Source organism: Triticum aestivum, chromosome 3D (genome assembly GCF_018294505.1).
Source record: "Triticum aestivum cultivar Chinese Spring chromosome 3D, IWGSC CS RefSeq v2.1, whole genome shotgun sequence".
In the NCBI taxonomy this organism is placed as follows: domain Eukaryota; kingdom Viridiplantae; phylum Streptophyta; class Magnoliopsida; order Poales; family Poaceae; genus Triticum; species Triticum aestivum.
Genome location: NC_057802.1, coordinates 612,485,621 through 612,557,709, shown reverse-complemented (window position 1 = coordinate 612,557,709; position 72,089 = coordinate 612,485,621). Strand labels below are relative to the sequence as shown.

Here is a 72,089-nt window from a genome sequence, read left to right as displayed (position 1 = left end):
TTCTCAGAAGAAATTGTCGGTGAATTCAAACATGAGCTAGATTTCAGAAGGTTAGTTAATGTGGATAAGCAGCCACCGGGGACCAATCTATGTGGATACTATGTTTGTGAGAACATCCGGAGACTAACCTCTGAGCGGAAGGCATCGGATAGCGTGTGGAACGCGACAGATAACTTGCGGAGGAGGCTTAGTCCAGAAGCTCACTTCCGACCAATTCAAGATGAATTAGCAGGATTTTTCTTCAGGGAAGTCATCAATCCTAAAGGAGAACACTATACCGAGGACGCAGGCATTTATATGCATACCCGAGATTGAAACTTGTTCGAAGTTGTATATGGTCCTCCATCCTAATTGTGTATGAAAACTTGTTCGAAGTTGTATATGGTCACCCGAGATTGAATATATATTATATATTCCTCTTGAATTCTTCTTGTTTGAAATTTCATATGCATGTATATAGTATCGTAGAATATGTGTACTGAAACTTCATCAAAATTAAAACAAAACACAAAATAAAATATAAAAGAAATAAAACACTACAAATTAAAAAGAAACCAGGTTTAGGGGGGCTAAAACCCTAAACCTGCGGAAGAGGCCTTTAGTCCCGGTTAGCCACGAGAACCGGGACTAAAGGTCCTCCGCCCCGACGGACCCCTGGCGGCCACGTGGACGGGCCTTTAGTCCCGGTCAGCCACGAGAACCGGGACTAAAGCCTTTAGTCGTGGTTCGTAAGTGGCGCGACTAAGGGGGGGGGGGGGGTCTTTAGTCGCGCATATTTAGTCCCGGTTGCACAGCCGGGACTAAAGGCTGTTGCGAACCGGGACTAAAGGGCTTTTTTCTACCAGTGAACATCAGTGTTAATCATTACTACTAGAATTTTATCATGTACGTCTAGGCCTCGAGATGCTTGCTTACACATAGTTCCGACTGTTAAACTCTAGATGGTATCGGTTCTATTAGCCATATGTCATGATAAAACTAGCAGAAATAGCATTATGCGAAATATAATTTTGTGATGTTTATTTTGCAGGTGTTTAATTACCTGAACTGGAGCCATGATTGTTTGTGGGATGAGCCAAGTGCACTTCTCGCAGTCCCATCCTTGAGGCAGCCGCTCAATGAACTTGACTTGATGATCGACGAGGTTGTACCTGAACACACCGTACTGCGTATATGGCGCGGCCTTACTATTGGTGTAGACGAAGTAGACCGAGCCTCCATGGCCAACAAGCACGGAGGCATCGATGGCAAAGCTGTTGGGCGAGCCCAAGAAGAGGACACGATCGGCCAGGCTGTACCCATCCTTTCTCACCCACTGTCTCTTATCCCCCTCTAGCGCGCACACCCACATGGAGAACCTGCACGAATTATTGTATTGTAGTATGTCCGGACTTGGATGGTCGCCCACAAAAGCTCACCACGGGACTCAAGCAGGTAACTGTATTGCTCCAGGTAATTTCCACACATCGTCGGCAGCTGCTGCAATGGGCTCAGTGGAGATTTGCCACACGCTAGACTCAACAGTTACCAGGATTCTGCCATTACGGTAAGTGGCACAGTACTCTCCGCTCCTAATGGTGTTCTCAAAGGTCTTCTCCACAAGCGTCCACTCTGCGTCACCGGGTTGCATGCAGGAGCACCGCCGTGAAGCTGGCTATAGTCTTGATGTCCACGAAGACGGTGGAGATGCCATGGAGAAGGGTGGTACCATCAGCATAGACAGCGCCGTGGAGGTTCTCCTCCCATCGGCCGTCGACGCAGCACGCATGCGGCAAGCGAGGCAGACGGGTGATGGGTCGTGGAGGCTAGGACGCAGATGTTTGAGGTGAGGAGGTACCGGATCGCGGTTGCATTGGGAGTAGATAACCAGACCCTCCTCCCGGCTCCGGAAATAGGCGGCAACGCGCGGTAGCTGGACTTGGAGAAGACGCACCTGAACCTTAGCGGGACGGAGTCTTTCTCTCGCGTGGCGAGGAGCCACGGTGGGAAGGAGTGGATCGGCTTCGATGAGTCGTGCCACAGCCTGCAGACGGCGCGGAAACGGAGGAATTCGACCGGAGATGTCATGGAGCACGTCCGGTGGGAGGTCTGGCCACCTTGACTGTTCCATGGCGGCGGGATCGAGCGAGGATTGGTCACCTCGACCGTCCATCGGGGTAGAGGAGTAGATGGAATCGAGACGGGAGTACGTTTGTTTCCGATTAGCTGGTGGGCCGGGTCGTATATCGCTACGTACGGCCATGTCATCGAGTTTTTTTTAAGACGCAACTGGGCTATTTGTTTTTATGTACTACTACCAATCACCACAACAGAAGTCATTGGAGATTAATAGGACTTCCTCAAATTTGCCAAAAACTTGGCCAGGTTGAGTTGCTCCCGGAGTTGCCTCAGTTTAATTGCTCGCCCTCAAGGTGTCCAAGGTTCGACGGCAGCCAGACTCGTTCTCTTCTTTTACCAAATGTTGGTGGTTGGCCATATGTATAATTTTTTTTTGACAATGTCCATATACATAATTCATTTATACAAGAATGCAAAAATGAAAATCTAGTTTTTTAGATACATCTGAGCCGACAACGACACTGTTATGGTTGCCCCTCCTTGACCAAGTTGACCTCCAGACTGTGCCCTTCCAGAACTAGTTTATTGAGATCACTGAGAGCATCATCCAGATGGGCATGCATCGTCTCTATGGCCATCGTCGGCGCCGCCGCCGCATATGTACTCGCCGGCCCGGATAATTTGGGTCAATTTATAATTTTGGGGTTTTTTGTGGCCCGGTCAGGTCCGCTATATCCTCATCGGCCCGTAATCCTTTTACAAGCGGCCCACAGATCCGCCCATCCGCCGGGTCCAGCCCAGTAAAAATCAACATGCAAGGCTGGAAACCAAACCATGAGAACGCTCAGTTTGTCTAAAAAAAATGAGAACGCTCACTATTCCCTCAAAAAAATAAATGAGAACGCTCAGTAATTTCTCAAAATAAAAAAATGAGAGCGCTCAGTATGAGCCTTATAAAAAGGTCGGTTCCTGAGTCAAAATTAACGGGCGTTTATACAATGTGGTGTATTTAGGCGGATTATTATAACTGGCTCGTCCTGTCTGCTCCCGTATCACGCCGCCATGAATGCAACAGGTTGGTCTGATCTACCGCAGATCTCGCCCGCGAGATCTCTGGCCGCCTGCAACACGACGCCATCGACTTAGCCCGCTTCCACGCCGTCTGTAAGCCATGGCGGGACTCCTGGACGGCGACGGCCACGACCCAGTTTCTCCCTGGCTCGTCGCGGCGGTAAATCACCAAGACGCCATGCGCCTCGAGATGAGATGCATCCTCTCCGGCTCCAACTACTGGCCTCGGGGAACTGGGTGACCAGCTACAGCGGCACTGTTGGAACCGCAGCCCTCTCTCTCACTCTCGGCTAGAGGTAGAAGAAGACACAAGACACAAGAAATTCCGGGCCGGCGCACGAACACCGCCGTGGGCGCACGCACGCCTTAATCTTCTTTATCTTTCCAATGGCTACATGGCTGGCTCGGCTCCATCCACCAATACACCAGGGGTGGGTTTATACCCAACACGCACACACACCTAGCTAGCTACCATGCCTAAGGTCACCACGCACGCACGCATGACCCGGCCACCACTGGTCACTAACTAAACTAACCCACACACGCATGGCCCGCTAACAACCACGGCCACTAACCACTTGCACCGGCTCTCCTACATGCACGTACGGGTTGGCCAAGCTAACAAACTCTTGACTTGATCATCACATGCAACTAGCTAACTTGGCCGGCACACTCGCCACATCCAGATGGGCATGCATCGTTTCTATGGCCATCGTCGGCCCGCAGCCGCATATGTACTCGCCGGCCCGGATAATTTGGGTCAATTTATAGTTTTGGGGTTTTTTGTGGCCCGGTCAGGTCGGCTATATCCTCATCGGCCCGTAATCTTTTTACAAGCGGCCCACAGATCCGCCCATCCGCCGGGTCCAGCCCAGTAAAAATCAACATGCAAGGCTGGAACAACCAAACCATGAGAACGCTCAGTTTGTCTCAAAAAAATGAGAACGCTCAGTATTCCCTCAAAAAAATAAATGAGAACGCTCAGTAATTTCTCAAAATAAAAAAAATGAGAGTGTTCAGTATGAGCCTTATAAAAAGGTCGGTTCCTGAGTCAAAATTAACGGGCGTTTATACAAGGGCGCTACTCTGCGCCGGCGCACCGGCCCAAACGATTCGGCCGGTCGCCCTGGGACCGTACGATGCAATGACTGCTAGCCGTCGGATGTGTCTTCTCGCTTCGTTCCTTTTCTCCATCGTCTTCCTGAAAAATTGCAGCCCCGCACACCGCAGCGAGAGGAGGCTGCGCGAGTGCCCATCGACCCCCGCCATAATTTGCCGCCCTGCCGCCGGTCGCCGCCCTCGCCGGTGGTCAGCGCCTCCCATACGTTTCTCGTCGGTCGCCAACCGGGTCGCCGCCCTCGCTACCGTGTTGGTTCAAATCTCCTCCCCCCCCCTCCCACCAACCACCGTTCGAGCAGCCCCGGCGACCTTGCAGCGCGCCTCGCCGCGGTGGCCGTCGCAGTTCACCGCCCTCGCCGGTGGTCAGCGCCTCCCATACGTTTCTCGTCGGTCGCCAATCGGGTCGCCGCCCTCGCTACCGTGTTGGGTCAAATCTCCTCCCCCCCCCTCCCACCAACCACCGTTCGAGCAGCCCCGGCGACCTTGCAGCGCGCCTCGCCGCGGTGGCCGTCGCAATTCGCCGCGGTGACCTGTCACAGCTAAAAAAAGCTTCGGTTGTTGCAGCTTTGGAATTGCTGGTTCCAGCAAAATTAGATACTGGTTGAAGCAAATTTTCTCCCCGGTTGTATCAAAAATTGCTTTGCATCTCTGAAAAACATAGGCTCCAGCAAAAAATCCAAAGGTTCCAGCAAAAAAAGGTGCTGGTTGAAGCAAAACTGCTCGCCGATTGTATCAAAAATTGCTTGCCGATCCCATCGAAGAAGAAAGCCATTGCCGCCGTGAACAAACACCGCCATGGGTGGATGTAGCAAAATTTATCTTCAATTCCAACAAAATCATAACATGGTTGTAGCAAAAAATCGACTGGAGAAACAGGTGATGTCATGGAGATAGATGTAGCATAAATCCGCAAAACGCCAGTAGTAACAAAAACCAAAAACAGTTGTAGCAAAATGGTTCGCCGGTTCCAACAAAATTAACGTGGTAGCAGGATTTTGATGGGTCGGTGGTAGCAAATACATGGGCTGGTTCCAGCAAAAAAAACATGCTTGTAGCAAATTCTGCGACGGCGGCCATGGAGAGGAGCACAACCAGATGAGGGCGCCATGGCGACAAAGCGCTGGTTGCCGCAGGCTCGCGCTGATGGATGGGCAGCCGCTCGCCGTATCGGCGTGAGGCGGGTGGATAGTGGCCGCTCGCCGGAGCAGCGCGGGCAGGTGGTGGTGGGCTCACCGGAGCAAGGATGCGGCGGCACGAGCCAGAGGCAGAGGCGAGGCAGGCGAGATGTGAGCGAGAGGATGAGTGGATGAGGATGTGCGGTTGCTGGGATAAGGACGTGGGTGCCTGGGTATTGCGTGTGGGACCCATGGCCACGTGGTGTGCGTGAGGCACTGCAGCAGTTGTGCTGTGCGCGACGAGAGCGGTGCGACCGGCCGAAAGTTCAGCCGGCACGCCGGATACAAGTATTTCCCTTTATACAACGTGGTGTATTTAGGCGGATTATTATAACTGGCTCGTCCTGTCTGCTCCCGTATCACGCCGCCATGAACGCAACAGGTTGGTCTGATGTACCGCAGATCTTGCCCGCGAGATCTCTGGCCGCCTGCAACACGGCGCCATCGACTTAGCCCGCTTCCACGCCGTCTGTAAGCCATGGCGGGACTCCCGGACGGCGACGGCCACGACCCAGTTTCTCCCTGGCTCGTCGCGGCGGTAAATCACCAAGACGCCACGCGCCTCGAGATGAGATGCATCCTCTCCGGCTCCAACTACCGGCCTCGGGGAACTGGGTGACCAGCTACAGCGGCACTGTCCTCCGGTGTCTGACTCTGACCATCGAGGGCCTCCGCCCTAGTCTCCATGACCCTCTCACCGGAGCCGCCGCACACCTGCCTCTGTTCCCGCAATCCTTCGGCCTGTGGGGGGAGGAGATCGATCCCGACGGACTCATCTACGACCTTCTCTACAGCATATCAATCGCCGGTGCTCACGTGGTTGGGCCCAGGCCCACGGCCAGGTTCACGGCGGCTCTACTTCGCCCCGGCGACGCGGAGTGGACAATCCTCGAGAGGACCCTCGAGCATGAGTATGAGCATCGGTTCCGGACCTGGTCACCTCGTCAACCTGTTTTGTCGTCGGTCACATACCACGATGGTAAGATCCTGGCCGTCATGGAGGCTGACCAACATTGGCGCCTCGTCACACCAAACAGCAATATCGCCCGCGATGAGCTTGTCCAGAGCCAGGGGACGCCGGTGGTGCAGCTGTGGTTTGGCAAATCCACCTGCTATTACACTTACAACCACATCCTTGAGTCCCGTGGCGAGATTCTATGGGTGTCTATTAACAGCCCTGAGTATGACAAGGTGTCAGTGCTGGCACTCGAGGAGCCTCTATTGTCAGAACTGTCGCCACTTGAGAAGATGAGATGGGTGAGAAAGGATGGGCGTAGTCTGGCCGACCGCGTGCTGTTCCTCGCGCGCCACAGTTTTGTTGTGGATGCGGGGCGGGTGCCCAACAGCCACGGTGGGTGTGCCTACTTCGTCTACCAAAATGGAGTGAAGTCTGTTTTGAACCCTGAGAGGGTAGTGAGCGTCCGAAACGAACCCTGAAGTCCAAATCCCTGAAGTCCGTGTCCTGTAGTCGCTGATCCCGGATTTATTTGACCTTTAGTGCGTATTAGGAGGGGATTAGCCGACGTGGCACCGTGGGGCGGTGGGTTTGCTACTTTAAACGCCACGTCGACTCAGCCACACATCTACAGAAGCACTCGAAGCGGGGAGGGGAACCAAATTAGGGTTCAGGCGAGGGGAAGAGAGTGGCGACTGGCAGGCGATTGGCGGCGGAATCGATGATGTCGTCGGCGTCGCGTGGCTCATCTGCTTCTCGCGACGAAGGGATTCGCCGGAGAGGCGTAGCAGCAAGGTCCCCGGTGCCCTATCGGGAGGAGACCATGGAGTACGAGCCGGCGATTTTTTGCCCCAAGTGCAGGAAGAAAGCGCCGCGGTGGATTTCCTGGAGTCCGGCGAACCCTGGAAGAAGGTACTATGCATGCGTTGAAGCTCGGGTATGCTCTGATCTGATGTGTTCTTGCGCTCGTGCTTTCTTCTCTGATTTGCTCTGTTTTTTGGTATGCCCTCTGACGAACATTGCCGATTGAACAGCACGGCTTCATTCAGTGGCATGATGGGCCTACAACTGAATTTTTGCGTCGATTGCTGGGAGATCTTCGAGATAGAGTGTGGAGGCTGGAGGAGGATGTTGATGCACTGTTAAATGAAGCAGATTCACGAGCTGCTGCTTTAACCGATGGAGTGATTGGAGGAAATGAAAAAATTGCATCAGTTAGTGAGAAATGTGTTAGCAGAGAGATGTTGTTGTATGGCATTGTGCTATTTCTGTCTGGTATGGTGGTAGGGATGATTTTAGGCTAGTGAATCAGTTAGTAGTGAGTTGGAGGCATTGTACTGAATTTAGAGCAATGTAATGGTATTTGAGACAAGTTTCAATGCAATTCTGTTTGAAAAAAATTCTTTTAATGAGATATGCAGTGCCATTGCTCTCTTTTGTGCACTTTGTAGAGTAAATTTTGACAGAAAAATGAGGAAATATGTATGAAATGTTGAGAGTTTGCTGTCAAAAGGAATACAAGATCATCTTGACAGATTTCTGTCAAAATGTTGAGAGTTTGTAGAGTAAAGTTTGCTGTCAAAATGTTGAGAATTTTCACATGGCATATATCACGATCAAACATAGACAGCAGAAAATAAGACCAACAAGTTCACATTGCATTGCCACAAGTTCACAGGGACACACATAGACAGCAAAATAAATTCCAGTGTTTCATATAACCACATTCTAACATGGTTTTTCACCCAACAGCAAAATATCATGCAAAAAGAACAATTCAAAAGTTCCCACTTGCTGTGAAGAAGGGCATGAACCCTCTGACACTGCTTGTTCCCGTTCCTCTCCCTGTAGCACTAGTTGTTGCTGTTCCTCTCCCTCTCTTTGCTCCTCTGCCCCTGCCAGTAGAAGTGCTGCCTCCAGGTGCATCATTTGCAGTGCTTGTTCCTGGTCCTCTCACTCTCTTTGCTCCTCTGCCCCTGGCAGTAGTTGTGCTTCCTCTAGGTGCATCATTAGCTCTAGGAGGCCTGAAACTTGTATTTGCAGGTTGAGAGCTTGAACCTGCTGCTGACTGAAAGCTTTGAGGAGCTTGTGTCCTTGTTGCAGGTTGTGTATTTGCTGTCCTGCTTTTTAATGCCTCGGTCTGTGCTTCCTGCAACCCAGTAACATAGCATGTAGTGTTATAATTGTTTGCAAAAAAGCAACATACAGTGCAATAATTCAATGCAAAAACAGAGCATATAGTGTTGTACAGGAGTAAATTACCTCTGTTGCTCTAAGTTTTTTCCCTCTCTTAGCAAGAAATGCCTTTGTTTTTTTGTTTCTATCTGGATTATTTTTGCAAGAACCTTTGTTGTGTCCCTTGGCCCCACAACACCCACAAGTTATCTGAATGCCATGTTTGCTCAATTTCTTGCCCTTGGGTGCTTCCCCCTCTTCTCTTTTCCTGTCATTTCCTGTCAATTTCTTTCTTGCTCCTGGCATGGCAATATAGCCAGGTGCCTCTGGCCTAGGGTTTTGAGAAACTGGCCAGTTTTCTTCACCTTCTACTGGTTGTAGGCAATGCTCGTATATCTTGTTGAAAGTCTCAATATGATAGCACTTGTGAATGTAATCTTCTATTTTTCTGCCACTTTTGTAGATAGCACTAATTGCATGGCAACAAGGGAGGCCTGCTAGCTGAAAGTAGCCACATGAGCATGTCCATTTGTCAAGGTTCACTGTGTATCTTTTTCCTCTGCCCTGCAAGTGTTTGACCTCAAATCCTTCCTTGCCATTCCAAAGCACCTCAAGAAACTGAGTTCTCTTAATGCTGACCTTTAGTTTCTTGAACACACCAGGGCAAATTGTTCCGTTCCATCTAGCACTTTTGCTTCTCTGTTCCTGAATTCTGACAAAGACTTTATTCCTTATCTTCTCTTGCTGTGAAATGATAGGGTAGTACCTTGCTTCTAAAATGGCATTGTTGAATGACTCGCAGAGGTTATTATCAACAGACTCACAGTTTGCTCCAACTAGAAAAAATGACCTAGCCCAATGCTTAGGCTCTGTTCTCATGATGTCTTTGGCACCTTCTGGAGTTTTTTGAGCTAGCCTAGCCTTGTTATAGCTGAAATCCTCCCTGTTGCTAGACTTAGCAATTGCCCAGAACCTTTTCTGCAATTCATGATCTCTATGCTTCTTTCTCCAATTGGCATATATATGCCTAGCACACATCCTATGCTCTGCCCTAGGCAAGTAATCTCTCACACTGTTAAGCAACCCCTGCAAGAGTGGCACACATGTCAATAAGGATGGCAAGTTTAGTTGGCGAGCACGACAAATGATCAAGCTAGGTGAAGTTCTTAAAGGATGGCAAGTTTAGTTGGCGAGCACGACAAATGATCAAGCTAGGTGAAGTTCTTAAAGGATGGCAAGTTTAGTTGGCGAGCACGACAAATGATCAAGCTAGGTGAAGTTCTTAAAGGATGGCAAGTTTAGTTGGCGAGCACGACAAATATACCTTTTGCTGGTCAGAAATGAAAACCCATCCAGCTCCTTCATTATTAATGTCCAAGTCTTTTATTAGAAGCCCAATGAACCACTTCCAGCTATCAGTTGTTTCTTTCTCCACTACTGCCCATGCAACAGGATACATCTGGTTGTTAGCATCCCTAGCTATGGCAGCAAGTAGTTCACCTTGGCATGCTCCTTTGAAAAAGCATCCATCAAGCCCAATGACTTTCCTGCAACCAGCTTTAAACCCTTGCTTCAGTGCATGAAAACATACATAGAATTGCTGAAAAACATTGTTCTCCATATCTGTAGGATCCAAGCAAACAGCCACTGTACTGCCAGGGTTGCTCCTAAGCAACTCTAATTGGTAGTCAAATACCTTGGTGTACTCACTCTTCATGCCACACAATAACTTGTCCATTACAATTTTTTTTTGCAGCCTTACACTTTGAAGTTGACACATCAGCAAACATGTCTTTCAGTACAGTTGCTTTAATGCTATCGATCTTCCACATTGGATTGGCCAATATGAAGTGCTCATATCTCTGTGCTATGACCTTTGCAGTAACTAATCTATCTCTCTGTTTTGTGCACACTGGTGGTCATCATCAAAGGTTATTATTTGAAACCTTGAGCATCTGGTGGTCTTTGCTGCATAGACTACCCATGGACAACCAGGCCATCCACATTCAACCCTGACCCTGGTCCCCTCTGACTTCTTGAATCTCATGCTTCTTTTGGTAGCAAGACCATATCTTTTCACTGCCTTGACAAACTGATTTTTGCTCCTGAAAACCATGCCCAAACTGAAGTGTGGTATATCAGAATCTGGGTTAAACCTTGGGTATTTGCTCTTGCTTCTCACCATGTTCCCATCACTATCTTCATCATAACTATAATCTTCATCAGATGACTCAAATTCCATGTCCTCTACCACCTCCTCAACATTTGCAATGAAATCAATTGGTACTGCCTCTGTTGCATCTGATTGAACCCATTTTCTAGAGTCTTTCATTTTCTTTCTAAATTTTCTTGCATGTTTTCTCATCTCAACTACTTCTGAATCTTCTCCACTGTCATCAGTGTGAGGCACATATTCAGTGTCCTCTGAATCTTCTGAATCTGAGTCTTTCTTTGCATTTTCTCCCGCTCCTTGCTCTGCCTCTAGCACTGTTGCTTCCACATTTGTTGCTGCTCCTTGCTTTGACCCATGCTGTGTTGCTCCATCCACATCTGCTGCTGCTTTAGTAGACTGAGACTCATCTAGATTCAACACTTGAGAACTCTGAGATGCTTGAGATGGACCACCTGTTGCATTTCTTCTCTTTAAGGGGCTGCTAATTACTGCAGTGACAACACCATTGTCATTAGGAACAAGCACCTGCTCAAGTAAGTTTTGTTCCAGACCTGCATTGCCAGTGTCATCATCTTCTGCACCTGCATTGCCAACAATGTCTTCATATTCTGCAGTCATAACAGCAGGAAAATCCTCATCACTTGCATAATACTGAATTTCATCTGCAAAATTAGAGCCACTGTCATCTTCTCCTACTGAATCTTCTTCCCCATTGTATTCCACATATATATCAGCTACTCCACCATCAGTAATATACTCTGACATTTTCAGGCAACCCTCATCATCATACAAAAACAGTAGGCCATTCACCAAATCTCTGCCAGGCAAAAGAAAGTAGAACTTCATGCTTTCCTTGACAACCATATGATCCTTAAGAAAGCCCTTCACCTCCTGCAATGATAACTTGTCCCTCTCAATCTCTGAGTAGGCCACTTCCCCCCCCCCCCCCCCAACATAGTCCATAGAGGGGCCGATTCGAACAAATCCCCCCCCCCCAGATGAAATCTGACATTCAATATCTCTGCTGGGTCCATGGATTCAGCAAAAAGCACCTACATTGCATCGATTTCAGAGGATTAACACACTATACTGCAAGATTGGACCACAAATCAACCTATTCAGACACCAAAATTTACCCTGTTTCGCCCTCCAAAAACCCTAAACCTAACCCAGAAAAGAAAGAGGAGAGATACAACGATTGGACAGAGGAGAACGACAAGGCATACCTTGCTCTTTGCTGTTCGACTAGTCGTCAACCACCGTCGCGATCATCCGCCACCGTCGCCGCCGTCCAGTGAGAAGCGAAGGCGTCGCGGGAGAGAAGGAAGAGGAAGGGGCGAAGTGCAGAGGAAGGGGCGTTGTGCGACTTGGTCTGGTTCGACCCCAATAACCTTGTTTGACTCGTCAGGCCCACCTACAGGATGTGACTCAGCGCGATCCCAGCCTTTCCCGAGCCACGTATGCATTCCCTTGTTTGGATACGCACTAAAGGTCAAATAAATCCGGGATCAGCGACTACAGGACACGGACTTCAGGGATTTGGACTTCAGGGTTCGTTTCGGACGCTCACTACCCTCTCAGGGTTCAAAACAGACTTCACTCACCAAAATGAGAATGTCTTTAAATATGGAAAGCGTGCCGTGTTCAGGTGCAATCTCATGAATGGCAAGACCGAGCTTGTACAGCGGCTGCCTCGATGTTGGGACTACAAAATGTGCCTGTGGTTCAACCCCGATTCTGTCATCACTCCTCCCCAGGTATATATATTGCTCAAAAGAGTTTCAGTTTCTTAAGTTTGTTTTTCATTGTAATAAAATTTCCTACTTCATACTCCCTCCATCCGAATATAAGTGACTCAACTTTACAGTAACTTATTGATGAGTCACTTATTTTGAGACGGAGGGAGTATTATTTATCTAATGGTAGCATCTAATTAAGGAAACATATTCGATGAAATTTCACCTAATTTTGATCATCTTGAGGATAACCTTTTTATATTTCATTTGAAATATTTCATTATTTTTAACCCGGCACTATTGGTCTAATGCTCGCATAAAGCTAATCCACCATACAAGAGTTTAACCCAGAATCCTGAATAAGCCTTCTCATATTCATTTTGTAAATAATAAAAATTCTAATGTTGACCTATCATCAACTCAAGCCAATGCAACCGTACATGTGCTAATATGCCGTTGATTTTGTTCCGCCAGGAGATCGCTGACGGCTCACCGAAGCAGCAACATCAGATAGCTCCAGGAATTTCTAGTCCTCCAAGACACACTATTCACATTGAGAGACATCGTGTGCCCAGTCTTACGGTGCTGGTGCGCAATCTGCCTAGCACGGTGAAGAGCAATCAGCTCGATCCGACTCTTTTTCAGCAAGCATGGTAAAGTGTCCAGCGCTGAGGTGATATGCTATAAGAAGACCAGGGCCTCACAGGGTATTGCCCATGTGACCATAGAGACGACACATTCCCATCTGGAAGATGCTCTTGCTGCTCTCAATGAACTCGTTTTTGATGGATGCCATCTTGAGGTTAGCTTGATTAAAGAAGGGCAGCCACCACAACGTCCGCGTCAGCGCAGATAGATCAAAAAACTTGGATTTTCATTTTGATCATTATAAAAGTGAATGTCTCTATCTGATGTTATTCCTAGATCGCATTGCCTTTGTATTTTCAGCATAGTGATAGATCAAGCTAGCTTGGTTAGTATCCTTTATGTCACAAGTCAAAATTTTAAAATTTGACTACGAATAATTATTTATATTAGAATAATTAAAATCATGTGTACTGATTTATCTTGAGTGCTAATGGGAGTTTTAGGTTTATTTAGATAGATTCGCCTTAGGATTATCTTGATTTTATAAATATATTAATAAGAACGGATTTGCTAATTCTCATTAGGATGTGAATTAGTTAGAGCACATCTAACACTGGACGGTATGATCTGCTCCAAGATTCACGTTTTGAGAAGTAGACGGGATCGCCTTGCCCACGTGCTGTCGCCCGTGTGCATTGCTTCGTCGGCCTTTTTCCGGTTTTGTTTGGGCCTCGTGGGCTTTGTGTGTCACGCGGGCATGTCATAATTCTGCTGAGGGTTTTGACTTCCTGCCGCATTCCATTCCCCCCAGTCCTTATCCACTCCTCTATGCTTCAGATTTGCGGACAGGGGCGAGAGCCGCAACGGATCAGAGCACCCGTGGCGGGTACGGGGGATAACGTCCAATGAGGGGCCTGGGGGAGCAGGCCATCGACGATATCACATTAGCGAGCGCCCTCACACACTATCTCCCCCCCCCCCCCCCCCCCCCCCTTGTGCAGTTTTGTGTTGTATGTTCTCTTAGTAGTATGACATCAGTGAGCGACTTATGCTAGATTTGCGTGTTGTCTTTGTATGGATAATATACAAGTTCTTGTGAATGTTTCTTCGTGTTAATCGAGGTTCCACTGGGTTTTTTTTTCATGTTCAGCAAAATTTGTACAATGCTCAGCGACGGTGTAGGGACACCCGAAGTTGACAAACCACTATCTTATGCTTTTCTCTGGCTTCTATACTGCAATGGATCACACAACGATGAGACAGGGACGGAGCTGTTTGGTCGGCATTGGGGTCAATTGACCCCAATGAAATCAGGAAATGCTTCATTAAATTAGTACTAAACACTATCTATTTATTGAAGATGACCCCACTGCCAAAGACTTGACCCCAGCAAACATTTTTTCTAGCTTCGTCCCTGCGATGAGATGTCGCTCTTTAAGCACATCAAGCAAATAGTCTGTACATAAATGTTAGAATTCAAGAGATAGAAACCGGGGCAATTTGATGTCAATGATTTGATCACATGATGCAATGCAGTGTTGTGTAAATCTCGCTTATCCTTTTTGCGGGAACATGCCTCATGCATAATTCCAGCATGCATCTAATAATATTTGTTTGGTACTGTGAATGCTGAAATCTTTTCTATAAACATGGTCAAACTTTATGAAGTTTGAATTCAAACAAAATCTTATATGCGGAGTAAAAACAAACGGAAGGACTACATGCAGATAGATTTATGAGCTTTCTGCCATGCCCCGCCATTGTAAACCCGTCCGGCACCGGTGAGCTCCTCACTCTCCCCACTTCCTCCACACGCTTTCACTTCAGGCTTTTCTCTGGCTTCGAAGGTTCTTCACATAAATGTTAGAAGTCAGGGACAGAAATGAGGCAGTTTGATCGTCAATGATTGATCACATGACGCAGTGCAGTGATGTGCAAGTCTCGTTTATCTTTTTTTTTTCTGGTGGGAACATGTCTTGTGGTTTTTAACCTAGCTAAGCGATTGATATATCATTGCATCCAGGGCCGGCCCTGAGGGGGCAGGGGGGGCGACCGCCCCGGGCCCCCGAGTAAGAAGGGCCCCCGATTGATTGGTTGCCACATGTACGTGTGTAACTGCTTAGCCTGTACCTGTAATAGATCGACTGATTCTCCAAAAGGAAACAAAAGTTAATTGATCAATTAGCACGCCGCGCAATCTTCTCGGCCTATACTCCTCCTCGATTGGCAACAAATCAGCCATACCATGGATGACGGCGCCCCGCCCACTCGTCTAATACTACTACCTCCGTCTAGGTGAATAAGTCATTCACGTAGTTCTAGGTCATCGATTTGAGGAATTACCATGAAAAGTATATCACTAGATTTCTACACGGATGTAGTTTGTAAATATATATTTTTTGTTACATATAATACATATTTAATTCTACTACTAGTATATCACCTTGCCACCAAACACTCTACTACTGAATATGCTGAACAAGTGTTGCAGCCAGCTGAACAAGAGTTGCAGCATGCTGAACAAGGGATGCAGCCAAGAGCTCTTCGCACTGAGACGTAGGCTGGGCATCAACAGCCCAGCACAAGGGTTATTGCTTCTTGAAGTAGTAGCAGCTAAACCGTGCTGGTGGACTGGAGCAATTGTGAGCTGGGGGAGGAGCCACATGCACATGTCGCTGCCCCGTCCTTGCGGCAGCCACTCAACAAACTCTGCCGTGTTGTCGATAAGGTTGTACCTGAACACGCCATGTCGCTCATGCCGCGGGCGGCCGCCCTGGTCGTCGTAGTACAAGAAGTAGGTGAACCCACCGCTCACTCCCAGATGCGCCGCGTCCACAGCGAAACTATTGGGCCACCCTAAGAACAACACGCGGTCCTCCAGGCTCCGGCCATCCTTCTTCGTCCACATCAACTTCTCTTTTTTTGAAACAAGACACATCAACTTTTCTGGCCCCTCGGTGACCTCCTCAAGTGTGTGCATCGACATCGAGAGCGCGTCGACGAGGTCATTGACGCCATTCTTACCTTTATCGGGGTAATACATCAAAATGTGCACCGACGCCCACAGCAGCTCCCCGCGGGACTCGAGCACATAGCTGTGCTCGTAGAAGTAGCTGTCACATAGGCGTGGCATCGACTGTGGCCTAGCAACCAGGACATCGTCGCTGTCGATTGCGGCTGTGGACCGTGTTGTCTGTCCTCAACGGTCACATGGATCTTGCCTTTGTGATACGCGACACAAAACTCTCCGTCGGAGGGGCATTCGAGGGTCCTGTGGATAAACTCGGTTGTATATGCGTCGATGCTGTCGTGTTTGCTGAACAGAAGGACAGCGCCGTCGTTGTAGATGATGCCTGTGGGATTCTCCTCCAACCGGCGGAGGACGTTCTCGTCAGGCAGGTGGGTGGGGGGCCCTCCGGCGAGAGGGTCATGGAGGGTTGGGCCGTGGGGGTCGGAGGCGGTGAAGTAGCGAACGGCGGTGCCATCGGCGCTGGCCACCCAGTTCATCCCGGTGCCACTGCCACCAGATATGGGCGGTGGCGAGACGTAGCTTGCGTTGGCGAAGACGCATCTGAAGTAGAGGGAGTCCTCGCTCGTCTTGCTGGGCGCCAGGAGCCACGGCACCAGTCCCCGTTAACGTTGTCGTCGATGGTCCGTGTGAGTCGCGCCATGCCTTGCACACGGCGTGGAAGCGGACGAAATCGGCGGGGACGTGCAGACGGGAAGAGACCTCTCGGAGCAGTTCCGGCGGGAGGTCCGGCCGCCACGTCCCGTGCATCGCGGCAGGTTGGTTCTAGATCTGGCACCTGGCACCTACACGTATATGTACCCAATCCGATCCGCTCTGGTGTTAAATACTAACACGTCTATTTTGCCGCTGGACTAAGTACACGCCCAGATTAAAACAAAAATCTGTTTCGGACCTTACTGAAATTTTCAAAATTATCTCGGAATCCGATCTATCACAACATGTTCAATTTCAATGAACGGAGAATTTTGACCTAAATTAAATTTTGTTTGAAATTAATTCGAATCTTATGTCCGGCCAAAAAATTCAAGGTTAAAACTTTTCCAGTCCCATGGAAATGCCAAATTTTCATTGAAATTTCTTTCACGTTCTGTTGTTTGTTCCTCCGCCATATAGGCAATTTCGAGATAAATGCACGAGGGGCATATGCAACTCTGAGTTATGAGCCAAGTGTTGTCCATGAAAAATTTCCAAACATGCATGCCAAATAAAAAGTACTTCGCCTATGTCAAGTAAACTATTCACGCAACCTATTAAAACTAATTCAATAGATACCATGTATAAGGTTTTTCCATAGTATATGCTTGCCCATATAAAACAAATTGTACATATGTGTCAAATAAAGTTTTCGCTCTCGACTTCCGAAAATATTCATCACGTGCAAAAAAAAATTGTGAAATATGTGTCAGCTACTCGTACAAATAGGAAAAAAACAGTCATCTACCACTGGCATGCACACTGCTAACTTCTGCTCAAATTCCACAACTAAGTTTCCCTAGACGACGTGAACCAATCGGTGGTTGGATGATTAGGAGAATAGTGTTATCCCCAGCCCACCAGGGTTCAAGTGCTATATTTAGACACTGATGGTTGCATTTTTCTGGATTTATTTCAGATCCATGTGTGCTAGAAAAAAATTCCCTAGAAGACTCAAGTCCTATTAGGAAATTTATGACGTTGCCGAGTATAATTATGCCGATACTTGTACGGGATTTATTTAGTTGCAATGATACACTAGGGTCATTAGGAATCTCTAGGCATAATATTTCTCACTACCACAGCTCTCAACCCATGACCTCTGCTTTACGACCAACTCTTTTCTCCTCTCCACCTATCTTCATCTTTCTAATTCACGGGCATAGCCGCACAGTCATAGATTTATGACCTTTCTATGATGCCCCACAGTTATAAACATGTCATACGCGGGGTGACCTCAACCCTCTCCTTATCATTCTAGGTTTCATGCTTCTTCTCTGTGATTTGTAATAATGAATGGCTTCTTCAAAATTTGAACTACCAAAAGGTCTTATATTAAGGAACGCAGGGAGTAGTTTTGTAAGTTGAGACATCATCAATGATTCATCACATGTTCGCAGTGTAGTCATGTGCATGTATAGAGGTTTTACCTTCCTACCTATCTGGGCTATCAGATCAAATTCACTATATATTCCAATTAAAAAGAATAGATAATGCTAATCAAGCAACTAGACTGATAACTATGATGGCCAGCTGATTAAGATTGATCGATCGGTCGACCTATATAGGTCATCAGCGCCGCCCCTCTTTCACTAAGCTCACCTCCAGGCAGTGCTCATCCAGATACAGCCCGTCAAGAGCGGCAAGGGCATGTGTCGTGGACATGGTAACAATGCCGATACCCTGTCATGTCTTGGTCTTCTTGTAGTACGTAGATTACTTCGTCATTGGACACTCTGCCGTGCTTACTAAATAAGTATTGCAGCTGAGAGCTCTTTGCAGTGAGTAACCACAACACCCTAAAGTAAGGGCCATATATTCTCTTGATGGGAATAATGCTATTGCTTCTTGGGTATTAGATAGGCCATGTTGGGTTAGCAATGTGAATCATGTTATTGCTTATTTGTGTAGCAGCTAGACCCTGATGGATTCTAGCAATGCGAATCATATTATTGCTTCTTGGAGTAGCAGATGGACCCTGAATGGTTGTAGCAATGGTGGGCCGGGGGACAAGCCAGGTGCACATCTCTGTGTACCATCCTTGTGGCAGCAACTCCACAAACTCTATCGTGTCATCCATGAGGTTGTACCTAAACACGCCATGCTGCTGCTCATGCGGCAGACCGTTCCCCTCGTAGTCCCAATACACGAAATAGGCGAATCCACCGCTCACGCCCAGTCGCGACGCGTCGACGGCAAAACTATTGGGCCACCCCAGAAACAGGATGCGGTCTGACAGGCTCCAACCATCCTTCGACACTTGTCATCACCTGGACGCAGGAGCGCGGCCCTAAACTCAATGCTACATAGGTTGCTGGCGTGTTCGCTGTACATAAGAACGGCGCCATCCTTGTAGATGATGCAACTGGGATTCTCCTCCCCCAACTGGCCGGCAATGTTACAGTCAGGCAGGTGGGTGGGGGGCCCTCCGGCGAGAGGATCCTGGAGGAGTGGGCCATGGGGCCCGGAAGCGGTGAAGTAGCGGACTTCCGTGCCGTCGGCGCTGGCCACCCAGTTCATCATGGGGCCGCCAGATATGGGCGGCGGCGCGACGTAGCTTGCATTGGAGAAGACGCATGTGAACTTGAGCGAGACGTATGCTGGTAGCAGGGCGTGAGGAGCCATGGCAGGAACTGATGATCAGTCGTCGTGGTTGGGTCGTGCGAGTCGCGCCATGGCCTGCGGACGGCATGGAAGCGGATGAAGTCGGCGACGTTGTGCATGTGGGAGGAGATCTCACGGAGCAGTTCCGGCGCGAGGTCCGGCCATCGCGTCTCGTGCATGGCGGCTGCAGGCTCGACTTTGAGTCGATCTCGAGATGGAACCGATCGATCAACCTACGTTTCCTGCAAGCGGATCAGCCTCGCACGTATATAATGGGAATCTCATGTGTATCCGTATTACAATACAAAAGATGATTTTCTAACGTGTTCGGGACATCCCGTGCATGCGTCCTTCTCTCCATCTTATTGTACGAGGTTTAGAATCGCACCGTGGAGAGTGGAGACGGAAGAGATTGCTCTCGACCGTCCGGTGAAAAGTGCATTTGACGGACACGGAGGCGGCGGGCGCTCGCACGGAATCCTTTGGCTGAAGGCAAACATTTCCCATAGTAAATAATGTACCCATATTTTCGTTTGGCCTATTCTTCAAAAAAAATGTTTGGCCTTTTGCTTATACAAAGCAGAACGAGTGACCTCCTATTTCCCTAGTTCCATTCTCACTTCCTCAGCCTCACATGGTCTTAAGAGCATGGAACTAGGCATATGACGTTATTTCTTCTAATAAATTTGGTCAGCATGCATGGCTACAAAGGCAAATTTCGAGATAAATATAGAAGGGCTGAAGGAGTACACAGTGAAGGACGAAATGTTGAAGGAGTACGCGTCGGCCGGCGGATCTTTTTAAAAGATCCAGCGCCTTATGGGCCGTCTGATTCGGTGTTGTGAGCACTTCCTTCTCTTCTTTAGTTTTCTGCAACAAGACCCTTGTTGCAAAACATCCTCTTCCCTAATTTCCTACAACAAGACTTTTGCTGCAAAAATTATAACATCTCCGCCGCCGTGTCTAATTTTCTAAAACACGATCCTTGTTGCAAAAATGGCAACAGCATCTCCGGCCACGTCGCACACTTGCATAGTCGTCGTTCGCTGCCGCCGTTCCACAACAACCTCGTTGTTGCAGAAACATGTCTCGGAGGTGTTGTTGCAAACAGCGATGCAGGGCCGAACACTAGTAGTGGACGTGGACGTATGCGCGCGGTGTTGTGGCTGCTACCAGTGTCGGTGGTCCCTGACGCGCATCTCATTGATGGCGCTCCACGACCGACTTGGCGGATCTTGCCAGATCTACTGATCCGATCGGCGGGGAGGCGTTTAGTGGTGGAAATCCAACATGGATGCACTCGACAACGATGACCTACAGGCGGCGGTGCTCGTTTTGGCCGCCGTCGCCTTCCCTAGTCCGTGCGCGGCGGGTTCTAGCCCTCTTCGGCTTGTAACAAAAGGCTAGTTGAAAACCCCCTTCCCGAAATAGAGGACTAGTTGCAGAAACGTGGAGACGCAAGGGGTTGCTCTCGACCGTCAATTGAAAAGTGCATCTGAAGGACATGGAGGCGGCGAATGCTCGCACGGGATCGGTTGGCTGAAGGCAAACATTTCCCATAGTAAATAATGTACTCCATATTCTTGTTTGGCCCGCGGAGATTCTGACCGCAGATAAAAAGGTCACGCCCGCTCCAGGTGGGAGTGGCGGTGGTGGCGCGCCATCAGCAGGTTTTGTTTGGCCGGCTCCCCAGGGACCTGGGTGTTATTTCTGCTCTTTGTGCTTGTGGGGTGTTATCTACCGCAGGTTTTCATCCTTACAGATCTGGGGTGGTTTTCGCATAGTTTAGCTAATTTTGCTTATGAAAATAATGAGACTTGTAATTGGGTCGATAAACCCCAAACTTCCTGGTTAATGTGTTAGTAAACGATGTGAGCTTATTGCCAAGTTAATAAAGTGAGCCATGGTGGCATTCCCTCTAAAAAAAATAAGGGAAACGTTTTACGCCGGCTGGCCGGCTTAACTTTGAGCCGGTCGCTCGCGCACATGGCCCTGGGCCCACGTGTGCTGCGCGCTCGCCACATAAACGCCTCGCGTGTCACTGCTTCCTTCCTTATCCATTCGTCGTTGACTAGGCCACTACCCCCATACCTTCCTCTTATCTCCTCATCTCCTCCACAAAGCAAGGTGCGTCCATGGCCACTGGTGGACACAGCTACCCACCACCGCTGGAAACATATACGCCTCGCGTTTTTTGTTGTGAATCTGGTGTTGCAGGGTGCGGGGGCCGCCGACGACAGTTGGCCGGAGCCGGGGGAGCTTCGAGCTTGAGGCTACAGTGCTGCAATCGGCGAGATGCGGGCAACCAGCTGCGCGGCGAGGTGCCGGGTGCTGCAACCATCTATGTCGATGGATGCAACCAGTGGTTACCAATGCTACAACCCCGTCCTCGGCACTGTGGTGACACGCACACCGGCGATGCTACAACGGCAAGACGAGGTGCTACTACCGGCAAGTTTTTTTGCTGGATCCGGCTTCGTTTTTTGCTGGAATCGACTAATTTTTTGCTTCAACAGATTACTGGACTTTTTGTTACTGAAATTTGTTTTGCTGGAATCGATGTTAATTTTTGCTGCAACCGGCTTCGTTTTTTTATGGAATCGGCTAATTTTTTGCTTCAACATATTACTTGATTTTTTGGTGCTGAATTTTGTCTGCTGGAACCGATGTTAATTTTTGCTGGAACCGGCTTCGTTTTTGCTTCAACCATGTATTGGAGTTTTTGCTGCGAGATTTTGTTTTTGCTAGAGCATGGTGGTGCAAGTCGACGACGGCGGCGAGACGGAGGCGGCAAACAACAGGAGCGGAGCTGATGTGTAGAATTGTTGCAAATCGGCATCCAGCAGGGGGTGGATCGGAGCTGGAACCGGCGAGTGTGTGGAGGTGGAGCTGCATCAGAAAATGCAGCGACGGGAGATGGGATGGTGACTGCCGGCGCGTCGCAGCAAGCTCGGGCGTCGTCTTCGCTAAGACCGCGGGGGAGGAGGTAGCGCTGCGTGGGGGTGAGTTGCTCTTACACGCATTGGGATGAGGACAGCGCTCTAGGGGACGAATCCATGGCGTTTCTGTGGGGGGATTGTAGCGTTGACTAGTAAGAGAAGGGAAGAGAGCGTGAGACCTGACGGTCACGTGGTCTCCAATCGAACGGTCGGCAGCAGACCGGCCGAAAGTTGGGCCGGCAGACCGGCGCCTAGCACTGGCCAAAAAATAAGCAGTGTCGTCCAAAGGAAAACGAAACCGCTAATAATCTACCTACTCGCAACTGCAAGCGATCGACGACGTACTTTTTTTGTTTTAGTGGTGATCGACGACGTTCGTGACGCCAGCGTGGAAGAAAAAAAGGAGAATAGGAAACGAAACCGAACAAGCCACCATCGAAGGAACCCGATGCTAATTTCCACACCGAAAGCGGAAAACATATTTTTAGGTCACGATCGACGCGTTGGATAACAAGTGATTCCGTCGGCGTGCTCCTACTTGCCGGACGAGGTCATCGACATCGAGCCATGGGCAAGGAGGAATCAAGGGCCACGAGGCCGACGCCCTACTTGCCGCACGAGGTCATCACGGAGATCCTTCTCCGGTTGCCTGTCACCTCGATTCTACGGTTCAGGTGTGTCTCCAAGGCATGGCGCCGCACCCTATCCAAGGACCCGTCCTTCCGCCTCCATCGGCAACGGCATCCGTGCCTGCTCATCGCCCCGGAGATCCAACTCGACAGAAAACGTACAGGCGCCACTGCTGGCCTCTACCGCTGGGAGGAGGCCCACGGCGCCGCAACCCTCATGCACCCCATTGACCCTCTGTCCAAGGCGCGCGGTCTCGCGCACTGCGATGGGCTAGTGTTGGTGGCCACCGATTTGGTTGTGTGCGTCCTCAACCCAGCCACACACCGCGTCCTCACGCTGCTGGGTTGCCACCACCCTTTTCGCCGTGCGTTTGGCCTTGGGCGTGACCCTCGCACAGGTACCTACAAGGTAGCCCGATACTTCTACCAAACCGATTTCGGCCTCAAGGTGTTCACCATAGGAGTCGATCAGCATTGGCGTCAGCTGATGGCGGAGTCACCGCACCTTGTCAACATGCGACGCACAGCGACCTTCTTCAAGGGGTCCCTTCTTTGGACCTTCAGCAGATATGACTACCAAGTCAGGACTGGTTTCCTCAGGTTAAGATTGGAGGACGAAACATTTAACATTGTTCCACCGCCTCCATGCTTCGGGGAACACACTATGCCGCTGCATTTTACAAACGGAAAATCGTTTTATGGTCAATGATAGAGTCCTGCTGGATGGCATGGAATATTGCAACCTAGAGGATGGCACACTTCTTCAATATCCTCATGGAAGCGAGTCCAAATTTTATGTAATTTCATATGTTCCAAGCATGCTCTCCATTTAGTTAAAGCTGATGCCGGCTTATTAATACACTAGTATTTTCATGAGGATGCATACATGTTGTGAGTTGTGAATGTTATTTTATTTTTGAAATATGTTCTCTATGTTTAATATATATTACACCTATAAATGATTCTTAAGTACCCTCTCCCCAATGATCATGAGGCATGATCCAGGCGTGGGCGCGCTGTCAGTGTATGCCCGCCCCTGGTTTGGGTCGCCTTGGCGCTTGTCCTGGCGCGCGGAATCGCCACAGGCATACCTGGCCTCCATCGGGCTGCATGCCTGCATGGATACTACCCTTCGGAGTAAATAGCAAAAAACTACTATATTACAGGCTATGGTTACAGAAAACTACACTTTTCTTAATTTTTTAAAATGCTGCCACTATTTTGGTTGACTGTTCCAAAAAAAACCAAGTGAGTGAATGCTTAATTTTTAATTGTGATTATGACATGGAGGGCCCACCCGCCAGGTCTGACATGGCATAAAGTCAACAGCGTTAACTTTGACCGTTAGGTTGACCGTTATGACAGATGGAGCCCACATTTCGGTCCCTGTAACTTGTGAAAAAATGCAATCATGCCCTCGTTAGTTTTCTAAGAAAGCAATCAAGTCCCTGATACTTTTTCTAAAAGAGCAATCGGGTCCATGAATGACTGCAGCCGGCCGGAGATAGCTAGCTCACGCACGGACGCAGCCGGAGCTAGCTAGCTAGCTCACGCGTGTACCGCGGCCAGCCGGAGCTAGCTAGCTAGCCATTCGCGACCGCAGCCAGACGCAGCCGCCGCCACTCCCTGCTGCTGCTTGCCGTCGCTCGCGCGTGCCGCCGCCGCTGCTTGCCGCTCGCTTCTTGTGCTTGCTGCCGCCGCTGCTTGCCGCCCGCTGTTGTTGCTTGCTGCCGCGGCCCCTGCCGCTTGCCTCCGCTGCTGCTTGCCACCGCCCGCTACTATTGCCACAGTCTGCTGCTGCTCGGCAGCGCTTCTCCTCCGGCAGGGAGCATGGCCGGCTTGGGAGCAGGAGGGGGCTGGGCGCCGACGATGTACAGAGGGAGAAAGGAGACAGAGGAGAAGCTGACATGTGCACCCCACCAGTCATAACGGGCAAACTTACATAACGAAGTTGACTTTCTTTAATACATGGACCTGAAGGGTGGGCCCTCCATGTCATAGTCACGATTAAAAATTAAACATTCAGTCACTTGGTTTTTTTGGAACAACCAACCAAACCAGGAGAAATGTCTAAAAAGACTTATATTTAGGAACGGAGGGAGTAGATACGTGGTTTACCTCTCATCTCGACAACAATCCTGGTATCGTATCAAATCCCTCCCCTTATAATTCCTCATCACATGTCTCCGTCGGCAATGGTGCCTCCTTGCTCATAACGCACATGGGCAATACCTCCTTTCCCACGTCATCTTTTCATATTCACCTTCACAATGTTCATATTACTCCTAATCTAATCAAAAATTTGATCTCCGTTCATGCACTAACTCGTAAAATGCATATCACCTTTTAATTTGATGGTTTGAGTTTTGCTAGCAAGGACCTTCGAACCCTGGCAGTGATTCTGCGATGTGATAGTGGCGGCGAACTCTACCCGTCTTGTCGCGGCTTCTTTGGCCTCTCCCTGGACACTCACGGGCACAACCACCAATCTTTGACACCAATGGCTCCAACATTCCATATAGTTAATAATGTACTCCATAATCTTGTTTGGCCTATTCTTCAAAAAAAAAAGAATCTCGTTTGGCCTATTCTTCAAAAAAAAATCTCATTTGGCCTTTTGCTTATTCAAAGCAGAACGAGTGACCTCCTATTTCCCTACTTTCCATCCTCAGCCTCGCACGTTCTTAAGAGTAGGGAACTAGGGATATGATGGTCTTCTAATAAATTTGGTCACTATACATGGCTACAAAGGCAAATTTTGAGATAAATGTCGTAGGGCTCAAGGAGTATACAGTTAAGGAAAAAATGTTTTCACTATAGCTACGGCAAAGATCAAGCTACGTGTAGCTGCATTAGCTCTAGTGGAGGACCAACTTATCGTTGCGCCGTCGCCTTCGTGGCCGGTCGCCAACCAAGATAATCTTGAGGTTGCATCCATCTAAAATTAGCCCATCAAGAGCGGCGAGAGCATCATCCTGATGGAGGTGGGTGGTCGCGATTGTGACGAGACCGATACCTTGCGAGGTCTTGGTCTTCTTATAGTAGATTACCTCGGCGCTCGAAACTTTGCCATGCTTGCTGAAGAAGTGTCGCAGTTGAGAGTCCTTCACCGTGAGAGGCAGATTACGCACCAACACCCTGAAACTAGGCTCGTAATGCCTCTGGATGTGATTGATGTGTATTCGGCTTGTAACTACTGGAGCTGTCTGATGATGTTGTTGTAGTTTTGGAGCCTTCAGCTTACTACCCTTGATGATTTCCTGATAAAGCCAAACCGTAGGTGATTCGTTAGCACTAGAGCTGCAGGTGTTAAACTCTTAGACGATGAGACAATTAATGAATGAATCTATTAACAAGCAAAATTCAGTTTAAGCTGTTTCCAAGAGAGCGTGCACCTGAATTGGAGCAATGGTGGGCCGGGGGATGACCCACGTGCACTTCTCGTTGTGCCATCCCAGAGGCAGCTGCTCGACCAACTTGGTCTTACCGTCAATGAGGCTATACCTGAACACACCATACTGTTCATCGGGCCTCGTCGATGCAAAGTAGGCGCACCCGCCATGGCCGCCCATCAGCGAGGCGTCCACCGCGAAACTAATGGGTGAGCCTAGAAAGAACACACGATCAACCAGGCTCCGGTGTCTTTCCTCACCCACTGGATCCTCTTCGGCACTAATAATGACTCCTCTAGTGCCTGCACCGACACCGAGAACTGTTGAAATCGGCGGCTGCCAAACGCGAACTTATAAGTGAAACGTGACCAGATCTGGACCGACACCCACAGAAGCTCGCCACGGGCCTCCTCCAATTTTTGGCAAGGGGTTATGTGGGCTGCCAAAGCTCTTAAGTTTGGCTATAGATGGGTAGTAGGAAATGGTAGGAAGATTAGATTTTGGGAGGATATCTGGTTTGGAACCTCCCCACTCTCTGTTCAGTTTTGGCCTTTATACTCCATTTGTCACCAGCAATGTGTGACAGTCTCTGAAGTTTGGGATGGGAGTAACATTAAACTTACTTTTAGGAGGATATTTACCCCTACCATGATGGAAGAGTGGTACTGCCTTGAACAAATCATAAAAGAGACTGTGCTCAAAACAGATGATGATGCAATGGTCTGGCAGTATGAATCCAAGGGGGTCTACTCCTCTAGCTCTCTGTATGCTATTATTAATTTTAGAGGGGTGAAACCTGTCTATATCCCTTCTATTTGGTCCATTGTTGTGCCTCCCAGAATCCAGGTTTTTCTCTGGCTCCTGACGCATAATAAACTTATGACTAAGAACAATTTGCTTAAAAGGGGGATAGATAGGAACCCTGACTGTCTTTTCTGCTCTGAACAGGAAACTGTAAATCACTTGTTTTTTGACTGTGTGGTTGCAAAAAACGTCTGGGGTGCAGTCTCCTCGTTTCTTTCCATAGAAGTAGGATCTAGCTACTTTTCCATTGCCAAATTTTGGCCTGCTAACAAGAAACATGAAGTACTTAATGCTTTTTGTGCTTGTGTCTTGTGGAGCTTGTGGAAAACTAGAAATAAACATGTTTTTGACAATGCAATCTGGTTTGATGTTAAACAGATCTGGTGGCTGGTCTGGAGGACCCTCAAGAGGTGGATGATTCTGTACACCAAGGACTCGCTCGAGAAAATGCAGGGGATACTACACTGGATATCCTGCATACTCAAAAACCCACTCCAATTGACTTTGGAGTGAAAAGGAACTTGATGAGCACTGGAGGTGCCACTCATGCATCTTCCTACTCCAAGCTTAATTTTGGGGCTGGCAAAGAGGGGTCCCAGAGTCCAGACTCTTCAAGGCCGAGTGATCCACCATCAAAAAAGGCGGTCCAGGTGATTTCTAGTCCTTCGTCGCCTCTCGACTGGCCTGGCACACCAACTCAACCCCTCAAGAAGATGAAGGGGGGGCTTATGGAGCATATCAAGGAGGTCCGCAAGATGCTTGCTGCAGAAGACATGAGGATGCTGGCTGATGCAGGTGGAATGCGGATCTCACTGCTGTAGTGTTTCATCAGTTTTAGTGTTTTCAGGTTTGGGGGAGTTGGATTTCTGAACCTGTAATAGGCTGCAGGCCTTTTGTTCTTTACCTTGTTTATTTTTGCTCTTTCAGAACATGCGTTTTGAGGCATGCATGGTTGTTGGGACTGGCTTGGTTTCATTTATTTTGAATGGAACCGGGGGGCGATAAAACCCCCTGATGATCTAAAAACAAAACTCGCCACGGGATTCGAGGACGTAGTTAGACAGCTCTGAGTAGCTGTCGTGCTCGTCTGGCATCAACAGCCTCGGGACCACCACGTCGCAGGCGACATTGCTGTTGGGCGTGATGGCATGCCACAGTTTAGCCTTGACAGTGAGGAGGATCTTGCCTCCGTGGTACGGCGCAAAACTCGCCGGACCACCAGGACCAGGGCCAGGGGGTCTCAAGGGTCCTCTCGACGAGCGTCCACTCTGTGTCACCGGGACAGAAAAGAGCCGCACTAAACCTGGTCATGGTGTCATGCAGATACTTGACGCGGGAGGTGCTGTAGACAAAGGTGGTGCCGTCGCCGTAGACGATGCCACTTGGACGGCCCTCCTCCCATTGGATGAGCGGGGAACGAGACAGGTAGGTGTAGTAGCTGGGGCGAAGATGGCTGGTGACCCAGTCCCTAAGAGGCACTGTCGGCGGCGCGCAGTAGCCGGACTTGGAGAAGACGCATCTGAGCTTGAGCGGGGAGTCCGACACCACCGGCGCGAGGATCCAGGGCAGGAACAGGTGGGTCGCCGTTGTCTGCGACAGCAGGTCGCGTGAGCTGCGCCATGGCTTGCAGACGGCGTGGAAGCAGACCAAGTCGACGGCGACGTGCAGGCGGCCAGCGATCTCACGGAGCAGATCCACCGGGAGGTCCGACCACCTGCTCCGGCGCATGGCGGCGTATGAAAACTTGGAAAGAAAGAAGGAAGCTGCAGATGGAGAATCGTAGATGTACATGTGTTTGTTTGTCGCGTATCAGCCGGCCAATTAGTTGTTGTTTTTTTTACTCTAGCCGACTAGTTAGTTGCCTCCCATACAAAAACGGAAAAGCTTACCTTAAGCTGACCAATCGCGTGCGAGCGTCCATCGCCTCCGTGTCCGTCGGATTGACTCTTCATCATACGGTCCAGACTAAGCCTCTCTGTGTCCACGTTTTCTGCAACTGAGCCTTTGTTTCAGGAAAGAAAGTTTGCAACTGACCACCGAAGAGGGGTTAGATCCTGCAACGACGAAGACTCGTTTGACTAGGAGGGCGACGACGGCGAGGATTCCAGCAGGATCTCGCCGGATCCGACGAGGATGGCGTGCGGGGACGTCCAGGACCGGCGGTGGCCGAGACAGATGCAGCTAGGAGGGCGATGGCGGCGAGGTTTCCAGTCAGATCTTGCCGGATCCGACGAGGATGGCATGCGGTCAGGAGGCGGGGACGTCCGCGAGCGACGAGGGCTCGGCTTGGCAAGGTCCGGCGGGGGTGGAGGCGAGCTTCACAGCGGGGACCATGACAGCAGCAGCGCACGACGCTCGTGCGGCAAGAGACAGAGGAAGATGGAAAAAACAAAAGGAAGAGGAGGATGGCAGTGAGGCGGCCTGGTCGGAGGTATGGAGCTCACTGGTGGCGGCACGAAGGCGGGGACATGCGGCGCCGATCCTCCGTCACCACTAATCTATCATAGCATGCGGTAAACACAATGCCTTTTTTTTTGCAACTTCCTCTCTGTTGCAAGATTTTCTGTAACATCAATCATGTTGCAAAAAAATTCTTCCGTAACATCTTACGAAGGAGAAGACAAAAAAAATTCTGCAACATTACTACTGTTGCAAAGTTTTTCTGCAAATAGTTTTCTGTAATAAGACATGTGTTGCAAAGATTTCTGCAATGATACTTCTGTTGCAAAAAAATTTGCAACAGGAGCTTTGTTGGAGTGGTGAAAGGCGCCGCTCTGCCACATGATTGCGTCACATCAGACGGCTCACGAGACGGCGGATCCGCCGGCCAACGCGCAGCACGACCCATACAAAAATCGTATATTTATGGGCAACTTCTTACGAAATCCTCCTTCGACTTTATCCTATTCAGCATGCACATGCTCGTGAGGTTCGTCCTCTGGCAAAATAAATCAACAAACCAAGGTGGTGAGCAAATGATCAGCAAGAAGACGAGAGCACCAACAAAAATATGAACCTCGGCGGGGAGACAAGACGTACCTTCATCCGAGACGATCAGCTCCAGATCGTAGTCTAGCTCTCCGGCAAGACCGCCGTAGTCTTCTTGGACATCTTCCCAGTTGATCTGGTTGTTTAAATCTAACCCTGCCATTGCAGGGTGAAGAACTAGAGAGAAATGAGATGGGGAGAGAAAAATGGTGTACTAGTACACTCTTGGTCCCGTCCAGGAGAGCTGATTCAAATTTGAAAAGGCTGAGCGGGCGTGGGTGGGGCTGGCCACGCAGATGTGGACGCGGGAATGCCCTGAACTTTCCCTCCAATTTCTCTCCGTGGCGGGATTACGCGTGGCTGAGGTGATGCGCACATGGGGGCTGTACAGAGTTGGTGGAGGGGTATATTAGACCCAAGTACATGTGCCAGCTCACTCATTGGTATTGCTGCTGGAAACTATACGCATTATAAAACGGAATGGAGGTAGTATAAACCTATAATTGGCTTTGGTTCTGCTATATGGTCATACATGGTGTGCATCTGCAAACTTGGTGGGACAAGATTTTGCAAATCCATCAAAATTGTTTCACACACAATTCCAAAATATAAATTGCATAGTTTAGAACATAAGAATGTAAGAATGTACCGTATATGCCACAGAATTGCTAGCTCACTAAACATGCATGCATGCAGTCGAAGCGAGCTCAGTCGGTGAGTCAGCTATGTCAACACGTCAGCGGACGGGGATGGCAACGACGCCAGCCTCCTTCTTTGGCCTGACGGCATGCGCTAGTCCACCACCCCGCCTACCTCCTTCGTTGGCTCGACGCCAATGCTGATGCCCAACCCAACCGGGCTCGACACAAAAAACGCAAGCAATTGGAGCACCCTCGTGAGGAATGGATGCCTGTGGATCATCCAGAGGAGCACGATGCCATGGTCACCGCCAAGAAGATCTTGCGGCCCTAGTTATGCATTGACTCCTCCATGACTCGCTCTTTGTTGCAAAAAAAAATGATTCTACTGTTTATTTGCATGTTTGACACAATTACTTTCTTTCTTATTTTCAATAAAAACCATATTTCTAGTTCGAAGATGTGTTAAGCGTTGACTTTCTAATGATTTAGGAAGTTGGGGGTGTACTAGTCTTAATCTTGCAGTGTTAATAAAAAGAAAATCAAATACAGTAGATCAGATGGACTCTTCTCCTCGAAAGCACTTCACCCAAAACACCCCTAATCAAGGTTATCCTCTGTCCCATCGTTCTCGTCTGAATATAAAATGTTATAAACTTCCTTCATCCCAAAATAAGTGTCGCTAACTTAGTACAACTTTGAAGAAGGTAGTATGAAGTTTCTTAAACAAAAAGTACCTAACAATGAGCACGTATGATCTCGACATCGACTTTTGCTTTTTCTACAATCGGTCTGTTGCAAGGTATATAGCTGGATAAGTATATCGGTTTTACTAGTCCTTAGTCAACTGAGATTTACTCAAGTCTGAGTCGATTTCCGGAAACGCAACTTACGGTCTTCTCACCAAACTGAATAAACTGAAGTTGCATTTTCTTAAGAATTGATTAAGACATAAAAAAGTGTCAATCAAACTGAGGCTTAGATGAATCCTATAAATAAACATTATCCTCTGTCCAGTCGTTGCCATTTGAATATAAATGCTACTCCCTCTCATCCAAAATAAGTGTCGTAGTTCTGAACTTGGGTTAGTTCAAAAGTGTGACACTTATTATGGATCGGATGTAGCATATATGATGTCTCTGGACAGGAAAGTACCTAACACGTATGGTCTCCACATCAAGTTTCGCTCTTTCTACAGTCGACTGAGATTTTCTCGAGTCTGATTCGTTTTCTTCAAATGCAACTTATGGTCGTCGCTCAACTGAATAAACTGAAGTTGCATTTTCTTAAGGATGAGACATAAAAAAGTGTCAATCAAACTGAGGCTTAGATGAATCCTATAAATAAACATGGGAATAAACTTAGAGTAGCGTTGACAATGACTAGCTGTTGTTGTACTACACACGGGCGATCAAGTTGTACTGTCAAGCAGTAGTACTACACACACACACACACAAAAAGTCAGCCCTGTACTGCAAACAAGAACACAAGATGGAGTTATCTTACTAATTAATTATGGGATTTTCTTCTAAATAATCATGCTTCAACGCAAGATGAGCTGAGCTGAGGAGATAACTACATACGTATGTACGTACTGGCCAAATATACCTAAGAAACTCCTCTGCATATATACGTACGCGCTGGCCTAGAATTAGAAACCAACATCATCAATTCACCATGGCGAAGATGGCAAGGTCGACGAGGAGGACGTCTAATCTCATTTGCACCCTGCTCCTGCTCTCGCTGCTGCTGCTTACCTGCTTATTCCAGCAGGCCAGCGGCCATGGCGGCGTCGACCACGGTGACGGCGATGAGGACGAAGATGCCCACCACGGCGACGCTGGCGTTGGCGGCGGCGGGCTCCGGTCCAGGGGCCTCATCGCCGTGAAGGTGTGGTGCCTGGTGATCCTGCTGGTGTTCACCTTCCTGGGTGGCGTGTCCCCCTACTTCTACCGCTGGAACGAGGCCTTCCTCCTCCTCGGCACCCAGTTCGCCGCCGGCATCTTCCTCGGCACCGCGCTCATGCACTTCCTCGCCGGCTCCACCTCCACTTTCAACGCGCTCACCCACAGCCCCTACCCCTTCTCCTTCATGCTCGCCTGCGCCGGCTTCCTCCTCACCATGCTCAGCGACGTCGCCATCGTCGCAGTCGCCAACAGGCAGAGGGTCAACCAGGCGGCGCCCATCCAGAAAGAGGCCGAGGAGGAGGGCGAGTCGGCGTCGGCAGCGGCGCACGCGCACCCGATGCTCATGACAGCGACGTCGTCATTCGAGGATGCGATCCTCCTCATCGTCGCGCTCTGCTTCCACTCCATCTTCGAGGGGATCGCCATAGGCGTTTCAGGTGAATGAACACCATAGAGCCATTTCATAGTTTTCCACGTATGCAGCATGATATATAGGCATTAAGGAACGAATAGTTTGTGGTGTAAAAACCTGAACTAACAGAGAAAAGTGCACACCGTGAAAGGTCATGCTCCTATGTTTCAAAAGTTTGATAAAAATCAATTAAAATTGCAGCGACGAAGGGTGAGGCATGGAGGAACCTATGGACGATCGGGCTCCACAAGATCTTTGCGGCGGTAGCCATGGGCATTGCACTCCTGCGAATGATCCCCAAGCGTCCGTTCCTCATGACGGTGCTCTACTCGCTGGCCTTCGCCGTGTCAAGCCCGGTTGGGGTGGGCATTGGTATCGCCATCGACGCCACGGCGGAGGGCCCGGCCGCGGACTGGACATATGCCATCTCCATGGGGATCGCCACGGGGGTCTTCGTCTACGTCGCCATCAACCACCTCATGGCCAAGGGGTACCGCCCGCAGCAGCCAAACTACTTCGACAAGCCCATCTTCAAGTTCCTCGGCGTGCTTACCGGCATAGCCGTCATGTCTGTCGTCATGATATGGGACTGATTCATCCATCCGTTAAATAAAGAGGGTGCTTTGATTTGATTATTCACATGCACAGTGTGCTTAATTTCATTTGGGTTTTGTGTGGGGCATTGTGCACATATGTACTTATCTGGTTTACTTACATTTGGACATGTTTGGATTGTTTGTGTGAATGTGTGATCATTTGGAAAATGAGGAGATGAATAATTAGTTACCACATTTTTTAACTTGGGCAATTATTATGTGGAGTTCGCTCACAAAGGGGCCTGTCACATCTCAAGTTTTACACTAACATGGGAAAATCAGATTCTTCCTGGGTTTATTTGCAATCACCTAGATCACGATAGCCTATTAATTTCAAAAAACCAACAAAATAAAAAATTAGGCTTGATTATTTAAAATTATCCAAGGTCAACTATTAAATCAGAGCCATTATTAAGTTTAAAGTTTAAACTAACCGGATGAACTATAGCAGGAAGAGCACTCAATTTATTATATTTTTATTAGGTGAGCAGAGCACTCAATTAGATCATGACAGCCTACTTCGTTTCTTTTTTAAATGCAAATGAACCGAAGGCCTGCGCATGAAGAAAAAATAACAAACAGAAAAGGCTTCTATTTGGCCCAGCCCATATATTATTTCCTATTTCGTTTTCTTTTACCTTCACCTCTGTCTACGTCTAGAAAAAAAATACTCAGTCTACCATAAAATAAAATTTTACTCACAGCAACAATATTTAATTGGTCCTGGAGAAATTAGTAGCAATATCAAATCACAAAACACACTCCCTCCGTCCCAAAATAAATGGCATACAAACCAATTCAAAAAGTCAATGATTTTTAAGTTTGACCAAGCATATATAAAAATTATGAATACAAATTATATCAAATCAATATCAATATATCCACTATTATATATATATACATATATATTGATAATTTATTTATTTAATATTGCAATAGTTTCTTCTACATTTTTGCTAATTTTCTTCTATATTGGAGTTAGCTCAAAAAGGGACATGTGTCATCGCAAATTTTAACTAACATGGGAAATTATTATGTGGAGTTCGCTCACAATAGCATATCAAGTTTTGCACTAGCAAGGGAAATCAGATTTGTTTTCCTGGAGTTATTTGCAGTTACTAGAGATCATGGTAGCCTATTGATTTCAATAACAAAAAATATGAAATGTTGGCCTTGATTATTTTAATTTATCCTAGTCCAAAACAATTAAATCAGAGCCCTTATTAAGTTTAAACTAACTGGATGAACTGAAGCAAGCGGAACACTCGATTTTATTTTATTTTTATTAGGGAAGAACTGAAGATAACAATACCGAATCAATATCAATATATCCATGACTAGATATATTTCATAATCTATTTATTCAATATTGTAATTATTGATAGTTTCTTCTACATTTTTGCTAATGTTCTTCTACATTGGTGTTTGCTCAAAAAGGGGCCTGTAGCACCTCAAGTTTAACTAACATGAGAGGATCGTATATATTTTCCTGGAGTTATTTGCATTTACGGGGAATCATGATAACCTATTCATTTCAATACACCAATAAAATAAAGTGGCTGCTTTGATTATTTTAAATTATCTAAGTCCAAAAGAATTAAATCAGAGCCCTTGATAAGTCGGAAGTAACTGAAGCAAGCTGAGCACTCAATTTTATTTTATATTAGGGAAGCAGAGCACTCAAATGAACTGAAGGTTTTTCCTTTTTAGATGCAAATGAAATGAAGGCCTGTGTATGGAGGAAGAAATAATAAAAAGAGAAGCTTCTATTCAGGCCCTGGAACAATCCACAGCGCATACCATCTTTCCTATTTGGTTTTCTTTTACCTTCATCTCAGTCACTCAGAGTGCTAATATATTAAAGAAAAAAGTAACTCACAGTAACAATATTAACTTGACCTAGAAAAAGAAGCAATATCAACTCAATAAAACATACTCCCTCCGTCCAAAATAAGTGTCTTGGCTTTAGTTCAAATCTGAACAAATAGTAAATATTTTGGGACGGAGGGAGTAGTAAATATTCTGCACACCTAGCTCCTGTACTAATTTAGTCTCAGGTAGTTTCAGAGATCATGAAAATTTCTTGGAACAAATGAGATCATGATGACAGCCTACAACTATGATATGCAATGGAAATGACCATGAGATCTTTCCTGCACATATAAAAAGAGTAGAGTGGTAGCACATGCACCAGCAACAAAAGACAGAACAGACTGGTATCTTCCTTCACCAACAACCAACAGCAGACTAAGGCATAGCCTAGTGGTGGGAAGGGGTTGATGCCTTCCCACCCACCCAGGTTCAAGGCATGGTACTTGCAATTTGGGTTTGTTGCACCCATTATACTGTAGGGGGTTCCCTTACAGTCTTTCTGTCAAAAAAAAAAAAACCAACAACCAACAGAACTCTGCAACTGCAGCTCAGCAACCAGAGCAAAAAAGAATGGCAGGACTAGGACAGGACATGAATCATTGGCAATCAGGGAAACACAAGGCACTGCAGCAGCTACATGGACCGTTTCTAGAATAACAACTTTGATTGCAAAACAATTGGATACCAGAATGGAATTGTAGTTATGCAGACTTTCTATTACATAGAGCTGGAATGATTTTACTATCCTAATGTGATGAGTGTTGGGCAGCTCTGCTTCACATAAAACAAAAGGGTTATTTGGATCTTTCTCTTCTTGGAGAGATGCCAGCAGATTTGATGAAGATATTTCACAAATGGTGATCATTTTTTTGGAAACTATGACAGGATAAAAAAAACAGTCAGCTTGTTGGCTTTGTTGAATAAGACAAAAAATATGACCTCCTGTCCCTGGTGAAGAAAGCAAGAAAAGAAGGATGAGAAGGTGACCATGAGCAATACAATCATATCCAACTAAATAGCTGGAAAAAAACTGTAGGCTCAAGCAGAAAATATCTTGAATGATGTTTTGTTGAATCTCTGCTGCAGCATCTACAACCTTCTTCTAACAGGTCGTGGGTACAATCAACGAGCCCTGAAGAAATAATTGAGGTGCTGAAAACAATCTATGTATCATAATATGATGAGTGTTGTGCAGCTCTGCTTCACATAAATCAGAAAGGTTCTTGGATCTTTCTTTTCTGGAACAACAGATTTGATGAAGATATTCCACACATGGTGATCATTTTTCCCTTTTTTGGATTGGAAAGCCTGACAAGAACGTAAAGATGATGACAACAGTAACAGAGCACACAAAAAACAGTCAACTCAGCTGCCTTTGCTGGAAAAGACAGTATACCTGGTGAAGAAAGCAAGAAAACAAGGATGAAAGGGTGAGCTTGATCGGTACAACGATATATCCAATTGAAGAGCAGAAAATATCTCGAGTGATGCTTTATTGAATCTTTGCTACGGTCTAAACCTTCCAACAAGTCATGGTTACAAAGGACGAAACCCCGTCGCATTGAGCAAGATGGAATTAGAAGAAACAATTGAGTGCTGCCAGCAATTTAAGCGCTCACTGTCCAGATGCTTGCATCTATCAGGAACAAAACTTGTCTTGCTGAATGATACTCCAAAATGCAACAGGAAGGCCATCTTGAATACGCAAACTGGAGGACATTTCCATTGCAACATCTCTAGTTCTGCTCCTCTATGTACAAAACAGCATGCAATTTGCGCTCTACAAATTCTCTTCATCTCTCAGCTGACTTATATATAGAGAACATCAAACGGAAGCAAACATATGCGGCTCTCCAACATCTAATGTCGTAATATTCCCCCAATGCGTGATGCAGTCATCACCTGGCGATCGCATCGGCGTGGCTATCTTGGGATCTCCAGCTTGTGCTGCGGCTCCTCAGACCACGGGTGAAAACCGAGCTCCACTCTGACCTCGAGGATGAGGCTCGAGTCACATTGGTCGAATGGGTGTGCCCAAAGCAAGCAAACATGTTGTCGAACATGCGTCTAATAACTCCCCTCTGCGACGAACGGCTCCCTCTTGATGACCATGAGATCCTCCTCGGTGCACCGCCATTGTTGAAACCGCCGTCCACCTCGGTGTAGACAACTGGGAGCTCCCTCTCGCCGGCCCTCCGGCCACCAGTGAACCTCCCGACGGCAAAGCCTCCTCCAGGGAGCCGCCAAATCGTCAACCCCACCGTCGTCTCCTCCTCGCTGCCAGCCTCAGCCCCGGTGTTGCTGCCCTGGTCGTCAGCGGCGCCCAGGTCGCTGGCCGGAGCAGGCCGCGCCACATCCGTGGGCAGCTCGTGCCGGCACACGGGGCACGAGTTGCGCAGCGCGAGCCACGGCAGGATGCAGTCCTGGTGGTACATGTGGCTGCAGGGCATCTCCCTGGCCTCGTCGCCCAGCTGGAAGGCCTCCTTGCAGACGGCGCAGTGGGAGTCGGCGCCGACGTGGCAGGCGGCGACGACGACGGTGGGCATGGACTCGACGGCGGCCTTGGAGGCCGGCGGGTTGTCGCAGGGGCGGACGGCGCCGAAGCCGCCGGCCTCGATCTGGGCGAGCTGCTCGAGGAGGCGCTCGAACCCGGACCCCATGAGGAAGTCGGACATGCTCTCGGGCAGCGGGCGGAGGCCGGATCCGGCGCCGTCGTCGTAGAAGAGCTCGAAGCTGCTGGTGGCGCCGGGGGCCTCGTCGCCGGGCGGGGCCGCGGAGCGCCGGAGCACGATGACCGGGTTGTACGGCGAGCCGGAGCGGTCCCCCGAGGCGGCGCCGCCACGCCTGCCGCGGCGGGGCCGGACCTCGGTGGGCGCCTCGGCGGCGCGGCGGCGGAGGAAGGCGGAGGGCGCGGCGGCCCTGCGCGGCGGCGGCGCGTCCATCTGCTCCAGGAAGCCGCCGTCGCAGCCGGGGCAGACCAGCCCGGCGTCCCCCGCCGTGCGCACGAACCGCTCGCAGCTGTAGCACCAGTAGGACGCCGGCGCCGCCCACCGATCCATGGGGAGAGAAAAGGCGCGGGCTTTCCGCAGGACCGGATCCGAGTGAGCTGGATAAGAAGGAGCTGGGCGGTGGATCGGGGCAGGGAGGGAGGGAGGGCGGCGCGGGGGGATGGGGGAGGAGGTTGGGGATGATTGGTGGTGGGTGGTGGCGTTTTAACCGGCGACGACCAGACCGGGCCGAGTGGAACGGGGAATGGGAATATTTCCACCCCAGCGGCGGGGGAAGCGCGTGGGGCCGGGCTGTCAGAGCGGCAGCGTGGCGGGGACGCTTCCTTCACTTCCTTGTCGTCTCCTCTCTGCCGTTGATATCCTAACGCCGTTCCGTTCCCGGGCCACGCGCCATTCTGCTTTTTGTTTTCTTGATTGATTGATTCATGATTCTTCGTTTCTTTTTCAACCATTTATTTACTTTTACTGGGAATTCTAATGGGAAATTAAAACGGATGGACGTCGCTACATCGGCCGTCTGCATCGAGTTTGATTCGGAGGAGGGGCCGGGACGTGGAGAAGGAGAAAGAGGAAAAGCAAGGAAGAACATTGGGTGGCGCCACCGCGGGGCTAGTTGATCGTGAGGTGTGTATGACAAATGTTTTGAATAGGTGTCAACGTAGAGGGAGAGCCAATATATGTATCGTGTTGCGTGGTTTTCCACCAATAATAAATTTCAAGACAGCATAATTAAGCACCCAATGTTTGAGCCATGGAAAAAGGAGTGGCCAGCTTTGGTGTGCAGCGCCTGAGGAGACCCAATTCCCAGCAGCGGCATCTGTCACCAGTTGGCCGAAAGAAAGAAAGAAGAAAAAAGCAGGGATTCAGACAGATGCCCTGTTCCGAAATCAAATCTTTTGGTGGCGCCCATGATCCAGCCAGCCGAGCCAGATCCGGTCCACGAAAAGGAAGCCGGCCCGTGAACGTGAGATAACGGCGTCACAGGGAGTGGCTGCCATGGAGTCAAAGGCCCTCTGGACGGAAGGACCCGGCACGGGCACGAGCACGAGCTTTCTTTTTGGATTCGGAATTCCGTATCCATGGACGTACTGTTCGTTCGTTCGTTGATCAGCTCGTCGAGATCATCATTTGTTGCATTTTCAGTTTCAGGACCAAGGGAAATTAAAATACTCCTACTCGGGTATGCATCGATCGTGCGCAAGACCAGAACAAATAAGCCAATTTGGCCGGACTAATTAACGGGCCCACGGGTACAGCTACCTACCTAATCGTCGACATCACGGCTAGGTTAGATGCTCAACTCACCTCGCCAGCGGTGCTGATCGACTCACAAAAAGGATTGACTGATTGCACTTGCACATACATCATCTGATCTCCCCACTCCACATGCATGCATGCATCACGGCGAATGAGATACCTCGTTTCACCACGCAGAGAGAGACCCATGCTTGCTTGGTGAGCATGCATGCATGCATGTGAGATCGGACCTGTACGTATGGTCGGTCGACACAATTGTGACGGGGCCACAGGAGCACTTGCATGAGCATCAAGCTTAGCTGACCGATCGATTATAAAAAGGCCCGTTGAAAATAAGCACAATGTCCCTCGTAGTATTAAACTTCTTTTCGCTGCACCAAACATATGGACTACCACCACTACCTGTATGCATGGCTAATTAACTCCTCTTGATATTAATTATTCGCAGTTTACATCGGCTAACTAGGTTCCCTTGAATCATATTATTCGATTTACGCAAAGAAAAGGGAATGATATTGTTCTTAATTTTATATGTTTTTAATTTTAAAGTGTTTTCGTTCAATTGAAGTATTCAGTTTTAAATTTGGTTTACGATTTTGACTGGGCCAAGATTTCTCAAATCAGTCAGGAGCAACCGGCCTATAAAAATATATCAATCCCGCGCGCCCTTCCACCACCCAGAAATGAAGTGCCACTGTGTGATACCGTACCATCAATATAATACATGCAGTCACTTATGCCAAAATATCTCCATATATATACGTTGGTTAGTGGATAACACAAAACCACACCACGAAAGGCCCATCAAATCACCGCATTATAAATAAAAAATAAAACACACTGCATCTCCTCCACCCGCCAAACTAAATGTTCTATCATTCCAGAATATAAGGGGTATTAGTTTTTGGCAACTCAAATTTCTTTAACTTTGATTAAGTTCAGAGAAAATATATCGAGACCCACAATATTGAACAAAAGAAGTATGAAAATTCATTTGATGATGAATCTAATCATACCAATTTGATATATTTCTTAAAATTGATCAAACTTAAAAGGTTTGACTTTTCAAAAAAGTAATACACCTTATATTCTGAAAAAGAGTGAGTAATTCATTTTAAGAAACGCAACAACACCAACGGCGCAGGAAAGCGTGTCCAACCCTTCTAGTTACATTATTAAGACCTCAGGGCTTTCGTTGCCAAAGAGTGAAAGATCTCACAAGCCGTGCATATATAATAAACACATATATCTATACCAAATACGTTTATACCTACTAATAAAAGTCATGTGTGTGTGCATCGCTCGACGTAGAGGCCGAGGTTTTTTTTTTGCGAGGGTAAAAGAGTTTTATTTTATATGAATAGGGTTACAATCAAGAGGCACAAGTTCCCCTACACACGTGGACCCCTACCTAGCCATAGAGCAGTAGTACTCTCAGCACGACTATACAATGCCAATCCATCTGCTACCCTATTTTGCTCACGCTTAATTTTCATAGGAATAATCTCTTGATCTACCATAAGATGATTGGGCTCAGCCGCCAAATGCCCATATGCTGACCGGGTTTAATTATCTTCGGTTATCGCGGTCAATGCCTCTGAAGAGTCTGATTGGACTATAATACGATCATTGCAGTGTTGGACCGCCAATGCCATACCTTGCATGATAGCATGTAATTCTGCTTCAAGTGCATCGTTACAGTTAGATAAACATCGGTATGCAGCAAAAATGTCGCTTCCATCGTGCCTCCTCAGAACCATGCCGGCCGCCGCTGTTCCATCCGCCACGGAGAATGCCCCATCCATGGATAAGGCGTCCTTGCTCGCCGGTGGTGGTGGCCATGGCAAAGCCAGAGGTTACCACACTCTCATATATTACTGGACCTTCCTCATTCAACGACATCTTCCCCTTAATGATATCCTCTGTACTATACCTCCTTGATAAATCAAGTGACCTCAAGTAACTTTGGAGAAAATCAGCCGAGACATTAGGAGATGGTACATCCTTCCCATGTGCTAACTCTGACCGAATGACCATATCATCCAAATCAACATAATGATGCGATCGCGCATATCCTCTTGATAGTTGGCCAGTACATTCAGAAGCCAGTCCGAGCCTGTATCAACGAGAGACTCTCGGTAAGGTAGCAACCAGACCTGACGCATGCGCTCCCAAAGTAGGCGCGCATGATCGCATGTGATCAGTGCATGAAAACTGCTCTCCCTCTCCATTCCACATAACGGACATGTCTCTCTTTTTTAAATATGTCTAAACTTTTTTGCACACATTTGTCGCCAACGCACCAGAAGCCACTTTCCAAGCCAAAATACGCATCTTTAAAGGAACTTTAGATCCCCAAATACACTGCCATATCGGTCTTTCTCCGGTCGGGTGCGAGCTTGAAGAACCCTTCGCGGCCATCATATTTTGTTCTCTAGTTGCTAACCGATACACACTTCTTACTGAGAATAGCCCGTTCTTTTCTGGGAACCACGCAATAAAAGCATGTCCCCTTCTATGAGAAGTTGGAATTTTTACAATTTCATGAACATCCAATTCCTAGAAGTGCTCTCCCCGCCTCTGCACGCTCCAAGCTCCATGCTCATCCAAGAAATCTGCAACCCAATTATATCCGCAATTTCGCTTCGACGTTATAGGCCGGAGATTATGATCACGCGGTATCCATGGATCCCGCCATGTTTTAATTAAGGAGCCATCTCCGACCCACCATATAGTACCTTATTTTAGAAGACCAAGCCCATGCACAATTCCTTTCCATACAACCGACAAGCTCTAGATGAAAAAATAGTGTCCAATAAATTCCCGTTTGGGTAATACTTTGGTTCTAGTAGACGGGCACAGAGGCTATCAAGGTATCCAACAGACGCCGTGCCTGTTTAGCTAACAGGGTCTGGTTAAAAGCTCTCATGTCCCTAAACCCCATACCGCCCATTGCTTTGGGTAACTTCATCTTTTCCCAACTGTGCCAAGCCATCTTTTTCTTCCCATTCTTCACACCCCACCAATACTGTCTCATCATACGTGTTAAGTCATCACAAAACAGAAGCTGGTAATCTGAAAACACTCATGACATATGTGGGTATTGCCTGCGCGACAGACTTTATCGGAATTTCTTTATTACCTGAGGATAAATACTGCTCACTCTAATCTACAAGCCTTTTGCTGAGTCTTTGTTGTAGTGTCTCAAACTGTCCTTTATGAATTCTTCCTTCAGGAACCGGCAACCCCAAGTACTTTGGTTCAAAAATTTGATGTGAAATCTCTAAGGTACTTTTCACTTCATCCACCACTTCATCAAGGCAATTGTCCAAAAAAGGGTGGAACACTTTGCTGGGTTAACTAATTGACCCGTCGCTGAAGTGTAAGTGTTCAACAAACCCTTAACAATATTTGTCTGTTGGCCTGAAGCCTCAAATAACAGCATCATATCATCCGCAAACAAAAGATGAGATATCACAGGAGCCCCCCGGCATATAGTAATTCCTCGCAATCCCTCCTCAGCAACTGACTTAGTAATGAGAGCAGACAGTGCATCAGCTACACAGAGGAATAAAAAAGGCGATAGTGGATCACCTTGGCGTAGGCCCCTAGATGGGGTAAATGGCTCAAGTAATTTTCCATTGAACTTCACTGAATGTTTAACCGATCTGACACAAGACATGATCCAAGAAATCCACTCCATAGAAAAGCCCCATTTAATTAGAGTCTGCTCCAAGGAGTCCCAATCCACACGATCATATGCCTTTGAGAGGTCTAGCTTATATGCACATGCCGCTGGAGAGTTGTGCTTCACAGATTATGCACCGGAAGAAGTAGTAGTTACTTTCGTTCGTGTTACACGCCGACCGAGAGTTTTGAGCTGTCATTTGCTCGAAGCAAACAAGTCGACCTTGGCGAGCCAAAAGAAGTATCGGATGAGTTTCCCAGATTGTCTTCTTCCCTGACGAAAGATAGCTATCACCCCCTCCACCCCCTCCCCTGTTTTATGTAATGAAGACTCAAAGGCAATTATAGAATTACCTGAAATAAGCCTTCCTGGAATGAAAGCACTCTGGTTTTTCGGGATAAGTTTCGTTAATAGTGGCCGCAAACGGTTAACCAAGCACTTAGAGACGATCTTATAAATAACATTACACAAACTTATTGGTCTAAAATCTTTCAATTTCTTTGGGCGAGGAACCTTTTAAATTAGAACAATAATTGCATCATTAGCCCCATCAGGCATTATTCCGGTCACAAAAAACTCAAAACAGCTGCAACAATTTCAGCTTTCAGTACCGCCCAATTGCGTTGATAAAACCTGGCTGGGAAGCCATGGAGTCAAAGGCCCTCTGGACGGAAGGACGAGAATGCCCTCGGACCCGGCACGAGCATGAGCACGAGGGTAGCTAGGCCACGTCAGATTCGGACAGCCTGTTGCTTGTGGCGGGCCTGGTCCCACCAGACAGCCAGCGGGACGGAGCGTACCCTGGGAACGGGATTACTTATTCTTCGAGCTAAGCTAGCCAGAGACCTACCTGTCGCGCGGGCCCCAGGACGTGGCTGCCGTGTTTTCTCCTGCCCCCTCCGGCCCGTCCTCCTCAACGTGCGCTGCGGCGACCGGCCGGCTGTCGTGATTGCACCGGCGAGGCCACGGCTTGCTTCGCGGGCAAGGAGACGCGAAAAGTGTGTGTGGGTACGTACGTAATTTCCTTTCCTTGTTGTACTACTCCTACTTCTACTTGCAAATGGCTGACGCAGCCAGCTCAAATAATCTAGTACGAAGCCGGCCCCGCCCACCTCGTTTTGTCCCTCTCCCCCATCTTCCCCGCTTCTTTCTTTTTGGATTTGGAACTTCGCCCCTCTCCTTGCTGCCATGCCATTGCCACGGATCGTTCGTTGATCAGCTCTGTCCTTCATCCGTGCATCGATCCAATGCCTCCAACTCCATTCCGTGGAGATCATCTTTTTTTCCTTCCCTGCCGATCCGTCAATCATCGATTACGCCGTCGGGTATCACGGTATGTGTCCAACTCGATCCGTGCTACGAAATGGTTAGCGTTGTCTCGCTCATATATGCTTCCTCCTTTTCGAAATCGATGTTGTGGTTTTATTTCAAATTTAAACTAAAATCATGACGCTTATTTTGAAACGGTGGAAGTAGGGTTTGTTGTTCCAACCAGTAATTGCATTTTGAAGCTTCATTCATCATAAGAAAAAATTAGGAAAACAATTAAAAACATCCGGCTGATTTTTCACTCGCGTAAACCACGTCGCTCGCCAACCACGTGTCCCTCTGTGGATCGACATATCGGCTCTCTCTCTCTCTCGTCCCACCTTATCTCTTCACAGCCGCACGACCACGGGCGCTCTCTTTCCTGTATCTCATTCTCCTCCACCGCTAGAAGCATCCGCTAGCGCCGCCGCAATCCGCCGTAGCCTACGGCTCTTGCGCGGTCATAATCTGTTGTCGCGTCGCAGCACTCCCGTAGCCGACGGCGCTGCACCGCAGTATCCCCCGCGCTGCATCGTATGTTCCGTCGTCGGAGTCGCAACTTTCTGCCATGGCCACCGCGCTGCGTCGCAGCACCCGTCGCCGGCAACGCAGCATCCGCCATGGCCGCCGGCGCTGCATCGCAGCTTTCGCCGTTGTCGCCTCGCGCTGCGTCGCAAACTTCCACCATGGCCGCCCTGCTACGTCGCCGAGCAACGCTGCATCGCAGCATCCACCATGGCCGCCAGCGCTGCATCTCAATTTCCGCCGCCGTCGCTGCCTGCTACGTTGCAGCTTCTGCCATTGGCGCCAGCGCTGCATCTCAGTTTCCGCCGTCGTCGCTGCCTGCTACGCTGCAACTTCCGCCATGGCCGCCATGCTGCATCGCAGCACTCGTCGCCGTCGATGGAGCTTCGCCGGGGGAGCCGGTGTTGCGATGAAGCTCCGTCGAGGCCGTCCAGTGCTTCAATGGAGCTTCGCCGGCGGGCCAGCAGTGCTGCAATGGAGCTTCGCCGGTAGCCGTCCGGGCTGGGATGAAGCATCATCGAAGCGGCATGTGTTTCAATGAAACATCGCCGGCGGCGGCAAGTGCTGCGGTGAAGCGCCGCCTCGCCGATGTTGTCGTTGCAGTGAAGCGTCGTGGTGGCTGCTGGTGCTGCGAGGTCGAAGCAAGAGAGGGGCCTGTTGTACGATGTGAGGAAGAGATCATGCATGCGTTGACCAGCTGAGAGAAATGATCCGGCGGGTGTGATGGGGCCGATCGAACGGTCAGGGAGGCGGCTTAAATCTTCCTGGCATCAGCCGGTTGATTTGTAGCACTGGCCAAAAAGTTAGGCACAGGGGATTTTGGCCGGACTAGTTAACGGGCCGACGGGTACAGCTACCGAATCGTCGACATCACGGTAGATGCTCAACTCACCTCGCCAGCGGTGCTGATTGACTGACAAAAAGGATTGATTGATTGCACCTTGCACATACATAATCTCCCCACTCCACATGCATGATGGCGAATGAGATACCTCGTTTCACCATGCACCCACCGATGCTTGCTTGGTGAGCTTGCATGTGACCCGTATTATTTTATACGTATGGTCGGTCGATGCATTTGTGACGGGGCCACAGGAGGAGCACTAGCATCAAGCTGACCGATAACCGATAATTAAAGGCCCGTTGAAGATAAGCATAATGTCCCTCTTCTTAAAAATTCGCTGCACCAAACATATGTACTACCGCTACTATATGTATGGCTAGTTAAGTTCTCTTGATATTATTCGCAGTTTACTGCGGCTAACTAGGTTCCTGAATGATATTATTCGACTTACACAAAGAAAAGGGAATGATATTGTTCCAGACATCGCAACTACATGTCTACATTATGCTAATCAATCACTGACGTACACTACAGATTGTCGAAATTACATTATTAAGTCCTCAGGGCTTTCGTTGTCCAAGAGTGAAAGATCTCACAAGCCCTGGATATATAATCTATACCTACTAGTAGAACGCCCGTGCGTTGCTACCGGCTACGATCCATACAAATAAATCACACAAATGGTCATATCCAAGGTCAAATCTTATTTCTCCCTCATACATCCGAACATGTTAGGACATTAAGCGAGCTCCCTAAAATTTAACCGTATGGATACTCCGGACGCCCCCAAATCCAACCCATATGTTATCCCAACATGCGGTCCCAACACGAAAACCCCACCCCACGCACACTTCCCTTTCCTGCCTTACCGCTCAGTTTCCCATCTTAGCAGGACATTTCTCGCTGGGGCCTTCTCCTTTAAAACCGGATAACGCTGACCTCATCTTCGCCATGGCGCCCTCTCTCTTTCACACGATACTTATGGACCGCTCGCTCATGCAGTTTGCTGCAAAGAATCTCACATGAAATGTTATACATATGTCACATTGGTTCACTATCCTATCTATGATGCCGTGACAGTAGTTTAGAAACTCTCCTAGCACTCCAAATACCGGCAACAAAATCTCCAAATATATAGCATCCGCAGCTACCATGAAATAGGACACTAAACAACATTTGCAGCAAGCAATCAATTTATGCACCAAGCACCTTGAGCAGAAGCAACAAGCTATCAAGATTTCTTCTACTCACAGAACTGACAAATGTGACTAACTCTGTAAGAAGCTTTGCCTTCAGAACCTAAAAATGGTATAGTCCCATCACTACTTCAGCTGCTCTCTGATCTCAATAGAAAACATGGAGATCGTCTAAAAACAGAGTACACTTTGGCCGCACTTAAATAAGCTTGCTAAAAAGAAACTTCTCAAGTGACGTAAGAAAATATAAGTAACTTCCACTTGACAGTCGCATCATTTGACATATAGATTTTCAGTTAGCATGGCAACTGAAGTGAGTCTATTGATTAAATTACATAGTTCATTGTTAAATGGTAAACACAGATTTAGAAGAGTTGCCAATGCTCATCTGTCAAATATGCTACTGTATACTTATGTGAGCTGCCAATGATCATCATCATCAGTCAAATATACTACTGTATACTTATGTGAGCTGCCAATGCTCATCTCAAGAAAGGATTGTATACCCAAAAGACCAGACCTTATACGGGAGTTATTCTATGAAACAATTTCAAAACGGCTCACCCTGTATCCACTGCTAGTAGTGTCTATAAAAGAGCTCTTTTTCCCTACATCGGCGAGTTAATACTTTGATCTCTACCAACTGGAGTAAAAAAGCAGAGGACCAAACCCAAATATTTTCATGAATTTTACAGATCATTTTTGTTAATGTGTAAGTACATCAAACATGTTCCAACAAGCAGGAAAATTGTAGAAACATACAAATGATGGGCACTTCCTAATTCCTAGCTATCATGGAATCACTGCATGATGCATTGCACTGAGCACCTTCTGTGTGATATGGAGATGGGCAGAGGCAAAGATCAAGGAATTAAAATTTGAAAAGAATAAATAAGCTGTCAGTAAGCCAATAGAAATCGACACAAAAAAAAGTTTACTTCAGTAAGCCGATAGGGATCGACGCATTTGGAGACATAACTACCACAACAAAGATTCCATCGTTGTAATAATAGCCTTAGTGCTGAATTATACTCCTTAAAGTATGTCTCGGGCATTTTCTTCAAGTAGCTTGTAGGCAACAACAATGACAATGATTCTAGGGAATGAAATTCTCTCGCAAACAACCTGACTTGTATATACTGATTGTAAATTCACCTAGCTGTATGAAAATCAAAACCAATAGTTACATAGGTTATCCAAAGAATTGATAAACAGACTTTAAGAGCAAAAGTGTTTTAACATGAACTTCCAAGAAATCATCAAAGCAGAAGTGGCTTCCCTCCCATCAATAAACTTCCAGGTGAACAGGAGAAGCACGACCATGGAGAACCATACCTGAATACCTGAATAGAGAGTCATAATTGTCCTGGCAATAGCACATCTCTTTGTCCCTCCTATATTCTTCAATCACATCAGAATACTAAAATTGACCATACATCGTTTTCAAGAGAACAAAAATGATCGATCAAACAATTGGTCTAATTCAAAAGTTTGTGTCCTTCATTCTCATAATCATCAGTCTTCTTAACCAACTTCTTCTTGCAATACAACATCTTTCTCCCAGCCCTCACCCCCATCCATCTTCATTCATAACACCATTCTTAACCCTCTCTTCAAAATCAATCAGGTGAATATTTGAGAGCAGTAATTTGATCTCCCTCCTTATTGATTAGTAGACAGAATATAACATTCAATCTTTCCATGTGCAGTTGCTGGCAACTTCTGTCATTTAGTGAAGAGGTGGTAGCTGTGGTGTCAGCAAAAAAATAAAAATAAAAATGCATTGATGTATTGCAAGTTTCTTGAGACCAATATAATAGCTTTGAAGATTTCCTACACCAATCCCGGCCTCATGGCATTCCAGACGGCCTATGTAGATGAAGCAAGTGCAACCATATCTTGTAAAAGAAAGATATATCAGCTTTGCAAAGGTATCCTGAAAATATCTCAATTAAAAATACACATCTCTCTATGGTTCCACCTTCATCATAATGTTACCGTCCTCAAGAATTTAAAGAGAAAGAAAGGTTTCCACTTATACTCCTCTTTTTATGTGTTGTGTTGTTCTGTTAGTCCACTGCAAATGGAATATATTCTGTGCTTCGACATATTTCCTGGTAATATGGAAGAAAGAAATATATTACAAATATCATCCATATGTCAGTCAAAGGCTGAACAATTACTATTATGAAATACAACAATATTAGACGTGATGGAAGATGGTTTCAAAAACACCAACGACACGCACTCGTATTTTAAAGTCTTCATACTATAGAGTTATCTCCCTGCAAGTTGTGTGTGCTAAATAATCACAACACTTGGATAGCACCTACACATGGGATTATATATTCAATCCACATAACCAGTTCTTCTGCTTCTATAAATTAAGAATTGCATAAAAAAGTATGTGTCTATCTAGTAGTACTCCTTCCGTCCGAAAAAGTTTGTCCCTCAAATTGCGCCCCCGCCTTTCTGAGCTGGCCCAACAAAAGCAAAGCAGCTCAGACGCTCGGCCGGATTTCTTCGTTTCGATAACCAGTTGATGCAGTATGTCGTTGAGCGCTAATCAGTTAGCATTCCAAAAGTTCATAGATTTGAAAAAACTTGGCAGAATTTAAAAAGTTCCCAAATTTGGAAAATGTTCATGGGTTTGAAAAAGACTCAGGAATTTGAAATTCGTTAACAGATTTGAAAAAAAAGTTTACGAATTTGGAAAAGGTTGGCAGATTTGAAAGATTCATCGATTTTGAAAACAAATCAAAAATTTGGAAAAAGTTCACGGATTTGAAAAAACATTCATGGAGTTTTAAAATAAAATCCTGGATTTGAAAATGATTCGCGGGTTGGGAAAAAGTTCACCGATTTTGAAAAAAAAAGTTCACAAATTTAGCAAAACTTTATGGATTCAGAAAAAAGTGCACAAATTTTTAAAAAAATTACGAGCTTTGAAGAAATGTTCATGAATTTTAAAAAATAATTAATCGAAGAAATATTTTGAATTTGAAAACAGTTCATGCGTATAAAAATGAAAAATAAAAAAAAGTCAAATTTGAAAAAGGTTCATGCATATGAAAATGTAGAAAGGAAAGAAAAATAAGAAGAAAAGGAACTAGAAAAGAAAAAAACTGAGTAAGCTGCTTTTTGATTATTTGAGTGTGAGATATTCAGAAAAGAAGTATGTAAGCATGAGATGTCATTTTCCAGACTTCACATGTCTTACTGATCTTCCCTCAACAGTTTTCCAGCCAAAATAACAACAGAAGCTGTTCCATCACCAACTTCATCATCTTGGACTTTTGGGATGTCTAACAATCATTAAGGACTACTACATTTTCTTTCAATCAGGGAGAACATCCGTACAACCAACTAATCAAACAGAAAAATCATCAAGCAGTAGATTCAAACAAAAGGATACCAACAAGGACCTTGGCAGCAGGGTTGTCGATATGAGGTGACTTCAAAATGGGAGCACCATCATCATTTGTAACGGGTGACACTCCGCCCTCGGCCAGTTGACTGAAGGATCTTGTCCTGGACAGAAACAAGGTAACATGTAAATTTCAAGGAAAATCCTCTAGCATTCGAATGGCTGGCGCCGTCTTTTGCCCAACTACATTTTTTTCCCCGTGAGCAGCTTGTACCGTTGCTTTTGGTCCCAATATAATGTGGTCTTCACTGAGTCTGCGATTGCCGTGGCACGTAGAAAAGATCCCTGCCAGGAGGATGAAATCAAACGAATAAGAACCCCACATAAACAAAGAGGCTGAACAATGATTCTACAAAGTATTACCTCCGTTCATAAATAAGTGAAGTAAAACCACATCACTTATTTATGAACGGAGGGAGTAACATTCAGCTTCTGCAGTTGAAGGAGACCGGTAAACTCATTGCGCACAGTTTCAAAAGCGCATTATGCAACAGCAATATAGCATGAGTGTGTGTGTGCGTGTGCGTGTGCGCGCCGTGGAGACCTACAGATCTTATACTATACTAAGCGGAGTTAACGGCCAGATTGTTGATCTGGTACTTGTCGAACTAATGATATATGGATTTTGCAGTCTAAATGAGATCAGTAAACTAATTGTCCACGGTTGCAACAGCTCCATCAAACTAACTGACGACGAACCGAGGCAGACAGACCAAAAAGGAAAACAAGTACGTAGATCAGATGAGAGGGGGGTGGTTACCATCGTGGCGCGCTCGGCCTTCTCCTGGATGGCGTCATCCTTGAGCACCCTCTCCATCTGCCCAACCACCACAGACACAGAGACAGAAAATGTCAGGAACCCATCGCGCTGATCCAACCACGGAGAAGAGAACTGAACTGACTGGGGGCGGAGCACCTCGAGGACGGGCGATGGGGCAGACGCAGGGGAGAGGAGGATCTCGCTCGGTCTCTCGTCGGGGAGGCTGCAGAGGCGGCGGTGCGGAGCAGAAGAAGACACGCAGCTGCAGCAGTAGGAGCCTAGGGCTTGCTTTTTTGAGTTGAGAGCCTAGGGGGCTTGCTTAAACGGGAGCGAGCGCGATGGCAGCGTCACTTATAGCACCCCACATATGGGCCAGGCCCAGGCGCGTAACTGTAACGAGCAAGGCCTGCCAGGCTGCCTAGACCAAGACTATAGTTTTTTGTTTAGAAAAGGAAAATGACCACTGGCCTCTGCAACTGGGCGATGCATGCGGCCACTTTATCGGAAATTGGCAATGGCTCCTAGGTGCATATGCACCCATTGTATAAATACACATTTTCAAAAGTTGAAAGATTCCGAACAAAAATCCCGCGTGTATATCCGGACATTCTATGTGCATGCACAAAGTTTTCGGCGAAAAACGAGGTTTTTTGTGGTTTGTGTAAAAAAGGCAATTTCTGATGCTTCATTACAACTATTTATTTTGCATTTCTTTATCTTTTTTACACAAGCCACAAAAAACGCCGTTTTTCACCGAAACTTTGTGCACGTACATAGAATATCCGGATATACCCGCATGATTTTCGTTCCAAATTTTTCAACTTTTCAAAATGTGTATTTAGACAATGGGTGCATATGCACCTAGGAGCCAAAATGCCGGTTTGCTGTTTTGTCCTCTATAAATGTTCAAAAGTTTACTAACTCTATCCATGATGCGACAATTGCGGAGGCGATCGCGCTTCAGCGACGACTAGAACTGTTCGAAGACCTTGGATGTCAACTGTTGATTGTTGAATCAGTTTCGCTGGAAATTATTCAAGCTTGCAATGGTGTGACCGAAATCTGGAGCCCTTACTCAGCTATTTTAACGGATTGCTTCCAAAAGGCTCTCTGTATAGGTGTTGTTTCTTTCATGCATTGTCCTAGGTATGCTAATAGATTGACGCGCAATCTAGCTAGACATAGTTTTGATTCGAATTCTATTTTTGTTTGGGATGGTGATCACCCAGTTTGTTACTACCTGACATTGTGGATGATGTAACTTTGGTTCGAGTTAATAAAATGCGCCAAGTGTCTTTTCCCTAAAAAAACTATAAGATCGCGATTCTCAAAAAAATGTTATTATCTCGACTAAAATGCGCCAAGTGTCTTTTCCCTAAAAAAAACTCTATTTAACTTTGAAATTAAGGATTGTTAATTTTATTTAAAACAAATCGTTTTTTTCTTTTTTGGAAATTTGACTAAAATGATCGCGATTCTCAAAAAAATGTTCACAATTTTTAAAATGTCAACAATTTTTAAAACTAATTTTCAATTTACAAAAATGATCATGAATTTTGAAACACATTCATTGATTCAAAAAATTAGAAAATTTTGAATTAAGGAAAATGTCCACAACTTAAGATATATGTACCTGGATTTTAAGAATGTTAGAATTTTAAAAAATGTTCCCTAATTCAAAATGGTTCATTAATTTGAAAAATATATCCAGAAGTTACTAATTGTTGATTATTTTTTTTGAAATTATGAATTTGAAAAGTTTCATAAATTAAAAAATGTTCCGGAATTACCTATTTTTACCAATTTGTTTTGGAAAATATTCATATATATTATAAGTGGTCATGAATTTAAAAAAAGAGACAAAAATGTTTTCATTTCAGTTAAATAAGCAAGAAATAAATAATGGAAAAAAACATTGAAAAACTAGAGACAACCACGGAAAACCACATAGAAAACCGTCCCCGAAAGAAACTGCATGAAAAACTCAGTGCATTCCAAGGCCTACCCACATTGGGGAGCCCTATGGGCGACGCGCCCGTAGCGTTTTCAACAAACGGTACATATCATTTCCATCGCATCTATGTCTCACTCTTGCGAGCGCTGATGCTGGTTGCAATGGAGATATCATAAGTAGGATCATACAACCCAACTAAGCATTGTTTGAGAGGTGAGACAATTAAATGAGGAATGAGAGTATTGAATATCATGATATGATACCGTATCATACTAAATGATGTACTAGTAGTATGTGTCATGCATGACAATAAGTGAGGTCACTATAATACTAAGTTATGATACTATGCATTGTAGAGATAGTATCATATGTATGATACTAGTTTATGGTACTTCTCATTGTGACCAGCCTAAGGAAGTGTCGCTCGCAGCTCTCCGCACTTGGGTCGCGCCCAAAGTACCAGCATTTTTTTCATTTTTGTGTTAAAAATTCTTGCTAGATTTTTTTCGCAAATAAGCTAGTATTTTAGATAAATTATTTTGGAAAAATTGCTCATGTAATTTTATATGTTCTTCTGGTATTTTATAAAAATAATTATTTATGTTAAAAATGTTTATGCGTTTTTGAAAATATGTTCAACATATTTTTTAATATTCACCATGTATTTCATAAAAATATGTTTTGAATGATTTGAAGATTGCTCACCACGGCTGAATATATATTTAAAATTATTCACCATGTATTAAAGAAATGTTCATATGTATGTAGAAAATTGAGATGTATTTGAAAAATATTCAATGTGTGTTTAGACAATGTTCATCCCGTACTGAAAATTGTTTTTGCATGGTAATACAGGTCTTATTCATATAAAATGATAAGTCACGTAGACATTGACCTGAAAAAACTAAAAAGACAACAGAATGCTAGCCTTTGCACAAAATAAGAGTAGTCAAGAAGGGAAATTACAAAAGACGAAAGAATCCCTGAGCTTGACACCAACACCCGTCACATGTTTCTAGCACTACCACAGTAGCAACCAAAGAAAGAAATGATAGATCACCTCCTCGCTTAAGCTCAACGCGACTCCATCGTTTATATGCAGCTTTGCGGACCTCCGACGTGGCTCACCAAGAGCGAAGCCATAGTTGCTGAATGAATTAGACCGGGACAACACCGTGAACACACCATGGAACCCCAGTTCTAGCACCGCCGCACGACTAAGACACCGGAGAAGAAAACCCAACGAACTATCCATATTCCAAATGTTCCGAAGCAGACCATATATGCAATCGTTCCTGACTACAACCCAAGCTCCGCATCGGTGCTTGAGCAGACAACGTCGCAACAACAGAGCCTGAGGACACAAGTCTACTCCAAGGATGCCGCCGCCACGACATATCCCAAGACCTTGGGGGGGGGGGGGGATCCGACAACCCAAACCTAAGCTATTTGGTCCCTAAAAATCGTAAGCTACATGACGCGCACGCACGGGATCCGACGACCTCCTCGTCACTGACATCCGGAGAGGCCGTCAGCGGAGGAGAGCCACCGTATGATGGTGCCGGAAGGCTAGCCTCTTCTGGTGGCAGCTAGGGTTTCAAGTCGTCAGGGACGAGAGTAAAACCCAGAAGGGTGTACTTTTTATGAATTGACGACCAATATTGGAAAAAATGTCACAGTGTCTATACCAATATAAAATTATTCATCGTGTATTAAAAGATGGTCGTCATGTACTCAGAAAAATATCCAATGTGTATTTACAAAATTAATGGCAAGTATTAAAAAATGACAACATGTATTTCAAAATAGGAAAAAATAAGATTAAAAAGGAGAAAAAGAAAAGAAAAAGAACATCAAAAAAAATTAAGAAAGACATTTGGGGGGGGGGGAGAAAAAAAAAGAAAAAATACCGAAAAATCAACAAACACGTAGCCAAAGAAAAAGAACACAGGAAATTTCAAAAAAAGAAAAGAAAAACAACATTTTTTTAAGAAGGAAAGGGCTCCGTCCCCCGGCTCCATTGCAAGAAGAAGAACAAGAACATAGAAAAACAAGGAATTCCCTAGTGAACGCTCATTGCGTCAAGATGTCGCTGTTTCGTACTAGCTATCTACGAACCGATCACAGTGGGCCTATTTAGCTGTTTAGCGCGTACAGAGATCCTGGTTTTTTAGAAGGCTCAAACTCCAGTTTTTTCGGGTTTTAGGAACCATCTAGAAGGTTCTTGAATGACTATTTATTTTTAGTTTTGGTTTTTATTCTTCATTTTTTTCGTTTGTCTGTTATTTTTCCTTTTACATTTTCTTTTCTCTATTTTTTTCCTATTTTTCCAATTTCAAGTTGATTTTCTTTTTAATATATTTGTTCCAATTTTTCAAATTTTGTTCAGATTTTCTAAAAAATGGTCCTATTTTAATTTTTTTACAAATTGAAAAACCAAGTATCAAAAAATGTAGATGAATTTCAAAAAATGTCCTGTCTTTAAAATTTGTTAATAGTTTCAAAAATATGTTCATCTATTCCAAATTATGTTTCTTTTTTAAGAAATTTGTTCACAAATTGGAAAAATATTCATTGTTGAAAAAATGTTCAGGAACGTTCACAATTTCAAATTTTGGTCAGAAATTCAAAAACTGTTCACTTTTTAGAAAAATGTTCAAGAATTCCAAAAAATGTTTTCTATTTCAATTGTTTTCGAAATTCCAGAAGAGTTGATGTTTCAAAAAATGTTCTAGAATTTTTGAAAAAGTTCACTATTTTCTTCAGAGTTTCTTGATTTTATAATTTTTTGCTCACAAATTCAAATAAATGTTTGTGCTTTCAAATTTATGTTCCTAATATCGTGAAATGTTGCACTTTTCAAATATTTCTTAGAAAATCAAAAAATGTTCGCGGCTTCAAAATGTGTTCTCAAATTAAAAAAATGTTTTATTTCCTTCAAAATATACTTTTTTGTTCACATATTCAAAAAAAGTTCCTATCTCCAAAAATTTGTTCATTAATTCAATTTATGTTGGAACTTTTTCAACATATATATTAAAAAAAGTTCATTCCAGTAACTAATTCATGTTCGCTACAATAGCTTGTTTCGGTTTGCCACAGACCTGGTTTCGGTTTGCTACAGTGCCGGTTCCGGTTCGCTGCACTAGACCGTTCCAGTTTTAAATTTATAATAGTTCTTTAAGTTATGTGCTATTCTAATATCATTATAATAGGCATTTGGTCACCGGTTCTAATATCATTATAATAGTTCGCTGCACTAGTTAGCTGGACTGGCTAGGGGCCCACTATAATAAGCATTTGGTCACCGGTTCAATACGTGGGATCGCGCGCATTTACTTTTTGTGCTATCTTTTCCGTCCTGCGTGAGAACTCCATGAGCCGGTCGAGTTAGGCTGCCAATGTATCGCTTGTAGGTAGTTCTTCCTTTCTTTTTTCCATTTTTATCTTCACAATTTAGCTATTTTCCTTATATTTCCAAAAATTCTAGAGATATTCAATATAAAAATCACTTTACATACAAAAGTACAAAAATGTGACCTTGCATATTACAAATGTTAATCGTGTATAAAAAACATTTCTCATGTATACAGAAAATTTACAATGCTTAAAGAATATTCGACATGAATAAATATATATTTTGAAAAATGTTAATCATGTATGTAAAAAAATTAATTATGTTTAAAAAATGTTTATGATCATACTAAAAATGTACAATGCACTAAAAAAGTTAATCATGTATCTAAAAAATTCTAGATATATCTATTAAAAAGTCACTTTACATACAAAATTAAAAAAAATGTTAACCATGCTTTTTACAAATGTTAATCGTGTGTTAAAAGAATACTCCTGATGTATATAAAAATGTATAATGCATATGGTAAAAGTAGAAAATATATGTTTTAAATGAATGTTAATCATGTATTAGCAAAATAGTAAACATGTTTATAAAAATGTTATACGTGTGTATAGAAAATGTTCTTAATGTATAGAAAAATGTAGATTCTGTAAGAAAATAAGTAGATATAAAAATATTTTTAAATGTTGTTAATCATGTATTAGCAAAATGTTACACCTGTATATAAAAATGTTATACGTGTTTATAGAAAATGTTCTTGATGTATACAAAGATGTAGATTCTGTATGAGAAAAGTAGACATAAAAAAAGATTTTTAAGGAATGTTAATAATGTATTAGAGAAATGGTAAATGTGTGCATGAAAGATATTAAACGCATGTATAAAAAATGTTTCTGATGTATACAAAAATTTAGAATGTGTATGAGAAAAGTAGACATCATTCTTTTTAAATGTTAACCATGTACTGGAAAAATGTCAAATGTGTATATGAAAAATATTAAAGGCATTTTTTATGGATGTACACAAAAAATATACAATGTATATGAAAACAATGTAAGTATTAAACAACATGTATTTGAAAAATGTTCATGTTCTATACCATAAAGGAAAAGGAAAAAGAAAAAGAAAGATGAAACCGAAAAAGAAACAAAGGAGACAAAGAAAAGCAATAAAAAACATCAAATAAACCAACAAAGTTCACGCGTGTTCCATGAAAAAAGGTTATGCTAATCAAGCTACGCTAGCTAACTCAGCATACTAACTACAGCTAGGGATCGTATCTGAATACATATGTGTATCGCTATCGATCGATTATACTCCCTCCGTTCTAAAATTAGTGTCGTGGTTGTAGTTCAAAATTTCTGTTTTTTTTAATAAAGAGAGCACTCTCTCCGATTTCTATTATTAGAAACCACATATCTGTTACAAACCACCCAGATTCTAGAGGGATTTTTTTGCGGGAGAAATACTTGTATCACTCAATCACATGGTCCTTATAATCATCACGAACTAACTCCAAAACCATATCAGTGCCTGGCCCTAACCAAGTCACACTAGTAGAAACAGGGCTTTGGTCCAGGCCTGGCCAGCCCATTAGTCCTGGTTCAGTCACGAATCGGGACCCATGGGGGCATAGGTCTCGGTTCGTGAGGCCAGGGGGCCGGCCGGGCCTTGTGGGGCATTGGTCCCGGTTCTAGACACGAACCGGGGCCAATGGGCCTCGCTTCTGGCCCACAACCATTGGTCCCGGTTCATGACTGGAACCGAAACCAAAGAGGGTCCTTTAGTCCCGGTTCCAGCCACGAACCGGGACCAATGAGATGCCTATATATACCCCCTCGCCAGCGAGCAGAGCACTCCACACTGCTCTGTTTTTCTGGCCGGGGAGGGGAGAGCTTTGTGGTGCTCTAGCTCACCTCCTATGCACATGAGGTGTTCGATGAAATGCCCGAGCCACACTTAAGCTTTCTCCTCTCGAAGCTCCTTGTCCAAGCTCCATTTTTCTCGAGATTTGTCTAAGTTTGGCGGTCCTTCCTGTCCCGTCCCCGTCCTCGCCGCCGTCGATCGCCCGCGCCGATCTCGTCGCCGGCACCACCGTGGTGAGCCTCTTGATCTTATCTTCTTTCTAAAATAAAAAAATTCTTACGTGTATGATTTAGATAGATACTTGTGTAATTTTGTTACTTTTATTATTGTTTGTTATTATATAGTGCGATGGTTTTGGTATCCGCCTCCGGCGGCCCTCGTCCTGTCTATGATTCGGATGTGGTATATATTATCTTTTATAACTATTTGGTTCATTTATTGTTTATGACAATTATGCCAGAAATACGGCCAACGTGACATAGATTTTATTTATCTAGGAGGTATGTGAACCGGAAATTCCAACCGACCCTATTGTCGAGAGGTTAAATTTAGTTGAAGAAGAAAACAATTACTTGAAGGAAAAATAAAAAAATGGAGGAGGAGAAGATGATATTGGAGTTGCATGTTGCGGATGTCGTCGATTATCACAAGATCAAGATGGATGCAATGCGTTTGAAGATTAGAAAGATTAGAAAATATGCTATTCATACTGAGGCTTGGTATCATTGTGCCGTTGGATCAATTGTTATCTTAGTTGCGATTATGATCGCATTTGTTGTTGCATTGAAATGTTTTACATAGTTTCAATGTATGGTTTAATTGGATGCTCTAGAGAACTATGTATGTACTTTGGTTTTAATGTGATGATGAACTTCTATTAATTTGGTCACTTATCTATTCATGATATTCTGTAATGGTTTTTGACACACTTAATTATATATAATGCACGCAGATGAACCGACAATGGATGTACGGTAACAGACGCACCTCCGAGTACATTGAGGGCCTGCATAAGTTTCTCGCAGTGGCTGAGGCAAACAAGCAGAATGGTTTTATGTGTTGTCCATGCCCTAGCTGTGGGAATACGAGGTCTTACTCTGACTCGAAAACCCTTCACACCCACCTGCTTTATAAGGGTTTCATGCCTCACTATAATGTTTGGACCAAGCATGGAGAAATAGGGGTTATGATGGAAGACAACAAAGAAGAAGAGGATGATGACAACTATGTGCCCCCTGAATACGGTGATGCTGCAACGGGGGAAGTTGAAGATCAAGAGGAACCAGACGATGTGCCCGATGATGATGTCCGCCGGGTCATTGTTGACGCAAAGAGACAGTGCGAAAGTGAAAAGGAGAAGCTGAAGTTCGATCGCATGTTAGAGGATCACAAAAAAGGGTTGTACCCCAATTGCGAAGATGGCAACACAAAGCTTGGTACCGTACTGGAATTGCTGCAGTGGAAGGCAGAGAATGGTGTGCCTGACAAAGGATTTGAGAAGCTACTGGAAATATTAAAGAAGAAACTTTCAAAGGATAACGAATTGCCCGACAGTATGTACGCAGCAAAGAAGGTTGTATGCCCTCTAGGATTCGGGGTGCAGAAGATACATGCATGCCCTAATGACTGCATCCTCTACCGTGGTGCGTACGAGGATTTGAACGCATGCCCGGTATGCGGTGCATTGCGGTATAAGATCAGACGAGATGACCCTGGTGATGTTGACGGCGAGCGTCCCAAGAAGAGGGTTCCTGCCAAGGTGATGTGGTATGCTCCTATAATACCACGGTTGAAACGTCTGTTCAGAAACAAAGAGCATGCCAAGTTGATGCGATGGCACAGAGAGGACCGTAAAAAGACGGGAAGTTGAGAGCACCCGCTGACGGGTCGTAGTGGAGAAAATCGAGAGAAAGTACTGGGAGGAGTTTGCAGGTGACGCAAGGAATGTATGGTTTGGTTTAAGCGCGGATGACATTAATCCTTTTGGGGAGCAGAGCAGCAATCACAGCACCTAGCCCGTGACTCTATGTATCTATAACCTTCCTCCTTGGCTGTGCATGAAGTGGAAGTTCATTATGACGCCAGTTCTCATCCAAGGCCCTAAGCAACCCGGCAACGATATTGATGTGTACCTAAGGTCATTAGTTGAAGAACTTTTACAGCTGTGGAATGGAAACGGTGTACGTGTGTGGGATGAGCACAAACAGGAGGAATTTGACCTGCATGCGTTGCTGTTTGTAACCATCAATGATTGGCTTGCTCTTAGTAACCTTTCAGGACAGACAAACAAGGGATACCACGCATGCACGCACTGTTTAGATGACACCGAAAGTATATACCTGGACAAATGCAGGAAGAATGTGTACCTAGGGCATCGTCGATTTCTTCCGACCAACCATCAATGTCGAAAGAAAGGGAAGCATTTCAAAGGCGAGGTAGATCACCGGAAGAAGCCCGACATGCGTACCGGTGATCACTTACTTGCTATGGTCAATGATTTACAAGTAATCTTTGGAAAGGGTCCCGGCAGACTATCTGTTCCGAATGACGCTGAGGGACGCACACCCATGTGGAAGAAGAAATCTATATTTTGGGACCTACCCTACTGGAAAGACCTAGAGGTCTGCTCTTCAATCGACGTGATGCACGTGACGAAGAACCTTTGCGTGAACCTGCTAGGCTTCTTGGGCGTGCATGGGAAGACAAAAGATACACCGGAGGCACGGGAGGACCTGCAACGTTTGCACAAAAAAGACGGCATGCCTCCAAAGCAGTATGAAGGTCCTGCCAGCTACGCTCTTACCAAAGAGGAGAAGGAAATCTTTTTTGAATGCCTGCTCAGTATGAAGGTCCCGTCTGGCTTCTCGTCGAATATAAAGGGAATAATAAATATGGCAGAGAAAAAGTTCCAGAACCTAAAGTCTCATGACTGCCACGTGATTATGACGCAACTGCTTCCGGTTGCATTGAAGGGGCTTCTACCGGAAAACATTTGATTAGCCATTGTGAAGCTATGTGCATTCCTCAATGCAATCTCTCAGATGGTGATCGATCCTGAAATCCTACCAAGGTTAAGGAGTGATGTGGCGCAATGTCTTGTCAGTTTCAAGCTGGTGTTCCCACCATCCTTCTTCAATATCATGACGCATGTCCTAGTTCATCTGGTCGATGAGTTGTCGTTCTGGGCCCTGTATTTCTACACAATGTGTTCCCCTTTGAGAGGTTCATGGGATTCCTAAAGAAATATGTCCGTAACCGCGCTCGGCTAGAAGTAAGCATCTCCATGGGCCATCAAACAAAGGATGTCATTGGGTTTTGTGTTGACTTCATTCCTGAACTTAAGAAGATTGGTCTCCCTCAATCGTGGTATGAGGGGAGACTGACTGGAAAAGGCACGCTAGGAGGGGACTCAATAATATGTAGGGACGAGCATTCTTGGTCTCAAGAACACTACATAGTTCTACAGAACTCTACCTTGGTGACCGCGTATGTCGATGAACACAAGAACATTCTGTGCTCCAAACACCCGGAGCAGTGTGACGACTGGATTACATGTGAACACATCAGGACTTTCGGCAGTTGGTTGGAAACACGTCTCAGAGGTGACAACACTGTTTCTGATGAGCTCTACTCGTTGGACAGGGAACCATCTTCGACTATATTGACTTACAAAGGATACGAGATAAATGGGAATACATTTTACACGATCGCCCAAGATCAAAAGAGCACCAACCAAAACAGCGGTGTCCTCTTTGATGCAGCAACCAAGAGGGGAAGGGACACATATTATGGTTATATAGTGGACATATGGGAACTTGACTACGGGCATGATTTTAAGGTCCCTTTGTTTCAGTGCAAATGGGTCAATCTGTCAGGAGGCGGGGTACAGGTAGACCCACAGTATGTATGTACGTATTTTTTAGATATATGTGTTTTTAGATATATGTATTTTTTGTATGTATGTATGTATTTTTTTAGATGTATTTTTTGTATGTATTTTTTCAATTGTAATATGCATGATGTTTTAAATTTTTAAATGTGCTTTGTTTTTTTAGATGTGATAGATAGATGTTTTGTGGAGATGAGATGAAATGGAAGAGAACTTTTTTTAAACTTTTTATATGTATGGAAAAGAGGAAGAAGGAAGAAGGAAGAAAAAGAAGGAGAGGAAAAAAGAAAATAAGAAGAGGAAGAAGGAGAAGAAGAGAAGAAGAGAAGAAGAGAAGAGGAAGAAGAGGAGAAAAAAAAAGAAGAGAAAGAAGAAGAAAAAAAAGAGGAGAAGAAGAAGGAATAGAGGAGAAGAATTCCTTTTTCTTCTCCTCTATTCCTTCTTCTTCTCCTCTTTTTTTTCTTCTTCTATTTTTTCTTCTTCTCCTCTATTCCTTCTTCTTCTCCTCTTTTTATCGTCTTCCTCTTCTTATTTTTATCGGGAACGAGGGTGTCGAGGATCGCCGAGTGGTCGAGGGTCGGGAACTAGGGTAGAGGGTCGAGGGTCGCCGAGGGGTCGAGGGTCGTAGAGGGTCGAGGATCGCCGAGGGGTCGAGAGGGGGACGTCGATCAACCCCCTCTCGCTTGACCAACTCTCGAGGACACCCAAACCCTAGAAAAAAAAATGTTGTCGATCTCCTACCCCCTCCCGCCCCTACCCGACAATCTCTCTCGAGATTTATAAGAGATTTATCAAGAATGCCCCCATTATGGATGTGCATAATTAAGTTGATCCATATTTTTTCTGATCTCATCTACGCTTCTACACGTGCACGTTCTCTTGTGTCAAAGTATTAAAGAAATCCATGGTTTCATAATTAGCCGGAAGTAACATGCGCATGATGGTATGAAGCTCTCCAAAATTATTTTGGAACGGAGTCCTGATAGGATAATTCGCTTTTTGGTACGAAGTTCAGCAAAGGCCTTCCAAATAGCGACATTCGAAAGGCTCTTGCTGAACTTCGTACCAAAAAGCGAATTATCCTATCAGGACTCCGTTCCAAAATAACTTTGGAGAGCTTCATACCATCATGCGCCTGTTACTTCCGGCTAATGATGAAGCCATGGTTTTCTTGAATCCTTTTGACACTAGACAACGTGACATATAGAAGGGTAGATGAGATCAGGAAAAATAGGGACCATTTTCTGCACATCCATAATAGCGCCATTTTCTTAAATCCCTTGTCGGTCCGGACGTCGGACATTCATGAGAGAGGCGGTCTGGCCCAAACCCTATAAGCGTTGCCGCGAGGCCACCTCAAACCCTAGAAGCGTCAAGGCCACCCCAAACCCTAGAAGCATCGAGACCACCCCAAACCCTAGAAGCGTTGCCGAGGCCACCCCAAACCCTAGAAGCGTTGTCGAGGCCACCCCAAACCGTAGAAGCGTCGATGCCACTAATTAATATTACTTGTTGTGATTAGCTAGCTAGGTCTATGTTTGCCACTAATATATCCATTTGTCATGTTTGTATATTAATTTCCATGTTGTAATATTTGCAGAAACTATGGAGCACATAGACTTGGAAACAGAACAGTCATTGGGGGACAAAATCCTCGGTGGAGGTGTGATAACCCACAAGTATAGGGGATCAATTGTAGCCTCTTTCGATAAGTAAGAGTGTCGAACCCAACGAGGAGCGAAAGGTAGAACAAATATTCCCTCAAGTTCTACCGACCACTGATACAACTCTCCGTCCGTTTTCATCCCATTTGGATTCCGTTTGATATGGGGTTTCTGCGAAACATAAAACATGCAACAAACAGGAACTGACACTGGGCATTGGATCAATATGTTAGTCCCAAAAATAGTATAAAAAGTTGCCAAAAGTATATGGAAGTTGTATAATATTGCCATGGAACAATAAAAAATTATAGATACGACGGAGACGTATCAGCATCCCCAAGCTTAATTCCTGCTCGTCCTCGAGTAGGTAAATGATAAAAAGATAATTTCTGATGTGGAATGCTACCTAGCATAATCTTGATCATGTATCTAATCATGGCATGAATATTAAGACACGAGTGATTCAAAGCAATAGTTTATCATTTGACATAAAAACAATAATACTTCAAGCCTACAAATAAATCAATCATATGAAAGTGCGTTATATCGACTAGAGGGGGGGTGAATAGGCGATTTTTATAAATTCTTCACTGAGGAATTTGTGGGTGAGGAAATTCCTTAGCGAAGAACTACTTGCAGCGGAATAAGTACTCACAAGTATGCATAGCAGAGCACAAGCATAGTCATCATGATGAAATGAAAACAAGCACAGAGTACAGAAAGCGTAAACACAGGATAACACAGGATGAAGACAAACAGACTGAGGAAATTGAACTGAGGAAATTGAGAAAGTCTTCAGTCAAAGTCTTCAAACACAGATATGAACAATTTCACAACACAGGAATGAAGAAATGAAAGAGTTGAGGAAATAGAACCAGTTGGCTTGGTGAAGACAATGATTTGGTAGACCAGTTCCAACTGCTGTCTCAGTTGTACATCTGGTTGGAGCGGCTAGGTATTTAAACCTGAGGACACCCAGTCCCGGACACACAGTCCTCACCGTATTCTCCTTGAACTAAGGTCACACAGACCTCGTCCAATCACTCGTGGTAAGTCTTCAGGTGACTTCCAAACCTTCACAAACTCGGTCACTCGGCGATCCACAATTTCCTCTTGGATGCTCTATACCATGACGCCTAACCGTCTGGAAGAAGCACAGTCTTCAAAGGTAGCAAGCGTCGGATCCACGCAGGATCAATCCCTTCAGTGATGCTCAATCACTTTGGGTTTGTAGGTGTTTGGGTTTGGGGTTTTTCCTCACTTGATGATTTTCGCTCAAAGACCTCGGAGGATGGGACGCTCTCAAATGACAAGTGTCAGTTTCTCTCGGAGCAGCCAACCATCTAGTGGTTGTAGGGGGCGGCTATTTATAGCCTAGGGAGCAGCCGTCATGATAAGACATAAATGCCCTTCAATGATATGACCGTTAGGTGGGTAGATATTTTGGGACAGCTAGCGCATAGCACAGCAACTGTCGGAAATTTGAGTATCAAATTCCTCAGGGCTATCATGTTCCTCACTGTGTAGGCAATCCGCACTGGCGAATTCCTAACTCCTCAGTCAGAACAAATTCCTCAGAGACCAGAAGAACTTCGTCTCTGTCACTAAAGAATATGACTGAACTGTATGAGATTTCCAATGGCTTCACTCGAAGGGATTGGTAGGTGTAGGATTTTGAGTTTGAGCATCACATGGAAATTTTTCCTTAGTATTTCCTCGAACCCCTTTAACAGTACGGTGTTTCCTATGACTCAAGAAAGAGAAAATGAGACTACGAAAACAAAAGTCTTCATGCTTCATATTCCTCAAATGAATACCAAGTCTTCAAGGTGACACCAATTTCTTCACTTTCAAAGTCTTCAGAAAGTCTTCAGAAATCCAAAGTCTTCAGTCGAAGAACTTCATTTTTAGGGATCGACTGTAATTATCAAACCCCTCATAGACTTATAGATCTGTGTACACTCACAAACGCATTAGTCCCTTAACCTATAAGTCTTCAATACACCAAAAGCACTAAGGGGCACTAGATGCACTTACAATCTCCCCCTTTTTGGTGATTGATGACAATATAGGTTAATTTTTCAACGGGGATAAACATATGAAGTGTAAATACTGATATTGAGGAATTTGATTGCAAGATATAGAAGAACTCCCCCTGAAGATGTGCATAGTGAGGAATTTGCCTTTGAAGCAATGCACACTTGAAGAGTTGAATCATGGAGACCCCCCCCCCCCTATATCTTGTAATTCATACACGCATTTGACATAATATATGAAGAATTTGAAATGCATGATGAAATATGGTGACTGATGTAATTCAGCATGCATGCAATAACATTAACGAGGAATAAGCATGCAGAAGAAAACAGCAAAAGTATCAGGTCACCATAGAGTTTAAGTTTACAACTCGATCTAGCAAAGTCTTCAAAAGAACGAGAGTTGCAACTTAGAAAAAAACGCCCATATAATAGACCCGCTTGAAGACTAACTCAAATTTCTCCCCCTTTGTCATCAAATGGCCAAAAGGGTTGAAAAAGAGGACTAACGCCCCTGAAGAATATCAAGGTGATGAAGGAGCATCAGCGTTGTTGGGGGTCGGTTGTTGGAGTAGGGCCTGCCGCAGTGTCGTCCAAATCTTCATTTTCATCAGTGTCACGTGATGAAGAATAGGAGCTGGCCACCAAGGTAGGAACCTTGACCTTCTTGTACTTCTTCGGAGGAGGTGCAACCCAGTCAAGATCGTCCGTGAGACCCATTGTCTTCAGATCTTCTTCACTATAGACTTGAGACAGAACATGTAGGGGAACGCAGCAGAAAACAAAAAATTTCCGACCTACGCACCAGCCTAGGACCACTATGGAGACTGCATACATGGTTTGATCTTTTTCGTTACCGACTCGTAGCGCAGCGGGAAGTAGAGTCGATGACGATCGGCGGTGCAGATCCCCGCAGCTAGGATTTACAACCTCCCAACCGCGAGGATGTATACCCTCATCTGCTCCTTAGACAGCCCTCCAGGAGGCGGTCGAACAGCCCCCGAACGGTGTCGTGGACAGCCCTTCGGGAGGACCTTCGAAACTCGAACGGTCACTCGGACAGCCCTTCGGGAGGACCTTCGAAACTCGGACGGTCACACGGACAGCCCTTCGGGAGGCACTCACGAACTAAGACCGAAACTACGATCTCTCTACAGAGTTGCACACATACGGTGTCATCTATCCGGCAGGGCTTCGCCGTCCAGAACTAGTTCCTGCCGGAACCCAGACAGCCTTACGGCTCTACGAAACTCTTTTCGTGGGAGGGAGAGAAGAAGCCAGATAATGCATGGCATGTGTATGAGAGCAAGGGATGAGTGTGGAGGGCTGCCCCTCCACCTCTATTTATAGGAAATCCCAAGGGGGTAGGGTAGTTTCACAAAAAACCCAAAATGCACATGAATGAAGTCCTTCCACAAGGGCCTAGGAGTGAAACCAAGGAACAAGAGGGTCCCCAAGGGGGGATACCCCATGTGGCCGGCCACACCCCCATGAGGGGCCCAAAAAATGGCTCCTATCCATCCATGTCATCCCCAAGATCTTTTGGAGCAAAGCCCCAAAAGGTGGCTTTCCATAAAGTAACCATAAAGCTGATTTTCACTATTCACGACGACATTTTTCAGCGTCTGATCGAACTGAAAATATTTATGTGGGCTACGAACATTTCCAGTACCCACTAAAATGATTTTCAACGCGTTCCGAAACAATTCCGGTTTTAGTGATTTTCATCTGCGAAACGCATCTGAAGTGGCTCCGGCAGCTCCGGAACATTTCCGGTTTTTATCTCAGAAAATTCCAAAAAGCTTCCAGAATGATTCTGGCATCCTCCAAGAATTATCAGGCATGTGCCGAAACCAATTTGACTTAATGGTGTATCCCGAAACAACTTTTCGGTATCATCGAAACTTATCCGATGACCTCTCTCTGCGGTACGATTCCGCTGTCCGAAACTTTTCGGTGTCCGAAACTTTTTCGGTGATTTTCTCTCAGACTCCCTGTCTAGTATTCAGCAGATAGATGACCCTTAAGCGTGTGACCCTATAGGTTCGGTGAAGTATAGACATGACCCGGAACCCCTTCCGATCAATGATCAACATCGGAGCCGTGGACACCCATATTGACCCCTATACCCACACGAATAAATATTCGAGTGAACCTCCAGTTGCCGTGTGCTATTCCTATTGCTTCGCGATATGTTACAAATACCCGAGGTGAGACATGTTGGCATTCCCGTGGATCAACAACTTGTCCACTATGCTAGTTACCTCGTTACCGGTATTGTTCTCTTTTCTCGTTATCGTGTTCCGGCATCCCCGTGATCAAATCACAAAGTGTCTGGCCAGACGATGATGGATACCGTAACACCGAGAGGGCCCAGAGATATCTCTCCATCGTCGGAGGAGCAAATCCCAATCTTGAGCTATCAAGTTACTTGACACACTTTTCCATGAACCCGTAAGCCGCCGTAATAGCCACCCATTTACGGATGACGTTTAACAAACCCCAAAGTTCATGAAGCAAGCATGAAGAAACTCGATACTCTCATGGTCTAAGGAATCATGCAAACGTTAACCATCTCTTTGTTATGTACCAATAAACTTGTGACGAATGAATCTCATAGCATAACATCATGCCGGGTCGATTCAACACAAATGTTCTCTTAACATTATGCCCTCAAGGTTGCTGACATAGACATGCCCATGATCAGGAAAACATAACCATCATGCAACACTTGAGCTAGTCTTAGAGGCCAGACTAGGAATACATTTTACCGTTTATTATTCCACACGTGCATATGAGTCTTCCTCCGAGCCTCGTGGTTATTGCAGACTCGAGAACCATAGCAGTTATAGCATGGAACATAAACATAATTATGAACTCGGAGATAAATAATATCATTTATTATTGCCTCTAGGGCATATCTCCTACAGAACAACCCAGGTGCGGTTGAGGATTTCATGAAGGTAGTAGTGGTTTTCTTCACTGCATTGTGGGTAGCAGTCATGTTGTGAAGAATTGAACCAAACTGACGCTTGACCCATTTATGATTGCGATCAACCTTCTGATGAAGACTGAGGAGTAGCTCACGGTCAGTCATCACCCTGGGTGCTGTGCCTTGAGGATTTTGCTTGGGTGCGTTGGCGGCAGAGTGATGGGTGGCAGAGTCATCATTGGTGGAGTATGATGCAGCTTTGTGAAATTGTCCATCCAATGGACGACTGCCTTCATCAATTATAGCAGCAGCCTTGCCCTTTTCATTAGCTGAGGAAAATGTCCGTTTGAGGACTTCAATTGGGGGCAAGTAGCTGCAATGGTTCAGTGTATTAGCTTTATAGTTGAGTGAAGACCTTGTCCTGATGAATCTCATAATCCAAGGTGCATAAGGCTTCAACTCAAATGGTGACATGGCGACATTAGCCAGAGTCCTCATGAAGAAATCATGGAAGTTGATGGGAATGCCATGAATTATATTGAAAAGAAGATTCTTCATGATGCCAACGACTTCTTCTTCATTTGAGTCGTGGCCCTTGATTGGACTCAATGTCTTCATCAGAATGCGATAGACAGTCCGAGGCACATACAACAATTCCTTCACAAGGAATTTTGTTCTTGAGGTCTGACCTGGCTTCAAAGGCTTCATCAGCACTTGTATGTAGTGATCAGTTAGCTCAGGTTCATTGTAGATGCAACAAGCACCTTCAAGGGGCGGACTGAGAGGTAAGGCACGAAGCAATTCAGTAGCTGGTGCCTTGTAGTGAGTGTTTTCAGACATCCAGTCCAGCACCCATGAATTCACATCTTCAGAATTGCCGGTGATGTGCAGCGTTGCATAGAATTGAAGAATAAGTTCTTCATTCCAATCACAGATGTCAGTGCAGAAATTTAACAGTCCAGTGTCGTGAGGAACACCGAGGACTGGCACGAAGCACGACAGAGATTCCATATCCACGTGAGGAATGTGCTCATGATCGAAGACTTTGTCTTTGTTGAACAGCACTGAGGAATAGAAATTTGCCTGGCTGGCAGTCCAGAAACGCCTCTTCCTTATGCGAGTAGAGTCATAGGGGTTGTAAGCAGTGAAGAATACATGCTCGCCAAAGAAGGCATCAGTCTTGAATTTTTGCTTCCTAGAGAAGGGATCCTTTGGTTTGGGCAGAGGAGTGTCAGTGAGTTGCATCACAACCTCAGGAATCACAATCTCAGGTTCTTCAGGCTGAGGAATTTCTGGTTCCTCTTCAGTGGCAGCCTGGTTCTGGAATTCTTCATTTTCAGTTTCTTCAGCACTAGCGGATGGAATGTCTTCATGAGCTTCATTAGATCCCATTTGAACTGTAGTGACTGGGGACTGAGGAATTTGCTGCAGTGGAGTGAAGAGTGGAGAATTGGGGTGCTGACTTTCCCAAAAGTCATCATTCATCAAAGGGGTGGTACAACCAATGTCCACATCTTCATCTTCAATTTCTTCAACGCCGGCCTCTTCAGCAGTAAACTGAGGCACAGGCGAGGAAACCACTGGGGTTGAAGGGATTTCATCCACTTCAATTTCTTCATCCATCTGCTCTGACGTAGCAGCAGAAGGAGTTTCTTCATCAGATCCGCTAGGGATCACATATTCTTCACCAAAAGGAACAAGGTCCTTTGATGGCATGGTTGAGATTGGAACAACATCAATCGGGTTTTCAAAAGAGCTGGTCATAGGCTTCATTTTCTTCGGAGCAGAAGAATCTGAAGAAGCTGATGCTTTCCTTTTCTTCACAGCTGCATGCTCTGCAACCTTGGTCTTCTTCACATCAGATGCAGATGGAAGGATTGGAGTTGGAGTAGGCGCAGGAGGAGCAGAGGAATTTGGTTCATTTTCTTCAGGCACAACTGATGCAGTTGCCCTGACCTCTTCATTTTCTTCAGGCGCACCGCTAGTGGGTGCCCTGGAACTCACATTATCTTCAGCAGCCTGATTATCATCAGCGGTGCTGGCATGCTCTTCAGTTTGCTGAGCAGATGCTTCAGCCTGAGTGACTTCAATATGCACAGGAGGAGCGGCACTTGAAGTGAGTGTCTTCGTCAGATTGACGAACCTGACCTTGGCTCCTTTCCAATCAGCATAGTAAGCGTTGAAATCATCGCTGAGGACTTTGATTTCAGACTGGAGCTTTACAAGTTCATCAGTTCTCATAGAGATAACGTTGTTCTTCAGGAACTTCTCCTTCCTGTACTGTGCTTTCTTGAGTTGCCTGGCCTTCTCATATTTCCATTTTTCTTCACTGATGAAATGGGTCAGCATGTGACTTTGGCCAGGTGTCAACTTGAAATCAGGCATAGGAGTGTTTGGGTCTTTGTGCCAGAGATCAATATAGTCGAGGATCAACTTTGGATCCAAAAGCAGTGGCACTTCTGTGCCCTTGGCTCTAGCGGCCCTGACTTGCCTGTCTCTGATGATTTCAGCAAGTTCTTCATCATCAGCTTCGTCTTCATCAAACGGTACTTGGAAGGCGACCTGCTTCTTCTGAGGACTTGGGCGAGAGCCTCGTCCAGCAGTTGTCTTTGTCTTCAGCAGAGAGGGTCCTGTTGAAGACTTTGGTGCAGCTGAGGAACTAGCTGAAGCTCCTGAGGCAATAGAGATGCCTGTAGTCCTTTGGCGCATGGCAAGATGCACAGGTGCTGAGGATTTTGTCGGAGCAACTAAGGACTTTGGAGGAGCAGGAGCGGCTTGAGGAATTGGCCGTGAGGGCTGAGCTGAGGAAATTGGCCGTGAGG

General features: G+C 45.8%; 3 protein-coding genes, 1 long non-coding RNA gene and 1 pseudogene across 4 annotated transcripts; 2 read left to right on the top strand and 3 right to left on the bottom strand.

The window, feature by feature from the left end:
- Positions 1 to 18,943: 18,943 nt before the first annotated feature.
- LOC123076682 (uncharacterized) lies at positions 18,944 to 19,580 on the bottom strand (annotated as a pseudogene).
- Positions 19,581 to 22,800: 3,220 nt separating this feature from the next.
- Positions 22,801 to 23,655, top strand: LOC123076681 (F-box/kelch-repeat protein At2g43445-like). The gene has a single exon (XM_044498805.1). The coding sequence runs from the start codon at positions 22,885 to 22,887 to the stop codon at positions 23,653 to 23,655; it is 771 nt and encodes a 256-aa protein (XP_044354740.1). The 5' UTR covers positions 22,801 to 22,884.
- Positions 23,656 to 32,315: 8,660 nt separating this feature from the next.
- On the top strand, positions 32,316 to 33,886 carry LOC123080991 (zinc transporter 1). The gene is made up of 2 exons (XM_044503949.1): positions 32,316 to 33,112; positions 33,289 to 33,886. The coding sequence occupies exons 1-2, from the start codon at positions 32,446 to 32,448 to the stop codon at positions 33,678 to 33,680; spliced, it is 1,059 nt and encodes a 352-aa protein (XP_044359884.1). The 5' UTR covers positions 32,316 to 32,445; the 3' UTR covers positions 33,681 to 33,886.
- Positions 33,887 to 36,991: 3,105 nt separating this feature from the next.
- Positions 36,992 to 38,754, bottom strand: LOC123080990 (probable E3 ubiquitin-protein ligase RHC2A). Its single transcript, XM_044503948.1, has one exon. It carries the CDS (start codon positions 38,612 to 38,614, stop codon positions 37,454 to 37,456), a length of 1,161 nt encoding a protein of 386 aa, XP_044359883.1. The 5' UTR covers positions 38,615 to 38,754; the 3' UTR covers positions 36,992 to 37,453.
- A 12,230-nt stretch (positions 38,755 to 50,984) lies between these two features.
- Positions 50,985 to 51,866, bottom strand: LOC123080992 (uncharacterized). The gene is made up of 3 exons (XR_006438610.1): positions 51,725 to 51,866; positions 51,569 to 51,625; positions 50,985 to 51,093 (listed from the first exon to the last, which is right to left on the bottom strand). It is a non-coding gene; the product is annotated as an uncharacterized lncRNA (long non-coding RNA).
- Between the last annotated feature and the right edge of the window lie 20,223 nt (positions 51,867 to 72,089).

Bases quoted from the DNA above. Each gene is read 5' to 3' on its own strand.
- LOC123076681 (XM_044498805.1), top strand. From the start codon at position 22,885: ATGGGCAAGGAGGAATCAAGGGCCACGAGGCCGACGCCCTACTTGCCG.
- LOC123080991 (XM_044503949.1), top strand. From the start codon at position 32,446: ATGGCGAAGATGGCAAGGTCGACGAGGAGGACGTCTAATCTCATTTGC. The intron at 33,113-33,288 runs GTGAATGAACAC...TTAAAATTGCAG, and splicing joins GATCGCCATAGGCGTTTCAG to CGACGAAGGGTGAGGCATGG.
- LOC123080990 (XM_044503948.1), bottom strand. From the start codon at position 38,614: ATGGATCGGTGGGCGGCGCCGGCGTCCTACTGGTGCTACAGCTGCGAG.